This window comes from Felis catus, chromosome A3, assembly GCF_018350175.1.
Source record: "Felis catus isolate Fca126 chromosome A3, F.catus_Fca126_mat1.0, whole genome shotgun sequence".
In the NCBI taxonomy this organism is placed as follows: Eukaryota; Metazoa; Chordata; class Mammalia; order Carnivora; family Felidae; genus Felis; species Felis catus.
Window position 1 is genome coordinate 76,047,770 of NC_058370.1, and position 72,089 is coordinate 76,119,858.

Sequence of the window (72,089 nt, forward strand, 5' to 3'; positions counted from 1 at the left end):
CAAAGGGCATATTGTATGTGAAACCAGGTTTTAGCTGGTTTCACATAGATATTTCTCACTGTAAGTGCAAATTCTAAAGACTTGGGCAACAATAAAGAAATTGGAATTTATCAATTTATCATCCCCTGTCTAAAAGTAAAAGTGTAGAAATAATGCAGCTAGCCCCTAAGGCCTACACAGACACACACACACACACACACATACACACACACACACACACACACACAAATTTAATTGTAGTTATAAAGATCAAGTAAATTTTAATTCTATATTTTAATATGTTTCAACAGATTCTATTGTTTGAGAGTTTTACTCAGATTTTAGAAATAAGATGGCAAACATGAAGACCTATTCGGTTTATAAGCTCATGACTCAACTAGTTGCTTCTTAATTATTCTCACTCATCAGAATCCTTTTATCTAGTTATATATATTGTCATCTGAATAATCTGACTAAATCATTCAAACATTGCTATATTCTTGCTCAAATGCCTTCAGGACTTTCCAATTGCTTATGAAGTTCAAAGCTTACCAGTTAGGACCTGCAAAATCATTCCTCAGCTTAAATTTTCAAGTCAAATAAAATATTTAGTAAACACATACTGTGTGCTATGGTAGGTGCTGTTGGGATACAACTTCCCAATTATAGCTGCCTGGAGACCATGGGAAGTACTTACGGAGATAAGAAGTATAAGCCATTGTATCTAAAACCAAAACATCCAGCAGAACTTCGTATGGCCCCTTTGTTTAGCTCTGCTCATCCAAACTTGTGTTGCCTACAACCAGTTGTTAACTGGTTTCACAACATCCTCTGTGCTTTCCAGTCTCTGTGCAATTTTGTAAACCCAATAGGACCCTGCCACTGCTCTCTGCCTACCAATTTTTAAAATATCTTTACCAGAAATTTTGAACTTATTTTCCTTCATCCTGTGATAATTATTGCCCTATACACTTATTTTGATGATTAATCCAGCATAATCTTGTTTTATTTACTCAACAGATATGCATTAAACTCCTGCCATGATCAGGAAACTATGTTAAGTTTTGTAGGAGTTGTGGGAATGGCAGTTGCTGCCATTAGGATATTTATCTTCTCGGGGATATAAATAAGGAAGAAGGTATATTAAGTAACAATGAAAGCTATCAGTTAAATATAGGCATACAGATGAAGAAGAAAACATTTCAGCAGGTAGTCAGTAGGTAGTATTAGAACTGGGCATGTTACTGATGGATAAAGAAGAATGGAAGGTCTTTTTAAGAAGATGTATCAATCATATTGCTATGTAACAAATTATCCCAGAATTTAATGGCTTAAAGCAACAAACTTGCATTTATGATCTCATTTTCTGTGGATTAGGAATCTGGGTGCCGTGTAGTTCACTGTCTCTGACTTAACGCATCTCGTGAAACTGCAACCAAGCTGTTGGCTGGAGCTGCAGTATCTCTGAGAGGTTGCACTTCCAAGATCACTCACCTGGTTATTGGCTAGCCTCATAGTCCCTTGCTATGTTGGCCTGTCCACAGAGATACCTTAGGACAAGGCAGCTGGCTTCCTCAGAGTGAGAGATCCAGAGACACAGAGAGACAAAGACAGAAAGCAAGTATACCCAAGGCAGAAAGTCAAGCTTTATAACCTGATTTCAAAACCGGCATCATATTACTTATGCCATGTTCTACCCATTATAATCAAGTCACTAAATCCAACCCCCACTGAAGGTGATGAGATTACACAAAGGTGTGAATACCAGGAAGTAGGGATGATTGGGGCCCTGTTAAAGAATGACTTCCACAGCAATGATGATAATACAGTGAAAGGGCAAGGGGCGAAATATTTAGGAAATGGTAAGCATTCCAGGCTAGACACGTCATAGGAATAGAGAGTTCTGATATTGCTGAAGAGTCTGATTTTATGGAGCTACTAAAGAAATGTTGAAAATATTTATAAGAACACTACGATCAGGGCGACATTAAAAAAATTCAACTCATTGTATTAAGCACAATTTTGAGGTAGCAGTCTCCAAATAAAGGTATATAGTTAAGAAATTTACATCACAACCAAAACATTACATCCACTTGAAACAAGAATTATTCTGAACTGTAAAGCTATATTATATAACTTTTTATGCACCATATATATCTTGTCTATCTGTGACTAAATCTTAAGACAATGATAGGCTATGCCTTTGTATCCTCATTGTGTCTAACCCAATGTACCTAGTTAGGGCTGCATAAATATTTGTTTTTAAAAAAGGCAGGGAAAAGATCATGAGAAAGTAGTATTCTGGAAGGGAAAAGAGTTTTCAAGAAAGATGCGGCTGGTTTTCTCAAAATAACACCAAATATTTGAGTTGTAACTGAAAAGAGAAGCCTAGATATAAAAAGTGAGATATCTTTCCAAAAGCATTACCAATGGGGAGATAATGTAGAACCCAACACAGTGAATAGATACAGAGCAGAGAAATGGAAGAACTCAGGGTAGACTTTGTTTGCAGGGAGTTTGGTGGTTCTGGGAAAAAAGAAAGTATTATAGTAGCTAGGAAAAACTGTGGTTGAAGTAAGTGAATACAGGCACATTTTTTGGCTGAAAGGAAGCAGTTAGTGGAAACGGGAAGAATTTAAAGACTTGTGAGAGAAGAAAGAGTTTATGGTGTAAGTCTCAGAACAGACAGAAAAGAATGAGGTTTAAAAAAAATGCACAGATGGTGGCATTAATCGTGGAAAGACACAGGAACAACTCTTCCTCCAAGAGACAGGAGGAAAATGTGTGTGATGTGTGAGAAAACATTTTTAATTCACACAGTTCCATACCAAAGTCTCTGCTATCAAAATGATCGAAATGATTTTAAAGACCATGTTATATTCTGGTTTGTGAGTCACAAATAGAGATCATCTAAGGGTACAATTAGGTATATGCAAAGTAATATAAACTGAATCCACAACAGTATCTTTACTCTAATATTTTTTGTTTCATTTCATATACTTCTGCCTGATGGGACCTATGGAAAATCTATTCTCATAAAATAAACAAAGTACTCATAGAGTGTTATGTTACTATTAGGTCAAATGACTTTAAAAGAATGTTATTTTTCCCCACATCATCAAGAATTCTATTTAATGACTATCTGAGCTCCTATGATATGAAATGCATCAAGTTAGAAAATGAAGAGGAGACAAAGACAAGAACAAGGAGTCCTTGACTTTAAAGAACTCACAATAGAGGAAGGAAGGTAGCAAGTACACAAATTCCTCTGACGCGGAATAGACGGCACGGAACTATCAGTAACAAATTGATAGGGATTCCAAGGAAGCAAAGATGGTCTTCAGATATGGTCATCAGGAAGTCCTCATGAAAGAGACTACAATTTACATGGAACTGGCATCTTTCTAAGACTTTTAAGAAGAACCATGAAGAGAAAGAATGCTCTAGTGTCAGGCAGCGACATGGATGAAGACACAGAGGTGGAAGATTACAGAAACTATTCAGAGAAAATCAAGTATCCCAATTAGGCTCAAAAGTAGTGGCATGAGGGGGAGAGTTGGAGAAAAGCCTGGAACATCTGGGGCTGAAATAAATGGGGTTTTCATCAATGAGTCAATAGATGCAAATCTATGTTTTAAGAAGCTCAATCTAGTGGTGATATGCTTTAGAGTCAACAGAAAAAGGTAAGGAGAATTCAATTAAGAGCCTGTTGTGGTAATCCAGACAAGTAATGGGAACAGAAATGGAAACAATGTCTGAATGGAAACCCTCAGTAGGATGTGTGAGGCCTCGGAAGGTGAAATGAAAAGGATAAAGCAAAATGACTGGATGTGAGGGTGATGAGGGAGAGCCAGGAGTGACTCCAATAGTTTTCAGTTTCGTTGCCTATGCTGCCAAGAATTCTTAGAGTTTGGAAAATGGACAGCCTCCAAGAATCGCAATTTAAGGATAGTGCAGAGCACTGTGGAAGTCAATGCATACTTCAGAAGATTTACCGTTCGGACTGAAGGTTAGATAATGGCCTGAGTGAGAGGCTACAGTCGCATCATACCACAGGCACTGTAATGAGCAGTATGCTAGTGTGAGGAAATAAAGTTACTACACAGTAGGTACTGGTGGCAAAATGTGGTCAACTCCTGTAATAAAAAAAGGATATCTTGCCAGAACATTCCACATTTTCCTTCCTTAGCAAAATATTCCTCTAGCATCAATTATTAGCTCTTCAGGATCAAGCACCTTTATGGAAAATCCTAAAACATCCCTAGCTTGTTCCTAATCAGGGAGACCTGAGAACAGCATAAAGCCATAAAGAAACTTGAATTATAATAAGCACAAGCCAGTCAGCCAATCAGTGTAAGATATATTATTTATGTCCCCAGTAAAGGATGCAGCAAATAGATGCTCTGTCCTATCATTCTGCACTTTGAAGTACACAGACTCATTAAAATGAGACCCTAAGTTCTTTTTTTTTTATTTTACTCTATTTTTTCTTTTCCTTAAATCAGCAATCCACCGTATAGGCTCTTACTGATATTAGAGACATACGTCTCTTAATCCAATGGTATATGAATTATAGCAGTAAATGGCTTTGAAAGTGCCTCGAAAACAAAATATGGAAATTCCCACCTCACTCTCCCAAGAGAATAGGATGAGCAGTCATTATGTTTGTGAATTCAGAGAATGCTACCCCGTTGTTCAGAGACAGCAGGTATATAATTGTTTGTCTCTTTCTCTCTCTGAAGTAGTTTTTTTTTAATGCGAAACCTCAGACATACTCAAGGACAGCTTGCCAGATTGGTCAAGAACACTACTATATCTACATATTCACTAAGTCATAAATCTTCTATACTTTGGCTATGCATATATGACACATGACCCTCATTTCTCCCCTGTGGTAGCTTACTCAGAGACAATAGAGGTCTATGAAAGCACAGTGCTTCCTTCACAGGAAATATTTCACACATACCTCTGCACCTACCAACACATCAAGTAATTGAGATAGCCTGGAAAAGAGTGTAACATTAATTCTCTTAAATAGACTAATTTTGCTCAAATAAGCAAGAAAGTTACCTCACATATTTGCTATCTACACACAATAATGCTATCTACATGTTTCTAGACTTTGGTTATGTTTTATAAGAGCTAATAAACAATTCTCTGAATTCCTCTGGTATTTGGTTCAATCTGTCTATCAGACATTAATTAGTTCTACAGCAATCTCTCCTGGCTGTCCTGTGGAAAGGCAGCACAAGGGAAAAATCAGTCAGGATAACAAAAGAAATACTTGCCTCCATTCTGACCAGAAAAATTTGTCATTAATAGAAGGTTCAGCATTCAGATCCAAAGCTCATTTCACTTTCTCATGGGAAAAGAGACAACTATACCATGAACATTAGCCAAATTATCAGTAAATTGAGAGATGTTTATTTGGCAATTTTACCACTGATACTTATAAAACAAATAGGTATAGGCCTTTTGAGTTTGCTTGAGTTCACTGGAGAAAAATGACACTTTTAATAAATATACCAGGCAATTCAGTGACAAGGGACTTCCAAGCTATGGGTGCCGTTCACATTTTCTAAGAATGTAATCAGAAAAACAAAAGAAAAACTACTGCAGTGTTATTACTTCTAATGTTTCCCCATTTCACTTAATTACGTCTACTCAAAAAGGAGCTCTCATTTCCCATGTTTCATATATGTTTTAGCATTTCTTTTTCTCAGTCTTTTGGTGTATATTGAACTAATCAAGGTTCTCGGTTGCAAGTAAGTGAAGCCAGATTTGGCTAATACAAACAGAAAATAAATTCTTGGGAGGATCAGTAGGGCCTTCTGTAATTGATGGACCAACTGGAGAATTAGCTGAGAAAATATATAGGAACCATAGGAGGTGGGTGGATAGGTAGCAGAGAACACCACCAATGACACAGCACAGGGGTGGTATAGACTTGACTTCACTCTACTCCAGCACCATCGTCAGTCCCCCAAAAAACTCAGCATCTTTATATCATCATCTAGATTCAAAATCTCAGGCTGGAACATCCAATCAATGGCACTTCAGATATGTGTCTACACCTTCACTCTGTGAGAATGGAGAGACATTGGACCTACAGTGTCTTTACTGGGAAGTATGATTGTGCCTGACAAGACTCACACAAAAGAATAAGTAATTCAGCCCATTAAAGACAGAACTTCTCGTGTTGGGCAAGCAGAAAACATGGCAATGCCCATTATGCATGCTACAAGAATTGCACTCTAAAAATCACATAATTATATTGCTATGTAGTAAGCATATTGAATTGTTTTTAATTTGGAAAATGGGACAAAGGGAAATGGATTGAATGTTCCTTTTAGAAACTTCATTATCACATAGGGTATACATTGGTCAATATGTTTCTGTCCTGTGAGGCCTAGAAAGAGAAAGCACTTCCCTCAATCTTTTTTTAACTCTCTCTTCAAAAAGCCTTGATATATTTATTAATGAACGCCATTTTAACACTAAAAATAATGCAATATAAAGCTACTGTTATGGAGAAGTTACTTTTTTATAGTTTATTTATTTTGAGAGAAAGAGAGCACAAGCAGGGTAGGGGCAGGGGCGGGGGGAAGAGAGACAGAATCCCAAGCAGGCTCTGCACTGATAGTGAACTCACGAACCATGAGATCAGGATCTGAGCCAAAACCAAAAGTTGGATGCTTAACTGACTGAGCCACCGAGGCACCCCCAGAGAAGTTACTTTTATGCTAAGCACTGTTCTAAGTGTTTTATGTATACTAGGTCATTTACCTGTATTGATTCATTTTATTTAGTGGTGTTTCTAAAGGTTTCTGAAATCATTTTTGAGAAAATAAGCTCAGGTAAGGTTACTAAAAACCATATGTCTCCTCAAATGCTGGAATATTCTGGAACTACCCAAATATCCCATGCTACAATTGGTTCTTAAAAAATTACCATCATTTTCTGGGGAACTGAAGAGGGAGTGATTCTTATTTCATAAGGCATGTTTGTTACCCTAATTCAGATATGACTGTAATACCACTAAGATAGCATAATAAAAATCTAATTTTTCTAGACAAAGTATCCTTAGTAAAATTACAAACTGGTAATTTTTTATGTTTATTTATTTATTTTGAGAGACAGAGAGAGAGAGAGAGAGAGAGAGAGAGAGAGAGAGAGAGAATGTGAGCATGAGTGAGGGAGGGGCAGAGAGAGAGAAGGAGAGAGAGAATTCCAAGCATGTTCTGTGCTGTCAGTGCAGGGACTATGAGATCATGACCTGAGCTGAGATCAAGAGCGGGACACAACCAACTGAGCCATTCAAGTGCCCCTACAAATGCTAATTTTTATAATTATCATTACTGAATTTATGCTGAAAAATATCCAGGTTGGAAATGTTTGAGGTAAGGTATTTCAACAGACTAAAATTATAGAGAATTTTTTTAAAAATCACCATCATTATGTCAAACATATTCTACCATGGAGATAATCCAAATCACATATAGTCACATAGCATGGGTCACTGGTTGCCTACAATATCCATGATCTCCTTCTCATTCACCAAGAGGACTCCAGGAATCTACCCAGCTAGAAGAAAACATTCCCCAGCCTCACGATGAATTAAAGGTAGCAATCATGGGGTGGTGCTCTAGGAAAATTCTTTATGAAGAGCTGTATTTGGCCTTCCCCTAGCCCTTTTTCGTCCTTTTGGTCCTGCCCCCCTCATCTTCCAAAGCCTAGCCGAGAATACAGGTGCAATTACTAGACCTCTAATAGTCAAATTTGGGGCTCTAAGGTGATACTGAGGATTGAAGCCATGAGGTAGGATGGCAGAGCAGAAAAGACAGATATGGAATCCTTGAAGACAGAATAGAAACACTGTGTCCACCCTAGACTGCAACCTCTGCCCTTCTTTTTTATAAATTCAATCATGCCCGAGTCATGGTAATTTGAATTTTTTGTTATGACGCTGAACACAATCCTCCTTCTTTGAGTTTGATATTTTAGATGGATATATCATGTGGAACACATATGAAAAGTTCTAGTAATGGTGCCTTTATATTTGTCTAGCAGCTTACCATTGAAAATGTTTTCCACATACATCATCTCTTTTTTTTTCCCCTAAAGGAATTACAGATAAATGAGGTTAAATCATTTCAAACTGATGAAACACACAGTGAAAGCACTAGATACACTAGAACTAAGATGATCTGACATCTTTCCTTATCTTTCTATTACTTTCTTTCCTTTAATTATAGCTGCACTTATACGGGTTAATTTACTTTTATTTTTATTCTTATATGTAGAAAAAGGACATTTTAACCTAGATGTTTAGTTTCTTATTATTGTTGGAAATTAGCTCATAAAAGGTTTTCTGAACTCCATAAGTTTCAATTCCAATTCAACGTTTCTAATTTAATGTAAAATATTCACTTTTTTTTTTTCTCTTTAGATTCCCTTCACCCATTTCTCCACCCTCATCCCCCACCTCTGTTCTCCTACTCCAATCTGTTCTCTGTGTCTAAGAGCTTAGTGGGTCTTTTGTTCTGTTTGGTTTTGGTTTTTGGTTTGTTTGGGGGTTTTTTGGTCCCACATATAAGATAAATCATACAGTGCTTTTCTTTCTCTTTCTGACTTATTTCTTTTAGCATAATGCCATGTTGGCACAAATAGCAAGATTTCACTTATTTTCATGGCTGAATAATATTCCATTGAATATATATATATATATATATATATATATATATATATATATATACACACACATATATATATACACATATGTATATATATATATACACACACACATATATCACAATCTTTTATCCATTCATCAATTGATATTTAAGTTGTTTCCATATCTTAGCTATTAAAACTCTAATAACCTGAGAAGTGGTAATATCAGGTGAAATTATCCTCATTTTATAGATGGTAAAACAATTTCATATGTTAAGTGACTTGCTCAGGACTATAGAGGTTAAGTAGAGTATCTTTAATGTGAACTCGGGTCTTTAAACTCCTATTCCATCTCTTTCTACTATGTACTACTTTATCTAAGAAAGTTTTGCTTTTCCAGATAATACACCATTTCTGAAAATATTCAGCCAGGTATTCAACCTAGAACATGTAAATGCATTTGCTTATTCTTCATATTAACAACTTCAATTCAGTGAGAAAGCATTCCATTCACAACTCAATAGCTATAGGCCAACAGAAACACAACAGTCTGAAGGTGATTTACTGGTGATTTTGGAAGACCCCAGGAACATTATTTTAGAAAAATCTCAGCTATCTGACTCAAAGACCCAGAATAAGTGAGCCAAAGATATACAATGTGGGTGGCAGGAATTATTAAATGAAGAGGAAAGTCTCATAGGTCTATGACTTGAGGATGTACAGTCAAATAATGATTTTTAAATTAGCTGAATATTAAATAATGGTGGGATTTCAGTATAAACGTTTTATATAACTAATCGCATAACCTAAGTCTACTGTTTTCTTCACATTAAAAAAAAAAACCTGTAACAAACACTCTGAAGCATAAACTGTAAGTTTTACAAGTGTCAGTTGATCATGTTTTCATCTGTCCATTAGTAGTAGGCAAATGTCACCACTATCTGTATTACATGAAAAAGGCAAAGAATGTGCCCCAGATTCCGGATTCCAACTAAAAAGACAAAAAATAGAACCAGTGACTGAATTAGCTCACCACTTTTTTTCTGCACAAGTAAAAATAGTTTTAGAAATGAGGAATCATACAAAACAGAGGGAAGTATACCCACCAAAAAATCTAATATAGTAGACCAATAAGAAGTTGGACTTTGGGACACCTGGGTGGCTCAGTCGGCTAAGTGTCTGACAATGGCTCAGGTCATGATCACAGTTGGTGAGTTCAAGCTCCACATCAGGCTCTCTGCTGTTAGCACAGAGCCTGCTTCAGATCCTCTGTCCCCCTCTCTTTCTGTCCCTCCCCCACCCTCTCTCTCTTTCTCTCTCTCTCTCTCAAAAATAAATAAACATTAAAAAAAAGTAGTTGGACCTTGATGTAAGGAAGACCTAAGATAGAGTCTTGACTTTGCTACCAGTTGGCTCTTTGGCCTTAAACAATCATGCACACTCTCTTTCCTCACCTATCAAATGATAAAGATAAGAGTGCCTCAAAAATCTGTTGTGAGGAGTCAAGGAGATCACATCGTTGCCGGGTGCCTGGGAAGTAGAATAAGTACTCAAAAATGGATCATCATTAATATTTTTTAGATAGATCATAATTAGAATTTTCTTTTCTGATATCCCAAAGTCTTCTCATATGTCTCTTAGGTCAAAAAGGGCATGGTTTACTTAAAAAATATCTCCAAATAGCATTGCCATTATCAACTTATTTGTGTATGTATGTGTATGAGTGCATGCACAAGTGTGCCCAAAACATCATGATCGAAAGCGATGAGAGATTTCTTTCTTCCTTCTTTCTTTTTCTTTTCTTTTCTTTTCTTTTCTTTTCTTTTCTTTTCTTTTCTTTTCTTTTTCTTTTTCTTTCTTTCTTTTGGGGGGGGGAGGTCGGGGGACTGTATCACTTTAGACCAAATGATAGGCCAAAATAGACTATTTTTTTCTTCAGTGTACATATGTACAGAATGTACACAGTATTTGAGGCAAGATGAGGTAATACTAAGATGGGGTTTCTTTCCTGAAACTTATCCTGTTGAACAATCACCTCTTGAAGTACAGAAGGGGTGACTTAGTACAATAAGCTATCTTAAAGAATTCCAAAATTCTTCAAGTTCTGAATACTAAGGAGAAATCCTTCATTTAATATTTATCTTGATTTCAACAAGGCTAGAAAACATAAAATTTGGGTAAGACAAATACAATAAGTACTCTCCCATTCTTTGGTCCACCTCACCAGACAAATATTGAAAGTGGGTATGGACTGACGACAGAGAGTACATGAAGGTGAATAATGGCACATAAAATGCCTTTTGATTTTCACCAAGGTTGTGATGTTGCTTCTGGGAGTCCTCAATTATCTGATGGATACAATATATATCCTGTCAAACTTCAATCTCCTAGTGCACAAACTACTTCCTGGATCTCATCTGAATTTACCACCGGAAATTCCCACTCCTTAATACCTCCCGAAATGGTTCCTTTGCAATAAAGATGGATGCAGCTGCGTCCCAGAAGCACCTTTGCATAGAATGACTCTATTTTGCCTGTTAACATTTTAACCACGGGCTCTAAAGCACTAGTATTTAAATGAGAACTAAATCAAAAATTAAAAACTCATTAATTTACAATACTCTCTTGCTGAGTATCAGGCAGTTTAGACAAAACAGAAGTCTACCTATGAGGAAAAAGTTGACTACAAAAATTAATATTGCAAACAGGAATCCAGGAAAAATACATATTTAAGAAAATAATTGCTATCCACGCCTTCGGAAGGATAGGCTAATTACAAATATCTTTATATGTATATATGATCATTTTAAGAATTTTTAAATGATATGAATAGCCTAGGTTGATGTTAACACATATTCTCAAAAATACTAAAACTGCATGTCTTTTAAATATTATATAATGAAGACTGTCTTTTCCCCAAGCTAATCTGAATTAAGTTTTTTATGATTTTTAAAAAGAAAAAGGTAAAAAAATATGTTTTATGATAACTGATCAAATATTAGATTTTATATACCTGAAATATTTTTTGTATTCTATGAAAAATATGCATATAAATACATATATACACACACAACACACATATGCATATACATATTTAAGTATACATATACAGGTGCAGAGGCACACATATACGCATACATATGCTGCTTATTCCATTCATTGGATGAATTGAAAAATATATCACTGTAACAGAATCATTTGAGGAACTGAATGCAAATATCGAATAATATTTTACTGGCAAAATCAAGCAGACAAAAGCTTCATCTAGAATAAATATATAATGTGGCCAACAAAACTGTAGAAAAATGTTGGCAGGCATCTGTAAAATATGTGCAGATAAGGTAAGTCCACCCATCCTTTCAGAGAAATACAGAGACGGACCAAATGCACAATATGAAAACAAAGTCCTGGAATCCAGAACTCCATTTGAGGAGGAGGAAAGGTTCACAAATCCCAGAGACCCTTTTACATAAATTTTGATGTTTTCCTTTTGTGTACAGTATTGATGAGTGTGTCGTATGCTCATTGAGAAACCAGCCCTCGGTAATTGTCAGGGATCTTCATTCTTAGTGCAGACTCCACTGGAAATTAATTGCTTCGGTGCAATCTGAACCACATCATAAATGTCATGTAGAAGTTGCAGGGAGTGAGGAGGCAGTGACAGCTCAATCCTCACTGTTTCATTTAAAGGTGGGTAAAACACACTGCGACAGAAGTGCTCTTCATCAATAATTTAGTCCGCAGTGTAAAGCCAAGCCGTGCCAAAGATGCCAGGGGAGCCGCTGCCTCCCTGGTTTTAATGACACCAGCAGGGAGGGGTTGAGGGGCCAGCTCAAATCAACATTCACTGCACATCTGGGCATGTCGGCAGATGAAGATATCAAGGACTGAGCTGACAGGACAAAGGGTTGAAAAAAGAAGTGTAACCTAGAAAACCTTTACTTTGAATTCTTTGTATAAATTCAAGGGAGATGACAGTTCCTAAGGTCATCTTATATAATAAAACTTCAGTGATCTACATAGAAAATTTTAACCCTTTCCATCATGTAATCAAAGAAAATGAAAGTTTAGTTTCTAACGTTCATTTTACAACTCTAAAATATTCCTATTTGTTCCCCCCAAAAGACTTCTGCAATGAATGAAATGTTAACAGGGATTTTCTGATGGCATCTCATGAACCCCAATTATAGCTCCTCAAAAGCCCCACTATGGTTGGGGGGGGGGAGGTCAGTCCAACTCTTAACCTAGAAGAGTTTAATATCTTGGCTATTTCACAATGTTTGCCAGAAACTCAAAATTTAGTTAGGAAGCTCCCATTGTAATGTAAAAGAAATAATGTAAAATGGCACAATCACCCGTTCCGTATTGTACCTACTTTAAAAACAGATAAAGGAGGGAGGAATGTATGTTTCACTACCCAAAGAGTGCTGTTTCTGGGATTCTAATGCAAAAGTTTGGATGGGGCTTCAAAAATGGGAATTATTTGAATTATATGAGTAGCAATCTTGTCCTAATCCTTTGAGGACACCATGCATCCCCAGACTGTGGTCTTCTTAGAACTCCAGAGGCCAAATTCAATTATCTCATCCTATGTTTTGTATATTTGGAGGACATCACAGCCTCACTAGGCTGATTGGATTATCACACTAAGATTCAGTCTTCACTGAGGGAAATTTACTGAGTTTCCATTTTCATCCTAATGGTTTTTCACCACTAAAACGGAAGTTAGTAACAGGGTTAATGCTAATCAAAATTAAGAGTTTAAATTATTTCACTATAGAAATAAAGAATAAAAGACAATCAGTATGTGTAATTTATAAAGAAAAAACATGAGGCAAACACAAAATGAATTTCAAATTTAATACTCTGATAACATTTGGCCCCTTTTAGGTGATTAGTATTTAGGTGATTATTATCCAAAATATAGAATGTGTGAGAAAGCCACACTAGTTTCAAACTGTGAGTTCATGGGGAGGCATATGATAAGAACCTAATAAATCCAAATTTCAAAAATTTCTAAGCATGATCAGTCCATCTCAAAGCCATTGTAGGATAAAAAAAAAAGTGTGTAATACAATGTAAAACACATTTTGAAAATGCCTTTTATGAATTGGTGCTGATATTCATGACACATCATATTTAAACCATTACTGCAGATCTTGTCACAGTTTGTCTTGCTTTTCTAAATGTCTGGTATGTAGAGTAGGTTATGGTTCTTGCCATTAATCTGCTAATTTCCTCAATAAACTCAAAAAGAATGTCAACAATCCAAAACAGGGACAGGTAGGCAATCCTATAGGATGTAGATTTGACAGAATGACACACCCAACCCAACCCAACCCAATGCCCAAGACAGGTTTTTCTAGTGGAGGGAAATCCCATGTGACCTGTGAAGAGTCCCACCAGAAAGAAAAGTGTCTGCGATACCAAATCCACACCTAATATACACAAGAAAGAATCTGTAAAATAGCTTGGTCTGTAATTGTCGAAGTAGAAACTTTGTGTGAGCACATGCCAAATTTCCCATTTCATGGCTGATAAAATACACACAATTAATCAATAAAAATCACACTTACCAGCCAAAAACTTTGTCCCACCACTTCGGCTTTTCTCAATGTACTACTATAGTTAAGAAAGAATTGCTTAATTCCATTAAACACACACACACACACACACACACACACACACACACACACACACACACACACTCTCATTCATCAAGAAAATACATGAGGGATAAGACTATTGTATTAGAAAGAACTGAGATGGGGGCACCCGCCAGGCTCGGTCCATAGACCGTGGGACTCTTTATCTCAGGGTTGTGAGTTCGAGCCCCACGTTGGGTGCTGAGATAATTTTTTTAAAAGACAGAAAGTATTAAGTTGAACCATATGAAATTGCTGATGCTTGGCTCTTTTCTACTTACAAAAATGTACCTTCATATGCCTCACCCTAATAATTCTCCACTTTTTAGCAGCTGATCTAAATAAGAACTCTGATGATAATGTAAATATTTGTTAAAATCATCTGTTCAATAATGCTTTAACAAATTTTAAAGCCCTAATATGTACCAAGCACTTTCTTTGGTCTTAGATTAAAAAACAAAAAAAAAAAAACAAAAACAAAAAAAAAAACACTAGTAATAAAAATCCTTGCTTCTTCAGGAGAAATTGAGAGAAATTAGGAAATATGTGAGTTTAATGCTAAGACAATGGAAGTTCTGTTAAATAACAACTAAAAATGAGCAAACTGCACCTTTGAAATTATCTCAGTTTACAGAAAATAAAATTTGGGTGACAATAATTTTTCTATTTTTCTACTTTTAGTGTCCATAAAAGCAATATCATGAAGCCAACACATAGAAAACTACCACAACTTGCTGGTGGCAAGAAAGACCTAGGGAAAAGATATTTCATGTAGGCGATAGGAATGAAAAATAGAATGGCAGGTGTCACAAATATCAAATTAGTGTCCACTTTATGAACAGAAGCTGCTCAACTCTCTCTCCATATTCACATGTATGAGTCCCTTGAACTCCAGATGGAAATGGATGTTATAATTATCACCGGACTGTTGTAATCTTAAATGGGAATGGAAGATAATCATGCTGGAGTGTCAGATCCGAAGGATGGCTGCTTTTAAAAAGCCCATTAAACAATATTATCCAATTTAAATGGTAGCATTATCAGAAGGGCTTTGATAATGTAGCTACCAATTGTGCTCTCTTGATTTGTAACTTTCTTTGAGGGCGTGGGGGAACATGAGCTGTTTAAAGCACCTTTTAACAAAGCTCCTAATTTCTTTCTGACTTTGAATATTCTCTTTTCACTGCAGAGCTGAAGGAAACCTGTAGCTCTGATTAGAATGAACTTAGATTATACAGAAGGCCTGCCCTACAATTATACATGTGCCGACATTAAAACTCAGAGAAGCAGCAGCCCATGGTACAAGGACTAAGTGGAAGGTAAGAGAACATCCATTCGAAACTACAGAAAAAAGCAGAAAGAGTAGGGCCTTTTTGAGAGTCAGATAAAATATCTCAGAGGAGCAGATTTCTAATAGATATTCACCAGAGAAAAGTCACAACCATTCTGACATACTTAGTTATTTTAAGAAACCTTGGGATCTGTGTATGTCCATATATATTATACAAATGTTCACCCAAAATATGTGACTGCACATTACTGACGGTAGCAGGTATTTTTAAATTAAATCTTGTCATTAGAGCATGACGAACCATATCAGTACCTCTTCTCAAACACCAGTAAAGGCACTTGTTTTTTGTTTTGGGGGTTTTTGTTTTTGTTTTTGTTTCTTTGCCTCTACTTGCTAGTGTTGGTGGGATATGTGAGTGGTAGGACCCTAGGAAGAGGAACTCTTAGTTTAATAGGAGTAACTAATAGAAATCACTAATTTAAGTTAATAATTTTATGATTTAATATGGGTGTCTCAAAGGGACAAATAAGGATTTTTAAAAGGAGTCTTTTCCAATATGTAGATTTTTAAAGCCAGTTATTGGAACACTCTAATAACCATCTAGGCAATAATGGATGAAGCAAACAACCCCGTTCTAAGAAGTCAATTCTTTCTTCATTTAAACCCAACCTCCCTGTAGAATCACAAGACTCAAAATTAAATTTTTTAAATGGTTATTTGTCTTTGAGAGAGACATAGAGTGTGAGCAGGGGAGGGTCAGAGAGAGAGGGAGACACAGAATCTGAAGCAGACTCCAGGCTCTGAGCTGTCAGAACAGAACCCAATGCAGGGCTCTGACTCCCTGATCACAAGATCATGACCTGAGCCGAAGTCCGACGCTTAACCGACTGAGCCACTCAGGCGGCCCACAAGACTCAAAGTGGAGAAAAGACTTGCCCGCCAGACTTGTTAGTGATGAGAGGTAATGCTGTCTGGTCCTACTAACTGGCATCTATTCCACACACCAGTAGATTTAATTTGCCATAAAGTTAAACATCTCCTACAAGATGGAACCATTTGCCTGGACATTCATTCCTTGCCATCTTCCCCATAGTGTGAAATGGCAATAAATATTCAAGACCATAAGGAGGTGGGGACAGATTGGGAAAAGGGCTCCTTCTTAGGAAGGAAATGAAAAGATATAATTAAAACAGGGTAAATATCTGAAGTCTCAGCTACCTTGACCAGTCTGTGAGATCTGGGAGAAAATATGCTTTCAAGATCTTGCAAAAAGGTCAGAGGAGGGTATTTTGAGGGTAAGGGGGTGGAGGGTCCTTGAGAGGAGCCAGGGAAGAAACATTCTAAATAGGCTTTTTTTAAAATTCACTTGGGTTTGCACAATATGTTTCTTGAAAGAGTTTGAAGCCCAATATATAAAAAGCTGACTATTTATATATTTGATTCCTTAAAAGCAATTAGGAATACAAAGCAGATGGTCCAGCATTGTAGATTTCCCTTTTCATATTGCTTAAACACTAGAGATCAATAAGTCTAATATAAACAGATGATTTCCATAGCAGGGTTTATAATTAGCTGGCACTGAATGTGTCCAAACTCTAAAATAATTAGCAGAAGCATGTGGCACACCATTAAAACCTTGTGGCTTGTCTGCATTTACATTTATAATTATTAAAGTTAATTATGATGCTTGTGGTGTGGTTCCAAGCTCCTTTACAACTTAGATTAAATATTTTTTTTAATCCCATAACTTCCTTTCTAACCTTCCTCGAGCCTCTAGAAAACAGTGAAATCAGACCAAATTAGGAATGTATACCTGCCATTTTTTCGCTCCAAAGAATAAATTCTGACTTTATCATAAAAGATACGGTCTTCTTAAAGACTTGGCAGCTTTCTCAACTGATACCAATATTTCGATCTTGAATTTTAATTTGTTCATAATCATGGGGATAGGCAGAATAACAATGCTTACAAGTTGATAGAGTGAAAGCTGTCATTTTGAGAGCTAAATGAGGGGCAAGTCGGTGCCAATATAGTCTCCTCAATTTATTACATAGTAATAGAGAATTTAAAATAACATACTTACATGATGTTCTTGATTCAAGGTCTAAAGTTACTCTCAAAAAAAAAACCCAATAATGTTACCCTCAATTATTTTAGAGTACAGGAAACATTTCACAGAGTGGGAGCAAGCAGCCCATTTTTATTTTTAAAGCTCCTATCTCCTAAAAACAGCATTTAATAAAGGCTTCTCCTGTATTTGGAGCTCTGGGTACAACAAAAACTATGACACAGACACTGCTTTCTCAGCCAGACCTCATTCTCACCACCAGTCATGATGACCACAAGAGTAGATTTCTTTAAAATTTGCACCAACAAATATGATGACATTTCTGTGGGTCTTATACTCAGGTGTCACTTACTGTCACTGCAACAACTGGCCACAGTTCTTAATATAAATCTCATTAAATCTGAAGATTTCCAACCTCCAGCCAAGAATACCTTGCAAGCATTTTTACTCTGTACTATATGCAATACACCAGGTCAAACTTAAAGACATAGTCCCTAACATATTTCCAAGACAGTAAATCAGAAAACAAATATTAAATACCTTATATCCCATATTGGCTCACAGATACTTCTGCCATTATATTCAAGTTATCTATACTCAATAAATATAAAATGTGTACTTTCTTTATAAAAGAACCCATTGACTTACACAGTTTAAAGTGATTTGTCTAGTGTTTTTCATTTGCTAGAATTTAACATAAATTGCATACTCAGTTAGTATCCTACCAAAAAAAAAAACCCAGAAAAACAAACAAACAAAAAACTCTATCCTCTGCTATTTCACTCTTCAGATAATTTCTATTAGATTTTTACATGAATTTAAATATAGTATTTTTGTCCACTTACAAATTGTAAAACACATCTCTATAAAGTATCTAACTACCTGCCTCACTTCTTCCTCACAAGAGAGGGAAATTTTTTAATAGAAATGGTCACGTTTTTCATCATGAAGAAAAATCCTTTGTTTCATCACTTCTCATGATGCATCATTTAGAAGTAAAAAAAATTAAAATATACTTTATTCAAAGTATTTTAATATTAGAATGAAAGAAAATCATGTTAATTTCACTGCTAGTGAAATGTGTAGATAAAAAGACTATAATTTTAATGTAGCATATAAAAAGGTAAGGATGTAATATTAGCAGAGTGATTTTAAAATTACATATTATTTTAATAAAAGTGTTAAATAACTATGTCCAATGAAATTTTATGGTCATTACTGGCTAAGAGAGGAACAGAAGATGAAAAAAAGAATAGAATGAGATGGATCAAAGTGAGGAAAATCTCAAGACTGGAAGGAAAAAGAAAAGACACAGGAAAAGGAGTACATAGAAGAAGTCAAGAAGAAAATTAAGACTGTGGAATCTATATAATGGAAATAAATATCTGTCTACTGGAAAAGGTCATGAATATTCTCCCAGCCCAGTCTCATATCTCCAAGATCTACCCCCAGTTCTCCAAGATCCAATGTGAAACAATTTTCCCCCAGAGAAAACTTAATTCATACAATGCCCCTGGTTTCACTACAGTAGAAGAAATGTATTTAAGTACTACTGTCTTAATTATCATGTGCTATGTTATAGTCATATGTGTGTGTTTATATGTGTATATTTGACATATATATGATCTATGCTTCTTGAAATTTTTTCTGAGGATACTTGCATCAAACTGGTAGTCTTACATTATTTTTCCTGAAAAAGTTAATTCACATCACTATCTTTCTTTACTGAGATAACCCAGAGACGTTAACAAAAGCAAAGTTTTTAAAGTCTCGTCTTATTAAGAGAAGGAAAACTGTTTACATGAAATCTTGTGATAATAACACCACATTAATTTGCATTCTCTATAATAATCCAATGCCATCATTCATACAATTTAATTGCAAAAACATGAATTATGCCAGTCTTGATCTTATACTTTCTGGCTGCCTAATGTGTTTAGAGAAGTTTGTTAGATGTTGGAGTCACACAGATTAACCTCAAATGACTCACAGTCCAATTGCTGACATGAAGATGTCATGAGCAACAATCCAAGAGAAGGCCTACCTTGTGAAAAATGCATGGTACAAACCACACTTAATAGATATTCAGGAAAGAAAATCAGTCACCCAGGTAGTCTTCACTAAAATAATAAAACTTAAAGTACATTTTTTTGGAAGGATAAGACTTCAAAAAGCTCTAAGATATTAGGATAGGATATTCCAAGCCAAACAAAGAGGAGGTGTGTGTGTGGGGGGGGGGGGGGGTGTTATGGCACAGAATTTATTCAGTGAAGAAAGAAATAGGCCAATTTGGAGAAATAAGTAGATGTCACCTTGTATGAGGTTGCTAAGGAGTTCGTATTCCCACGTCAGATGATAGAAAACTTTGCAATTTTTGTGTGTATTTACAGGGCTTGCTTGGATTCTTTTTCCTCACTATGTGCATTATCTTAAAAAATCAGCACAAATTCCTATGCCATTTTGCCCACGTCAATATATTCTTGGCCTATAGAGAATAAAACTGAGGTCCTATCCCCCTGGCAGCTCAAGTATTTCCATTTATCAAATCTCCAATAAAAAAAAAAAAAACAAAAATACCTAGTCCTTTCTCAAAAAACCCACATTCTTCTCCCAGACTAGTTAAGTCTACTTCATGTCCATCACAGATTTTCTGGCCCACTCTTAGGTTTCCTCTGGCTCAGGCCAGACCAAGAGATGTCTGGAATGTGACAAGGTAGTATGAGCCTGCCAGCTCTATTCTGTTAGCAAATTTATTTTCTTCTCTTAGACGGATGATAAAAATGTCACGGTGTGATGCTTTAGCAGGCCCAGGAGCTCCCACCTACAGCTGTGGGGCTCGAATGGGACCTGAAGCCAAGAATGCCATAAGGAACACAGACAGTGCCTCTACCATCATGCTTCTCCGGCATTGCTCATTCTCCTGCTAAATGATGCAATGGGACCCCCTCAGGGATTCTGAGTCTGATCATGTTTTTCTTGCTATTTTTTTACTTCCATCTTCCCTTCACTAAAGCAGCCCAAACTACTGAATTTTTCATGAAACAGATAATATCGTTGTACACAAGATAATGGCATTCAAATACATCCATCTGCTTGTTAGCTCTGACTACATTGATTGCAATTTTACTGAAAGAATATTTACAAAAAATGGTTTTTTTCCCTCCTTTTGTGGTATTAAAAATGCACATTTTCATAAGGGAACTATAGAGGGACCCGTATACATACATAAGCTAAGAGGGGAAAATGAACTGAGAAATTAAGCAGCAGTCCCTGGGGCTCATCCAAGAACAACAGTTTACTTTTTCTCAAAGATGAATTTGAAATCCAGATGAGTTTTATGACTCAATGATTTTGTTTTTCCATCAGCTAAAGAACGGATGGTGGAAAACTGATTTTCACTGCTATGATAGGCAGGGCCCGGGCGGTTCCTCCAAAGGTTGGAAAATAGAGTCCTGTCACTCACCATAGCTGGATGGCAGTGGCCGGGTGGAGGAGGATGAGAGAACAATAATCTTCCTCTGGCTTCTTTCAATCTCCATGGAGGGACAGGAAAGATGAAGAGGGAATCAGAGTAGAAGAGAGAAAAAGAGGAGGCAAAGGAAGTGTGTCCTTCCAATCTGCCTTTGTGGCCTAGAATTTGGCCTCTGATCCTAAAATGGATAATCATCAATCTGATCCACAGAAGGAGAGTTCACTAAATTTTTTCACATCTCATCTCAAAGACAGTCTGTTTTATAAAATGTTATTCAATAATTCCTAAACGCCCTCTACCTCTGTCTTCTTATTTATAAATGATGCACTTATGTATTTACTTTGCTATTTTAATTGCCATTCTCCATCTTTAGAAGTCAAATGGAAAATTAATTCCGTGTGTTGGTATATTATGTCATAAGATGTTGTTTTTCCTGCACTTTTTCTTTGTCCTATTCAACCACAGTCATATCATATAAACTGGTTTGGATTCTTATTTGAATAATTGCTAAGACATTTTCTAACTGGCATGAGATTTTTAATTGAATGTTCAATTAATTCAATTACCCCTAGCTTCCCTAAATTCTAGACAATTATCCCTAGCATCTTTAAATTCTAGACAAAGATTTTTTTAATCCAGTATACAAATGAAACAGCAAGTTTATTTCAGTCCATACTGTCCTCAATCCTCTAAACCAAAAGGAATGACACCTTGCACTTAACCCAAACATTTTCCAACCAAAAAGCTCTTATCATTCTTTAATACTTACAAGATTTGTAGGTAGAAGCTTCCTTTAAACTTTCAAGAAATGTTTTAAACAGTCAGCAATTCTTCCATTAAGAAGTAATTTTAATGAAAAACCTTAAGAAGAACTGTTACAATAAACACAATGACACACATGCATAGGCATACATACTTGTCTTTTGAATGATATCCACATTGGACAAGGGTGGGTAGATATGGTAATAGACTTCATGAGTACATTTTATACAGTGTTATTTTCATGTACCATGGGGTAAACCCAGATTTTTCGGAGCCTAGGCTGGTTTCTTCTATGTGCCCTATACCATATCTAGAAACTTGCATGAACCTAACAAACAATTAAAAATGAGCGGGGGGCGCCTGGGTGGCTCGGTTGGTTGGGTGTCCGACTTTGGCTCAGGTCATGATCTATGGCTTGTGAGTTCAAGCCCCGCGTTGGGCTCTGTGCTGACAGCTCAGAGCCCGGAGCCTGCTTCAGATTCTGTGTCTCCCTTTCTGTCTCTGACCCTCCCCTGCTCATGCTCTGTCTCTCTCTGTCTCAAAAATAAATAAACATTTTTTAACAAATTTTTTTAATTAAGTAAAATGTACGGTCCTCCTTTATTATTTTTGGTATGTATTTTGGGTCATTGTTGAATCAGAATCTGCTGTGATCATGAATTCCTTTCCTTTTTAAAACATATTTTATCATTTGTGAGACAGTGAAGTAAACAAATTACGCCAATGCTTGATGTTCTTGAAAATGATAAACGGTTTTGTGTGTTCTTCTGTATTTTCAAAACAAGTTGAAATTCTATTTAGAAATTACTCATTGGTCTGAGGTACCTCTTCTTTTTTTTTTAAGCTTAATATAATATAATATAATGGAAACCATATGGTGCATGGGCAGGCAGCCCCTTGCCGTGGATACTACGTTGTTCTCACCACATTAATGTACACACTGAAGACCAACCAAGGGAGGTAAGTCTTTCTGATATTGTTTCAAAGTTTCCCATTAAATAAGTTTGGCTCTTGATGTTGGATCTAGTTGAAATAACTACCACCTTTCCGTGCCAATGCTTTAGCCATGATATGTCTTTGCATGATAAGTTATACTTATTTCTAACAACTAACTAAACTGTCACAATCTCTAAATCAGAGAACAAAGACACTGAAATAGCAATAAAATGACATTACTTACTTTAAATATCAATGAGAAGTAAGGTAATAAAGCTGCATAAGCACACCTTATCCAAACATTCTTCCAAAGGTTAAATCCCTACAAACCAAATAACCAGGAAAGAAGGTAGCTTGGATGACTGTCCATCTTGGTCTCATCATATGGGATGAGAGAAAAGGCCACATCTTTTGTACTTTCTTTTTCTTTCTTTCTTTCTTTCTTTCTTTCTTTCTTTCTTTCTTTCTTTCTTTCTTTCTTTCTTTCTTTCTTTTGAGATCGGGGGAGGGGCAGAGGGAGAGGGAAAGAGATCATCTTAAGCAAGCTCTATGCCTGACATGGAGCCCTGCATGGGTCATGACCTGAACTGAAATCAAGAGCTGGACACTTAACTGACTGAGCCTCCCAGGTGCCCCATTTTGTATTATCTTAATAAACTCTGAAGTCCATTGTAGAAAATCAATAAATATTAGCAAAAAAAATCTGATGCTAAGACACTGGATTCCCCTTGTACACTATAGTACATAAAGCATTCTCCAGTATTTTCACTTACACCAGTATAATGAGAACTGTGTATTAGAGTCTGGATTAGGGATATAAATTTTAGATCTCCAATACGGATGTATCATCTCCCACAACTGTTCTTATAATTCTTTCCTACCTGGGCAGGATAACCAATTCACTATATCCTCTAACTGCTCCTCTTAGGACAAATATCTAGGTCAGTCCACTTCCTGTCTCTATCCATGTAAATCTGTCTCAACTCAACGACTTTCCCTAATAAAGCATTCACTACTTTTATATAAGTGCAAAACCACTAGATCCAGATCCTTTTAGAACATGTGGGACAATTGTTTATATGTCCTGAAAGTTCCATAATACAAAAAAAAAAAAAAGATAATAATTACTTAGTGTCCTCTTCTAACACACCTGTTAGGAATATGGAGAGGAAGAATATATAGTTCCTACTCTCAGGGAACTTATAACTTAAAATAATAAACAAGAACAAGTAACTGTATAATATAAATTAAACAGACACTCCAATACAATATGCAACTATATACCAATGTTATAGAGTTCAGAGGAAGAAGTTATTTTGGGCAGGAATAGTTAGGGAAAGCTGTATTCTTTGAGTACAGCTAGGAACAATTCTAACTGATAGAAAGGTAAGAAAGAAAGAACCGGGGAACCACACAGACCAACTTCCTTTTGTTACAGATGACGACACCAAGAATCAGAGCAGTGATGTGACCTTCCAAGTTAACAACAGAGAGAAGTGATAGAAAGGCAATGAGAATTCAAATTATAACTACCAAGGTAGTATTTTTTTTCTCTACCAGATGAGACCACATTTTCTCCAATTCCATAAACCTACCTCATTCAAGAAGGGCAGACAATGGGCTCATAAAATCAATAAACTACAGTCTTTGGTGGGAGGTGACAAACTTTTTCTGTGTGGGGCCAGGTAGTAATATTTTAGGCTTTGTGGACCATGTGGTCTCTGTAACAGTTACTCAGTTCCGCCTTGTAGTATGAAAGAAGCCATAGACAATATGTATGTAAACAAATAGCTGAGTTCCAATAAAACTTTATTTTCCGAAAAACAAAAAAGGAGGCAAACTGGATTTGGTCCACAAGCTATAGCTGTCCAGGTGTCTATAACTATATGAAATTAAAAAAAAAAAAGACATATATTCAAGTTAAATCAAATCCAGTCACAGTTATATGGTTAGAAAATATGCATTTGAACCCAGGTATGTCAGTTCAGGGGCTCTTAACTACTCTTTTTTTTTTCTTAGAAACTAGGGCACTGTCTACCTGTCCTCTCAAGATTTTTCTGTTCACAATAGCTTTCAGAATTAGAGATAAGTTAATTACCATTCTGCCACAAAATGGAGACAATTTTTGGGTCATAACCCAGATTATTCAGTGGGTAATACCTGGGTAAGTATTAAATTGGTAAATCAGGAATTAAGCTGATAAAATAAAAATCTGCAGAAGAGTTAAATTCTGAACCTAATTTGTGTGCCTTATATAATACTTGTAGTGTTTGCTTATCTTTCATAACTCTCCAATTCAGATTAATTTTAAGAATTATTTCGGCCCTACAGACTCCGGAAACTTTGGAAACACATCTCCTTGGCAGTCAGAAACCCACTCAGAAGCTTTCATTTCCTTAAGGGAATGTACTGTTCTGCCTTCAATCGTCAGAAAGGTTGCTAGAAGCATCATATATTAATGACACTTTGCTGAATTTCAGAAATAGATTTACATTATATAAAACTTAAGAGTGTTGGAAAGGAAAAGGAGCAATATAATACCCTCCTGCAGAGCTTAACTCCATAACTTCTATCTCCCAACCTCTCTGGTAAGTCAAGATTCTTCTCTACTTGGGCACTGCCAGTCCCAGAAAGAGGTGCTTAGGGAGCCGAACCAATTCAAGCATTCTGCTACATGGCGAGGAGTTCTTACTTTGAGATTTGAAGCAAAAAAGATTATTTGAGGGTCATTCAGCTTAAATGAACCTGTGACCAAATTTGTTATGCAGTTAAAGTTCTGCAATTAATCACACATATATCTCCTACCACAAAGCAAATTACACAAACTTGAATTTCTTTATCCTACAACCCTTTCTACTGAAAACTTTGCAATATTTTGATAGACTAGGAGAGATTCAATGTATGGAAAAGTCCACTGTGTCTAGCTACTACTGGTCCATTATCATTTTCTTGGCCTCCTCATTTCCTTCATTAGTTCTAACGGTTGAACTAGTTAGAATCACTTAGAATAGAGGTTTATCAAAATTGTTGCCCAAGGGGCTAAGGGTACAGAGTTCCAAGGCCAAAACTCGAGTGGGTGAACTCCAGGTATCTAGCAAGCAAATTCTCTCCAAGTGCTTAGATAGCCCTGAGAGTAAAATCCAGGGAAGCTAAGGAAACTAGGGGATTCAGAACTGCAAGATACAAAACCCAGGAAGGAACAAAGCAAGGACACATGTCTCCAACTGCTTTGAAATGGCTGCTGGGGTGAGAGTATATCAAACAGTTGTGAAGGACATGTTCTATATACATTACACAGCAGTTCTCTTCAAAAGAAATTAAATAATTTTCTAAGGTCCTCTGCAATTTATGCCTTTTAGGAAATTAAATGGGGATGTATGTTTTTTCACCAGGTACTTTTTGAGATGGAATGCAGCCAGGCTACAAAAATTTTGTTATCTTCAACACTATTTTTTAAAAACAAAAATCAAGAGAAAAAATAATTTGGATGCTGGCTCTGTCTAAAATGTTCTAACAAATGGGGCTCCCGGGTGGCTCAGTCGGTTAACGGCCTGACTCTTGATCTCAGCTCAGGTCAGGGTCGTGAATTCAAGCCCCACATTGTGTTCCACACTGGGTGTGATGCCTACTTAGAAAAAAATTATAACATGTTCTAAAAAATTATAAATCAGGATATTGAAATTAAACTATATAGTGGAATTATATAAATCATGATAAATTATAGATACAATATATGAATCTAGTGCAGAATGTGTGGACGTGTTTGCTTTTGTTTTTGTTTTGCCAAGGCAAAGCTGGGTACCACTGTCAGTGCCCTGCTCTATAGTAAAAAGAATTCTACGCTTTTCAAGAGGGCGGTGAAACAGTGTGCACTCATCTGGAAAATTCTCAGGCCTACATAGAGGAATCCCTATTGCTATTCAAACCCTTAAGATAATCTAATCTAGAGAGATATTTTTCTTAATGAATGAAAATGGCTTCAAATGACCATAAACCTATGTTAAATTAGCACCCTGTTAACTTAATACAAATAGCATCTTAAGCCAACTGAAATTAAATGATCACTGAGAAAGATTATTATGAGACTTACCAGTCTTTATCTAACTAAAAAGAATTTTTATTTCAAGTGATATATAAATATCATTTCACTTATCTGATGATCAAACTTCAAACAATCTGACCTACCTAGAACACTACTTATAGTGGATTCTTTTTAAATTCCCTGAATGGCAAATTGCCATCAGAAAAAGAGGAAGATCCCTACACTCATGCTCTGCGGAGGTAACCTGAAGCGTCCCACATAGCTGGGTAGAAAATAAAGCAGGAGGGTAAATGCAAGAGCAGTAAGATACAGCAGGTGTCATGGGAAGGATGAGACCAGAGAACAATGCAAAGCACACAGAACCATACAAGCAAAGGACTTTGAAATTACTTGTGCAGCAAGAAAACATCCTTTGATTGAAACCAGAAGTATTTAAGTGCTAGCATAAGACGATGTATTTTAGAAAATAAGTTAAGGCAGTCGTTCTCAAATTCAGCATGTATCAGAATCACCTAAAGTGTTTGTTAACACAAGGGCTCTGGGACCCATCAGGAGTTTCTGACTTCGTGTTTCAGGGACGAATGAGGTCCAAGAATTTGCATTTCTAACAAGTTCTCATGTTGTGCGGATGCTGCTTTTCTGAGAACTGCCCTTTGAGAACCACTGATCTAGGATATGAGAGTTCCTTCTTTATGAAAAATCTGAAAAACAGAGCGGTAAACAAAGAGACTCACTCAAAAGGAGACACTGCAAGCCAAAGGTTGATTCCTAAATGGACTGACTCACACAGAGCCGCATCCTAAAGCACTTGCTTGTCAGTTACCATTCTCACTGTTATTTCAAACCTGATTTTTTTTTTTACAAGAATAGCTAAATTATTCTGGAACCTGTTTTCCTCAGCATGTAAGACATTCCTAAAATCATAAATTCACTCGTGCTTTATAATAATTGGTATTATTATCTAACTCAATCGAAAATGTAGAAGCAACCTATAACTCTGTGCCTAGTTTTATGAACTGGTTGATATGATTTCCTTAAAAGCCTTCCTTAAAAGTCAGGCCTTTTGTTTGTGGGTGGAGTGTTTGTTTGTTTGTTTGTTTTAGTTTGTTGGTTGGTTAATCTGCATTTAGGTTACTACATCGAAGCACATTTAAAATGTACAAAGGGATTTCCTTTCAAAGGAATCTTACAGAAAACCCTTTTTAATGTGAAGGATTATTACACACAAATGTATCTCTCTGATAAACTAGATTTTCATGCAACAGTTTGGTAAAAAGCAAACTTGTCAACACACTGCTCCAAAGATTTCAGTTTGAGAAATTACTTTCACCTTTTTCTTTCTCTCTTGAGGTAATTCTTCTACTTCAACTTAGCCTCATAAGTAAAATCTTCACATGTGTTACTTTTAATTTCTTTTCATCCTTGAGAAAATGAAGAGTATCAAGAGATTCTTCCTTCAGAGTGAAGGGCTTGTTTGAAACTCCAATGCTCCAAGCAATGCCCTAAGTAGGTCAAATTTCCAAGCTGTAATTTCAGCAGACAAATTTGTCTGATTCCCCAAGACAATAAGAGGATACTTACTGCAAGGGTGTTTCAGCTGTCGAATCCCAACCTGCAAAGTCTTTGTGGTCTAGCCCAACGCATCCCAACTGCCCATGACATGCTAACATTAGCTTGAGCATGAACACTCATTCCAAAATTCCAAACTATACTTGAGGTATCTGGCTGGTTCAGTCAGTAGAACATGCAAATCTTGATCTCGGGGTTGTGAGTTCAAGCCCCACGGGTGTACAGATTACTTAAAAATAAAATCTAACAAAAAACTTCCAACTATACTCACATATTTCTCCATTCTGAATGTCTTCGGTCCTCCAACTCATATTCTGTCCATCTATCTTCAAATCTAACTCTACAAAGTCTTCCCCAAACACTTCATCTCAACGGAGACAACGCTCTCTTCATTTTCTCCCTCCCTCCTAAATTTACTTTCTATATGCCTCATTACGGCACATTCTATCTTGTGAAAGAATTTATTTCATAGTCCGCTTTGTATGCTTAACAATAGAATCAGTTCTTAGATGTTAAGAAGTATACCTTATTTGGCACAACCGTAGTTACTCAACACATAGTTCTTCAATACTCTATGTACAGATTATTAATCCGTGCCTATGATAGTACTCATACTCCAGTCCAATTAAGCCGCAAATGTGCTCCCTGAAATGGTTCATCTCAGAAACTTAGATTTTCTTGAGACTGCTTCCCCTAGTGAGAAACATACGGGCCATTTCTTTGCCATGGCAGAAGGAGAACCAAGTACTAACATGGAGGAGCCCTGCTCTTGCAATGGTCTTGCCTTCTCTGTGAGATCAATTCCAAGTCTCCACTGAAAATATTTTGTGCTGCAAATAATTGAAAGTTTCTGTGGTGACACAGTGAAGGGCTCCAATATTATACAGTGGGCATTATGTCTCTTCATACACAGAGCAGTGGTAAGTATGATGTTTACTCTGATAAAACATCCCAACAGAGAAAAGCAATTCTCAAACACAGCATCACCTAGCACAATGGTTAAGAGTCTGGGCTTGAGAATCAAAGATGTGTGATTTGAAAAGTTTTTGCCTTTTACTGGTGGTCTGACTTTGGACTAGTTATAATCCATCCTTGGATGCCAAATGTGAAAATGGGATCAGAATGACCCCTGCACAGGCTGCTTTAAATAATCAATTTAGATGACATCTGTAAAGAACTTAACAACATCTGGTACAAAATAAGCATTTAATAAGTTGTGGTTGTAAGTGTTATTAATGAGATTTTAGTCAAGCGAACTATAGCTCACAAATACGGACCACTGAGGCACAAAGAAAGCACGGAAGCCAAGTAGCTAAATATAGGCATTGGTCTTGACACATTTGGCTGTTAATCACAAGCCACTAAGTGGCCCCGTCCTAGAGGCAACCAGAAATCCTGTTGGCTTTTGAAAAACAAAATAACCCTATGAGGGAGACGGAGAGATTCTCCCACAGAGTAGACTGCTGAGCAAATATGGCATCAATGAATGGCTTAAAGTATATCTCCTACAGGACTCATAGCCACAGCTTTCATTTTCTTCTATTTTTCCTTTTAATTCTTTTCCTCGCCTGATTTGCTCTTTCCCCTTCTATCAGTAGCCCTAATCAATGCAGCAGGTCAGGTTGAAAGAATGGACAGCCTCAGAGCCACATACATTTAAACCACTTTAATGCAAATATTGATCGTAGGAGCATAGACACAGGGTGGGCTGCATTTTTTTTCTAATGGATGTGCTTTTTTTCCTGGAGCTGTGCTACCCATGATAAAACAGATCACCATAGATCAGCATTCCACCATCTTTCTACGCACAGAAATGCATAAGCATATCCAGTAGCTGGGCTGGCTGGCTACATGCAATGCTAAGCTTGTGAGCCTCCAAAGTGGGTGTTTCGATAATCTGCTGGGCTGTATTTTCTTAACCATTTACACTTCCCTTCTCACACTTGCTAGATCAGCATTTTTGGTGTACACAGAAGTAGATTGTCAGAGTGGGTGTGGTACCTTGTGTCACAAGAACAGTTGTGCAACAATGTCCGCTATAGTAAGGCGCTTAATTCCAGGGTACACAAGATTATCAAAACATCGTATTAGATGGCCACTGTCCAAGGCAGATTTAGCAACAGAGTTCAAGTCTGCGCTGAAATCCAAACCGAGAGATCAAGGGCAGGAAAGAATTCTAAGGGCCACTTTGAAATTTGATACTAAAAAGATCTGATATTCTATCTGTAGGCATTTTTAGGTTGGACTGGAGGGGGGGAAAAAGGGAATGAAAGAAAGAAAAAGAAAACCTGCTTGTACAAAGAAAGCCTGCTTGGCTTATTGCCAAGAGAGGAGGCGTCACAAACTGGGTAGTTTGAAAGCAACACAAACCAAGCTAAAACCAAAGAAAGGAAGGGGGGGGGGGGGAAACAACTCAACTCAAAAGCCCCAAAGGAACACCAGTTGCTTCAAAGCATTACTAGTTGCTTTCAGATGTTTTTAATTCTATTTTTCGATGGGTCTGTAGTTGCTGTTGTTGTGACCTGTTACAACTCCAAAGGAAAATAAAAAGCAGCACCATTCCACCACATTTACCCAGATGGCTGTGGGGATGGAAGCATAAGACCATCACAACCCTCGCCACCCCAAGAAGAAGCTTGTCTGCTTCTTCTCCAGAGCTCAGCGGCCACCGCATCTTTATGCAAAAGGGTAAATGTCATCATAAAGAGGAACGAGCAAGATGTGAACACCAGGTGGACAGAATGTTCACTGTGGGCTTATCAGCCCTAAGAGCCGCAGATAACTGGAGGTGAAGGGGAAACCAAACCGAGTGGTATGCAAAGTGGGAGGGAAGCAAGGCGGAATGAAGCCTTTGACCTTGGAAGAGCTGAGTACTACAGGAGGAGGGGGAGGGCGAGGGAGAATGGAATGAGGAATTCCTTGCTGTAATATATTCGGGTAAAAATGGGGCTGTCATCTTGAGCTACAAGTTAGAAAGTTATTACTTTTAATATGCCACTACCTTAGGCCTATACTGTTATGTAAAAGAAAAATAACCTTGTGTGACAGTTTAACATTGATCGATGTGCCTGCCAAATGCAAAGAGATAAATAAGCAGGTGATGAATAAACAGCACTTCAAGTAAAGACATTACGCTGCATGCATAAAACGGCGCCAGGCACCTAGGAGCTGTGGGTGGCCGAAGGTTGGCCATTTCATGCCCACTCAGTAAAGCAGACTTAATCGCTTCCAATATTTTCTGTTAAAAAGCAAGCTTAATGAGCCAATTTCACAAGCCCAGAGAAACTGATTATTATCTCTGAGTTCCAACAGAGTTGGTTGTTTTCCAAGAGCCAGTTTTTTTTTTCTTTGACTGGATAAAAACCTTTTTTAAAAAAGGAGAGAGAGAGAGAGAGAGAGAGAGAGAGAGAATGAGAGAGAGCGCGCGAGCGAGGGAGAGCGAGGGAGGAAGAGAGGGAGCGACAGAGGCGGCAAGAGGGCAGGGAACGCGGGCTGGCGGGGGCGACGCGGCCACTAGATGGCAGTGTTACCCCGCAGTCAGCGGCGGGGCCGAGGCTTGCGACCGACTGGACAGGGCGATTGGCTCAAAGATGGGACGGTAAATACAGCTGAAAGCAGCTTCCTGAAGAGTTCACACCCTACCCTCCGCCCTCCTCGGACCCTTTGTCCACAATTATTCCATCCTCCAGCCCGTACAAGGCGAAGAGACAAAAGGGGCAGTCCCCGAATGGCCTCCCTCCTGCTAACAGCCCAGGGCTCTGATTATTCTTCTGTGCAGCCGCGTTTCACAAAGTACCCGCGTCTTTTCTACCCCGTTAGACCGAGTTCTTCCTGGTGTTTTTTTTACCCTTAGGGGTTTGCAATCTCTGTCGCCCTCACAGGGCTAAGCACGTGGCTACCGTAGGGGCTGAAAGCCTCTGGAGGAGGTAGCAATGTAGCTTTTCACCATTTACTTTTTCCCTGCCTCTTTCTCTTGCACTCTATTTTGCACATTTAGTAAAAAAACGAAAAAAAAAAAAAAAGAATCAAAGGTATAAAGTTCTTAGTGAAAAGATTCGGAGTAGCGAGTTTCCCCTTAGGAAGCCAGTCGTCCTTCAGAGGGCGTGAGTATGTGTCTTCCTTCAGCTACACAACAACAAGGTGAAAACCACAGAAGCACAGGGTAATTTTCACCAACTGCAGTTATTCAATCGCCACTAGCGGAGAAGACCCAGCAACTAGACCTCAGCATATAATTAACTCAGATATTAAAAACAAAACAAAAAATTTAAATGAACTGCTGTTAGGTTCTAAATTGAGATGCACGTTAATTATTTATGAATATTCATAGGAAACTTGAACAATTTCCAAACTTGGCCTTTAGTTTCTCATCAGTTAACCAAATAACTGATGTGTGAGGGGTTTTTTTTGTTTTGTTTTCTTTTTCTGTAGGGTAAATTCTTCTACATGTGCAACAAAGCTATCAAATTTATTAAGATTTTTGAGATTCATTTTGTCTTCTGATGAATCAAAAGGGAGTGGAGAAAAAGAGGTTTAAATCTGGGGAGTGGGCAAGGACCCTCGGTGAGGGAGGGGAGGCAGGAGCTAGAAAAAATATAGAGAAAAAATAATTTTCATTTCTTATCTTTTGCTGCTAGTCAACCTGTAAGGGAAGAATGAAATGACACTTGGTGAAGATTGGCCAATCATGGGAAAGAAAATTGGGATATTTGAGGAACTTTCAGAAGAAGCAGATTAAAATTTAACTTCTATATGTGAATGGTGGAGTAGAGGCAGGAGGGGCAGGAAGTGTTTGGGGGTGGGAAGTGGGCACAGAAATGAAACTAATAAGACTAAAAAGGTGCCCAACACCCAAGAACTTATTATAGGTAATCGTAATCGTGGCCACTATTCTCATTCAATTACTCTGAACAAAAAGCCCCTAGCTATCCCTGAGTTTCACTTCAACATTCTAAATATTTATTTATTTATTTATTATTGAGAGAGAGAGACAGAGACAGAGAACACAAATGGGGGAGGGGCAGAGAGAGAGAGAGAGAGAGAGAGAGAGAAAGGGAGACACAGAATCTGAAACAGCTGTCAGCACAGAACCCAACACGGGGCTCAAACTCAAGAACCGTGAGATCATGACTTGAGCTGAAGTTGGACACTTAACCGACTGAGCCACCCAGGCGCCCCTTCACTTCAACATTCTAGCTCCTGCCTCCCCTCCCTCACCAAGGGTCCTTGCCCACTCCCCAGATTTAAACCTCTTCCATCCCACTGCCACAGGACCAGCTCTCTATTTCTGAAGAAGCTAGCTCACCAACCAGAGGAACCCATCTCTGCTGAAACATTATCCAACAGCCACACTGGATTTTTCCATTGACTCCAGAACTTTGAGCCTGAAGTATAAGCAGCTATCATTAGGGCTGCTCAAAAGAAAAGTCAAAACCATGAACATCCCTGATGCCTTGGTTAAGTCTTCCATTATAAACAAAATGTAGCAAAACAAAATACAAGAATGAAAAGGTATGTGTGATAACCAACATCAGCAATCTGTCCTTTCGGTGACTTGATCAGCCGACAAAACTCCTCTCCTGTTCTATGCCTGGCACTGTGCTGGGTGCTGGAGAGAGACAGCCAAGGTTCATGTATTGCTTTCAAGGAGCTCACTGGCTGGTGGTTCCAGCACAGTGAGAGAACAGAGAAGCTGGTGGTGCCCACAGGTGCCTCCCTCTCCAGAACTGGCAGGTCCTGAAGGCTACTGTAATTGGGAGTGGGCTCAGGGGATAATTAGTTTCCCAGGGCTGTCCTCACAAGTTACCACAAACTGGTTAGCTTGAAAGGACAGAAATTCATTCTCTCACAGTTCTGGAGTCTTGCAGTCTGAATTTAAGGTGTTGCCAGGGCTGGTTCCTTCTATTGGCCAGGATGAAGAAAACATCCATGCGTTTTTCCTAGCTTCTGGTGTGACAACAATCTTTGGCATTCCCTAGCTTGTAGATGGAATGCTCCCATCTCTGCTCATGTCTTCACGAGGACTTCTCCCTGGTGTTCCTTCTCCTTTTCTTATAAGGACATCAGTCATATTGGACTTAGCCTTCCTCTTAGCTAATTACATCTGCAAAGACCTTATTTCTTAATAAGGTAACATTCTGAGGTGCCTGATGAACGTAAATTTGGTTGGGGGGAGTATACTATTCAACCCAATACAGAGGGCATTTTAGGTAAGGGTGCCAGAGAATACAAAGCATCCTAAGAATTGCAAGTTGTTCCTTGCAGCTTCAGAGTGAGATGCAAAAGAAGTACGGGAAAAGTTGGATTGGAAAGGGAGGATGAAACAGATCAAAAAGGATCTTACCTGAGACTTTAAGGAGTTTGGATATTGCACCGAAGGTGGTAAAAAAAAAAAGGTGGGTTTGGGGGTGCTTGGGTAGGTCAGTCAGTTGAACGTCTGACTTCCGCTCAGGTCATAATCTAACGGTGTGTGAGCTGGAGCCCCACATCGGGCTGGCTGCTGGCAGCATGCATCTGGCTTTTGGATCCTCTGTCCCTCTGTCTCTGCCCCTACCCTGCTTGTACTCTCTCTTCTCCAAAAATAATAAACATTTTTAATTGGATTTTAAGCAAGTAAATGTTAACAACACATTTTGCTAGGAATATAGGTATTTGGAAAGTAGTGCAATTGAAAGCAGGAACATCAGTTAGGGTGGTGTTGCAGTAATTCGAGATGAGACTCTGACAACACTGTCTATGGGGATGAAAGGAGAAAACATATTTGAATTTTAATTAATAAATTATAATTTTCAGAATTTTAAGTGGGTAGTATTAACAAAATATATATTGTTGAAGAGTAAAGATGTGGGAAGCTGACAAGGGCCCCAGACTTGACCAAGAATTCTGGCCTAAGCAATGAGGCTCATCATCAAATCACTATGCAAGGTCAGAAATAGATTTTCAAGAAGAAACAGACTTGAAGACTCGAACACATTGAAAACTGGTTCGGTTTTGTGTATGTTTGTGTGTGTGTGTGTGTGTGTGTGTGTGTGTGTGTGTGTGTGTGTGTGTTGGTATATACATAAGAGAGATGGGATTTCTACTGTGTCATATTCATGGAAAACACCAATATTTAATTCATACCTAAGGTGAGACTTTCACCCCTTTCCAAGATCTCTAAATAATGAAGATACAGCCACAGACAGCAACTTGACCCACTAAAGAGATGTGAAGAGGAAGAAAAATGGCAGTATTTCCACTCCAGACAGAACACTTCATTAAAAACAACCCTCAATAAATATTGAAACAAAGGTACTTTTCTCTCATTTATCACCAACCCACTCACCTTTTACTCATTGATATGTTCAATGACCAGTGTGTTTGCGGTACTTATAAGTACTCATGCTCTTTCTTAAGTGGTCAGAGAGATGATCACAGAACAAGATCTTCAACTGCAATAAATAGAACACTACACATTTAACACACACCAGCAAAATGTACTGTAATATTTAGTCAAACAAGACCAAAATTCAGTTCAACTCAGAAAAAAAACTGAAGCACCAAGCTAATTATAGCCTCTGATATTTATTCTTCCCAGCGTATGAAATGTATATGCTGATAATTAATGTGATGCATGAGGAGAGTTTGTACCAAAAACAAAGAAAAAAAAGAAAGAAAGAAAGAAACCAAAGGAAAGCTAATACAGTGCACATAATTCTTACCAATTCTGAAGCAACAGAAGCTCCTACCTTGTTTCATGAAGGTTCAGGACATTTTAAAACATACTCAAATGAGTGTAAATTGATTCTCTGCTTTTGGTGTAAATCCAAAAAGAAGTTATTTCTGAGATCTAAGATTGATGCTAAGATAGAAACAAAAACATGAAGGTCATAGAACTGCCAAAGGGCAGATGCGGAAAAGGACGGGCAGCTGCAGCTGTAATTATCCATTAATCTTACATATTCTATACATGAGTACAGAAAAACTCAATTGCTGCTGTATTTAGAAAACTACAATAATGGATGTAATTAGAAAGAGAAAAGGAAAGTAACTTAAGAGTGCCCGCAAAACACATAATTTTCAGAAAATGCAAAAACATACAATAGATTTCCTACTTGAATCTCTTAAATGGAGACTTCTACTTGAAATCTTGAATTATAAGAGATGTAAATTTCTCCATAATATTAAGAACAATTACCCATGATTTTTTTAATCTAGAAAAGTGAGCAGATGCCATTTTCACATTATTTTTATAGAATTATTAGAATAGAGATAAGTAAATTGATTGGTCAAGAGATTACCCTTATATTAGGATAAAGACTATAATTAAATAGAAATCTCTGTAAGGGGTCAAAATAATCAAGATTATATCTTCGTTAATGTATTTTGGAAGCAAAACTAACAGCACTGCCAGTATGCTATTACGCTCTCCTACAAAAATACCATAATTCTTTATTTCTGAAGCACACTGGTATAAAGTGTCAAGATTTCCATATTTAATGTATTCCAAAAGTCCAAATTAAAATATATTAATATTTTATAAGATTGTGTGTGTGTGTGTGTGTGTGTGTGCACGCGCATGTGTATACACTCCCAGGGTATACTTTTTTTATTCCAAGTAGCTTGCTTTTATATCTGTATTTTCAATCTTTTTCAAATCACTAATACACATTAGTCCATAATAAGTGTGCAAAGGCCCAATGCCACAGTAACTAATCTAGGTTGAACTTGACACTGTATCTACAACCATATAAAAAAAAGTCTTAAGTCTATAGTATTTGAAAATATTAAAAGATTTTTTTTTCTGAGTCTTTTTACCAAATTGATAGCCTGGCACATAATAGGTGCTCAACAAAGGCTGTGGAGGGAAGAAATGTACATGCCAACAAGGACAAGTTACCTTCCTCATTAAAATATTCACCTGTTACATGTTTCATTCTTCCCTTCTGGACTCTCCCCTTGACAGCTAACTAACCTTTCTGATTGTTAGTGGATTCCACTCTGTATACTTTATGACATGTACTTTAATAGGTATTCCTTGAACTAAAAAAACAATGAGAAAAAAAATTCCCAAACCCTACCTGATAAAAGTGACTTAATCTCTGATGTTAATACTGGTTAAGAGCCAGGTGATCCTTAGCCATTCAGAAGTCATTGTGTATGCTGTACCTTGCTAAAAGATGCACCCATCAGGAAAATCCAGAGGAAAGGGATGTCATCACATTATTTATCAGGCAACACTATGGATTTAGATATTTCTCACCATTTCATTTTTTTCTTAAGTACAATAGATTTTAAGTTTCAAACTTTATTTTAATCCCATGGATGAGAATATTCTAGAAACTGGAGAAGAAGTATCAAAAGAATAGATTGTGTGATTTTTAGCTTTCATACTATGGTAATACTAAAACACCATTTTGACCCCGAGGAAATACACAGCCTAATGAAAGGGTCAGATTTCCACACAGCGCCAAGAGGCCTCGTGGAAGTCAGAATGACCTTGGCTTGACCCCCAGCTCTGGCAGTTACGTGCTGCTGAACTCACATCTCTATTTCCTCACCTATAAAACAGACATGGAAGTAAACCTCAACAGTTTATAATGAGAATTGCAAAGGTAATATATATAGTTTAATCCAGGTGTTCTATATATGCTAGATTCCTTCTCTTTGACCCTTCTTTATTACAAAAAATTCTATACTTCACTGATTTCTTAAACAAGATATACATCATGAAATTAATTTTCCTTGACTCCTCCCAGCCAAGCAGTTATAATACACTGTTTTATAACCTATAACCATAAAAGAAGGCTTTGTTTACATTTAAAAAAAAGTTTTACTCTTACAGAATACACAAAATTTTTGTTTTCATCACTTACGGAGAAAAGTTTTCTAAACTATATTTGTTCTTTTCCTTATTTTAATGATATTATGAACTTAATAACTGAATAGATGCATATTTATTTGAAAAAAATACACAAAAAAGCACAAAGAAGAAAATTAAAATCACCATAATCCTCTCACTCAGAGATAATTACTGCTAATTTGGGGGCCTTTATTTTCATTCTATGTATTTGAATGGGATAATTGCCTGTGTGCTGCTTTGTAACCTTTTTACACTTATTAATATTTTATGAACATTTTGAATGCCTGAATAGTCTTAAATTGTCTACATAATATATAATATAAAGATCATTTTAGTGGCTGCATATTATTTTATCTCATGGATATACCATAAATTATTTACTCAAAGCCATATTGTTAAACATTTAGGATTGCTGTTGATTTTAAGTAAGACTGATACAATGAACCACCACATACTCATGACCCAGCTTCAAGGATTATCCACTTGCGGTCAGTCTTAATTCCATCTATACTCTCTCCTATCCCCCATCTTACCTTTAAAGGATAAGAACTTTTTAAAAACATAATCACAATACCAGTGTCACACCTCAAAAAATTTATAATAACTTTTTGTGTCATCAAGTATCTAAGCAGGGCTTTCTCTCTCTGTCTCTCTCTCTCCCTCCTTTTTTCCCACCCTTTCTCCTCCCTTCCTCTCCAAACTGATCCGCATTCATATAAGATCCCTACACTATAAATAGCCAATAAGCCTCTTTAATCAGGAGAGATTCCTCTCCATTTCTCTTTTTATTCCCTTGCAATTTATTTGTTGGAGAAAATAAGAAAAAGAAAAAAACAGTTCAATGGATCCTTGGTATTTCTCATGTCCTGAACTTTGCTGACTGTACCATCATTTATATCATTTAGTGCGTTCCTCTGTTGACTGTATTTTCCAGAAGTAGGTACTTAGATCTAGAATTTTGCTCAGATTCCAGTTCCATGTTTTGCAGTATTTCATAGGTAGTATGGTCTGCTGCCCTCGGGTGGTACATCATGTTGGATTGTCAGTCTTTTTCTGATGTTAGCAGATCCATTACTGATCCATTAATCAGTATTATGAAATAGTGATATTCCAATTATAATAGTTTTCCTATTTGACTAACAGGCAATAGCTAAAATCTTATAATTTTTGTTAACGTCTATGTGCATATGTTTATATTTAAGAAAAGTTCCTAAAAATAAGGTATCTGAATTAAAGTAAATTTACATTTCAAATTTACATTCCCCTACATATCGCCTAACTGCCCTCCAGGAAAGTTATACTAACTTGCATCTCAATGTGAGGTTATCACTGTCTTAAACATTTATGCTAATGTGGTCACCAAGAATGAGAAATTCAATGCAGTTTAGTTTGCAATATTTTGCTTACCAACAGGATAGAGCACGTTTTCCTTAAATTTAAATTTGTGTTTCTTCTTTTGTAAATTGTCAGCTTTTGTTATTTGATTTTTTTTTGTATCTATCTTTTTTTTTCTCTTATCCCCCCTGGCTTCTTTGATATACTTTTGTTAAGTATTATAGAAACGTGATCTCTGACAAGGAGTAGCACCATTATAATATATAAAGACACCATGTACCTGTAACATCCAAGTGTTCTCCTCGCTGCGTGTGACCAGCCTAACATTTTATGCAAGATCGTCATCTGCAAAATAACCTGAGAATGACTGACATACTATTTTAGGAATGGTATTTTAGTGCATTACAATGAGGGGATGAGGGAACTGGCCTGGCCTGCCATTGTTCTCAGCAAATGATTTTCATTTCAAGTTTGTTTTCCTCTTATAATTTAAGAGGAAAGTCATTTTCCAGTAGCATTATGCTTAAAGAACATAAAACATGATACTAAATAGAGGAGGCTCTACAAAAATCCCTGTACCCCATATAGAAATTATAGGTTCATTCATCTCCTGACTTTGCAAGTATTCTGCACCCTCCTCCAAAGAATGAAAAGCAGTATTTTTATTATTATGTATTTAAAAGGTGGTAAGGAGCCCATCACGTTGAATCACTATAAATATAAAGGTTAACTATTGCCATTTAGGGTCCTATACCTACACATGCCACCTGTCTTAGAACAGCCTCTCGTGCTGGAATCAGTGATGCACATTCAGTCCAATTTTTTAAGTACATTCCTCTGAAAAGCAGAATTACAAATAATTGAAAGTCTAGGACTGACACATTAGAATTTATGTCATCTAAGCCCAAATCTAAAATGAGAAACAATAATACTATTTAGGATGGGAGGTAGAGTATTAAGCCTACTTGGTGGGGAAAATACTTAGAACTGAAGAGGAAGCCAAAAGATAAGTTAGGTCTTTGCCACATCAGCATTGATTTGTGCGTTCAGACCATGCAAATGAAAGAATCAGTGCTCACGTCAATTAGTTCCAAGTGGTAGCCTGGTTTTCCAACTTCAAGCATACATAATAGGGATTATATAGCATCTTATGAAAAATGGAAAAGGAAGGAAAGAAGGAAGGGAAGGACAGAGGCAAAAGGGAAGAAAGAGGGAAAACAACTTGCTAAAAAAATATTTTTTCATTTCAGAGAAAACCAACTTTTAATTATTATTAACTGACCACAATGCTCCCTTTCACTAAACTCAGCCCCATAATTATCTTTTCAGTTAACCTCCAGACAAGTCCATCTTGGAATTTTAAGATAATCTCCTTTTAGTGTTTAAATAAACCGAAATATCCCACATTAATTTCCTTAACAGATTACAGATGAGCACAACTGAAAGTGTAATCAGGGGTGCCTGGGTGGCTCAGTCAGTTAAGCGTCCAACTTCGGCCAGGTCACGATCTCCTGGTTCATGAGTTCAAGCCCTGTGTCGGGCTCTGTGCTGACAGCTCAGAGCCTGGAGCCTGCTTTGGATTCTGTGTCTCCCTCTCTCTCTGCCCCTCCCCCCTCTCTCTTTCTCTCTCTCTTTCTCAAAAACTAAATAAACCTCAAAAAAATTTTTTTTAAGGTAATCAAAATTCTAAACTATTTCAAGGAAGAAAGTAAAAAAAATTTCACCTCCTTAGAAATGAAAAATCTTCCTCAAGGATGGCTATTTTGAATCATGTGTATCAAAACTGACAAGGAAGGCTAACTGTGTGGTCTGGGCATTGTTTGAGCTTGCTGAATTCTGCAAGAGAGGGAGTAGGCCTCCCTCATAGACCTACTTTAAAGATTAAATAAAGGAATGCATATAGATACTTCATACAGTGACTGACAGAGATGTGCTCAGTGAACATTAGTTACTGCTGTCATCGTGATGATGATCACCACCATTATATCATCAAAGTGTCTGGAAAGTTTTACATCAAAATACGTGACCTATAGAAAATATTCCGCTCCTCTGGTGAGGGTGCCTTATTATACAGTACATCTGTAGTTTTCATAGTAGCCATCTAGTGAAATCAGTAGTTCTCAATGGTGCGAGGACGTTGTGACTTTGTCCCCCCAGGAAATATTTGTCAGTGTCTGGAGACATTTTTATTTGTCAAAAGGCAATAGTTGCCTGTTGGGGAGCTGTTGTTACTGGTGTCTAGTGGGTAGAGGCCAGGGATGCGGATAGCCATCCTACGGTGCACAGGACAACCCCAGAAATGGGCAACCATGGAGCCCAGATGTTAACAGTGCTGAGGGTGACAGCCATGCAGGGTCGTCCATATATTCTGAACAAACACATCTGAAAAGAAATATTCAGGCTTGTCCTGAAACAAAAGTTCTGAATTCTCCCATGTATCTTCTTCATTTATATTTAACTACAATAGGATTCTGAAACAATTCACACAAACCCACTTGATGAAATAGGACGGACAAGACCCACTGCCTCCAAAAGCTTACTTTTGTAATCAGTTAGGTTGCCCACTTAAAGAGCCATGAATTTATCATGCTTTTCTTGCATGCTCTGGTAGCTTGTTTATACCTTTCTGGTATAATTCTTAAGAGGCACTAGCAATTCCTTACATTTGATGTTGTAATGTCTAGAATGTATATTTTTATCTTAATGATTTCAGTAGGAGAAAAAGGACACTGTGAATACATGTTAGCCATATGGAAAAGACAATGAGGTTTAGTAATTAAAACTGAAAAGGTAAAGAACTATGCAGTAATTAGAACACTGATTAATCAGCTGATAATTTTATCTTGATTAATGCTGCTGGTTTCTCTTCTTATTGACCTGGGAAAGGTAGGTTTAGACCAATTAAATATAAATTATTCTCCTTTTTTTACATTCTGGGCAGCTTCCAGTATTCTAAGTCATACTACATTTAAGAAGTACTATTGAAATGCTTTTACTAAATTGGGCAGTTCAACAAAAGATAGAATTGGGTTTATGTTTCAAATATGCTCATGCTTTTATCTAAGGCTAAATTACACAGAACTGTTTTATTTCAATATTATCCAAGGAATATTAAAATTCAGGTAAATTGCTATTTAAAAAAACCCTCTGATAACATTTAAACAGTTAAAAAAAACAACTAGATTTTACTAAGTATCATTCATTTTACTAAGTATAATACGAGAAATCAGAAGAACTAAAGTTGAATATAACTAGTTATTGCATATAGGGCCTCACTTCTTTTTGTAAAGCTTATTTATTTATTTTGAGAGACACAGAGCATGAGCGGGGGAGGGGAGCAGAGAGAGAATCCCAAGCAGGTTCCACACCAGCAGTGCAGAGCCCGACACGGGGCTCAAACCTACAAAACTGTGAGATCATGACCTGAGGTGAAACCAAGAGTTGGACACTCAACCGACTGAGTCGCCCTGGGCCTCACTTCTTGGAATCCTGTGGCTATGCTAATTAACAGGGCACCTCATTCCAATATTAAGGAGAACAATCACTAATTCTTAGCCTATCAGTTTTCTTTTTTATTATTATTTTTTCAGCTTCATTGAGGTATAATTGATATACAGCCTTGTGTAAATTTTAGGTATACAACAGGATGATCTTATACATGTGTATATTGCAAAATGGTTACCAAAATAAGGCTAGTTAACACATATTTACGTGTGTGTGTGTGTGTGTGTGTGTGTGTGTGTGTGTGTGGCAAGAACTTTTAAGATCTATTCTCTAGCAAACTTCAAGTTTACAATATAATGTTGTTAATTATAGTCACCATGCTGCATATTAGATCCCCAGGACTTATTTATTTTATAACTAGAAGTTTGTATACTTTGACCATCTTCCTCCATTCACCCACCGTCACTCCCCACCAGCAACCACAAATCTACTTTCTGTTTCTGTGAGTTCAGTTTTTAAGTTGCTACATATAAGGAAGATCAGACAGTATTTGTCTTTCTCCGGCTTATTTCACTTAGCATAATGCCTTCAGGGTCCATTCATGTTGTTGCAAATGGCAGAATTTCCTTTTCTTCCCCCTATGGTTGAATAATATTCCATTGTGTATATATACCACATTTTCTTTATCCATTCATCTGTTGAAAGACATTTAGTTTGTTTCCATGTCTTCGCTACTGTAAATAATACTGCAATGAACATGGTGGTGCTGTAGTAATATAGTGATTTCATTTTCTTTGGATATACACATATAGGTGGGATTGCTGGATTATATATATAGTTCTATTTTTAATTTCTTGAGGAACCTCCATACTGTTTTCCATAGTGGCTGCATCAATTTACATTCTCACCAAAAGTACACAATGGTTCCCTTTCTCCACATCCTCACCAGCACTTGTTATCTCTTTATTTTTTATTTATTTTAATTTTTTTAAGTTTATTATTTTTGAGAGAGAGAGAGAGAGCACAAGCAGGGGAGGGGCAGAGAGAAAAGAGAGAGAATCCTATGCAGGCTCCATGCTGTCAGTGTGGAGGCCAATGCGGGGCTCAAATCCACAAACTGTAAGATCATGACCTGAGCCTAAGTCAAGAGTCAGATGCTTAACCAACTGAGCCACCAGGTGCCCCAGCACTTGCTCTCTCTTATCTTTCTGATAGGAACCATTCTAACAGGTGTGAGGTGATATCTCATTGTCATTTTGATTTGCGTTTCCCTGATGATTAGTGATGTTGAGCACCTTTTCATGAACCTGTTGGTCATTAATATATCTTCTTTGTAAAAATATCTACTCAGGCCCTTTGACCATTTTCAAATAGGATTTTTTGTTTTTGCTTTTGTTTCTGAGGTGTAAGAGTTCCTTACATGTTTTGGATGTTAACCTCTATTGGTATATGGTTTGCAAATATTTTTGCCCATTCTGTAGGTGGCCTTTTCATTTTGTTGATCATTTCTTTTGCTGTGCAGAAGCTTTTTAGTTTGATGTAGTCCCACTAGGTTTTTAGTAGCATCAACTCCTCCAGCAATTTTTTTCTTCTGCTTGTTCATTTTTATCTTTGTTGCTTGTGCTTTTGGTGCCATATCCAAAAAAATGCATTGCCAAGACCCAATGTCAAGGAATGTTTCCTCTATGTTTCCTTCTAGGAGTTTCACAGTTTGCTAATCAGTTTTCTAGAAGATATCCCCCAATACAAATAAAGGCAGCAACTTTTAAAAAGCTTAAAGCTTCCTGAATTCCAAAGGAAGTATATCAGTAGACCTTTTTTTTTTAAATTTGAAAATATCTATAAAAAATAGCCAGAATGACTAAATGAAAATGATTTAGAAAGAGTAAAAATCTTTCTTTTGTAGAGTTAAAATGATTTCACTCAAGTGACAGAGAAATTTTGATGAAGCCCAGCATATAATATTCTCTACCTCTTTAAAATATTTGAAATATTCATGATCAAACAACAAAGCTAAACTAAACACTCTCCAATTTGAAATTGTGTATTTTTCTATTTCTAAAAAGTTCAGGTTATATGGTGGCTAACTCAATGTCCAAGTTATTGGAATAATTCTAAAGTTGTTGACTAAGGAGATAATAATATTCATCTAAAAATATTAATTGAACTTCCTTACCAGAATCTATCATTATCAGCACCAATCCTCACAACTTATTATGTACTTAATGTATACTATGCTTTAAAAAAGATGATTTCGCTTAATATTAAGCATAGGATTCTCTATTCGTCTATTCAAGTTGCTATGTTTTATACTAATAATGTTTTATTCATTCACTCATTTGATAATACCTCCTACATATAAGATACAGAAATGAATGAAGTAGCCCTTATGGACTTTTACAAGCTAATTACCTGGAATAAAAACTAAAATTAATAGTATAGTGGAAAACCAGGAGCATTACACCTGTTAGTTCTCTATAGAAGCTAGGGATCTGATGTCTGACTGGAAATACATAAACAGGATTTCAACTCAGTTATTGAAATTTTGTATTAACTATAACAATAGTTAATACATGCAACACATGTATAGCACTTAGTAATTCACCAAATACTTATTTTGTCCCACACAAAATTCCTGTGAGTTACATCAAATTGTTGTTCTTATGTTACAGGGGAGAAAAACTGACTCAAAGAAATTGGGTTACTTGCTTAAGCATACTGAATAAGCAGTAGTAAAGCTAAGACTGCAAATGTAAGCTGTGGTGGAAAACCAAACAAATAAAATACTAACCAAACTATAAGCACACACACACACACACACACACACACACACACACACACACACACAAACACACAAGATTATACAATAAAGAACCAGGTAAACAAAGCCCATTTTTTCTACAAATATTTACTTCTGTCTACTAGGTGGGCCACATGGAATATGTAGGCCTTTATGTGGGCCTTGATGATTGAGTAAACTTTCAAAAAAATATAGGAAGGGGACTTATGGAGGCAAAACAATGTTACAACACTGCAAACCAAGACAAGATATGAAGCCATGAAAGTATCTGGTATGTTTAGGGAATTATGACTCTGGAGGACAACTGAAGCATAGGTCAGTGAGGAGGATGTGTTAAATGAAAGTTGGGACCGTATACTGAAGGATCTATTGGCACTATGCAATAAATATGTACTTAATTGACTATACCATTAAAAGTTTTAAAGAGGAAAAGGAAATGTATAATATGAATAATGTTGTAGGAAATTAACACTACCAGCAGGAGGAAGAAAAGATTAGCAAGGTAAAAGTTCAACAATTTGCTAATTCCCTTTCAACCTCATGGTGTGTGTGTGTGTGTGTGTGTGTGTGTGTGTATGTATGTATGTATGTATGTATGTATGTATGTAGAGTAGATAATTCAATATGGGTGCAGGAGAGAGTGGCTAAAAGACAAATGTAGGAAGAGGAGAACAGAAAGGTAGAATAGGTCAAGATGCTCCAGGACTTTGACTGCTAATAATTTAACCATATTTTTTGTAGGCAGAGTTTCTGGCACTTATGATCAAATATTATGTTTTTGCTCATTTATTTCCCTCAGTCCCTAGCATTGGATCATTGGATTGTACATGTGGAAAACAAATGATAAATGTTTTTATTAATTAATTGTTAACTTATTAATTTAGTTGCATAAGATTAAATCTAATAAAAAGCAACAGAAATAGGGATTTCTTTGGAAACATAATGTATCCATGTCTAGAAAAAAACAAAACAAAAAACAACATTCGTGTTCTACCAAATCAGACAATAAAAAAATAGATTTTAAAGGAAAAAGGATGGTGAAGCACCTATAACTATAACCCATGAAGCCTGTAACAAGAACACAACCATAGCAAGAAAAGAATCCTAATTTTTAAAATACTTGTGTAGTTTCAAAGACATATTAAGTACTTAATATAAATGCATACTATGATGAATATGGGACTTTATGTTTAAATAATGATGGGTTTAAAAAAAGTACCATGGTAGAAAGGAGTTTAAGGAAAGGTTGCTGAAATATGTAAAAAAAGAACAGAACGACCACAAGGGAATTACTCAATTAGCTCATCCAAGACAGACCACATGGTCAAACCGAGCCAGGGAAAGAGCTTGCAGCCGGTGAGCACCGTAGCCAGTACTCTTCCTCCACGTCTGACACTCTCCACTGTGTTAATGTGTTGAGTCTAAATGTTGTTACTTGGCACAAAATATTAATTGCACATAAGCCCACGTAATTTCCATTCTAAATAGATATCATTCCATGTTTACAAATTGTATAAGAGCTAATTAATGTTACAGAAGTACATATATAGAAGAGACTATAACTGGAATTATTAAATCCTCTAAAATCAACTAAGCAGTCCTTTTTCTCCTTTTTTTAAAATTAAGCATACACTGAAACATATGTATAACATGTGAATAACATATAAATGAAAAATAACTATAAAACAAGCAGCCATACAATCACCACCCAGCTTCAAAGTAACATTATTGACATTTTTGAAGCCACCTCCTGATCACATCAATGTCAGTGACACACACTCAGAGGTAACCACCATCCTGAATTTAGTCTGTATCATTCCCTTACCTTATGTATATTTTATCCTAAGTATTATGTTATTTGATTCTGCATGTTATGTTTTGTTTTATTAATGAAATCACATTGGACATAATCTACGCCTTGGTTTGCTCATTCAGTATTATGCTTTTTAGATTTAATTGTGATGATGCATGTAGTTGTAGCACAATCATTTTCAGTGCTGGATAATATTGCATTTCATGAATATATCAAAATTCATTTATCCATTCTACTGGCAATGAATATCTGGGGTATTTCCCTTGTTTTTTGCAATTATAAACAAGGTATCTATCCGTTATCTTTTACCTATCTCTGGTTATGCATGTACAATATTTCTGTCGGGCACATAGTGGTTGATTGTATGGAATTTGCATGTTCTGCTTTCTTATATAATACAGATGGATTCCTGAAGTGATTTTAACTACTTTCATTCCCAAATACATTGTATGGAAGTTCCCACTGCTCCACATCTCTACCAACATGAGACACTGTGACTTTTTTAACTTCTACCAATCTGGCAACTGGAAATGTCATTGTCCTTTCATTTGTGTTTTCATGATTGCTAATGAAGTCACACAACTTCTTTTGTTTGCTTGCTAGCCATGTATCCTTTAATGTGAAGTACATAGTCAGGTTATTCATCCATCTTCTCTTTGGCATTATTTGGCTTTTGCACATAAATTTGTAGAATATACTTGTATATTTCAGATTCAAATCCTTTACCAATGCATATATATATGATAGTACATTCTTCCCATTTTGTGGCCTATTTTCACTTTAATTATGTCTATTCATAAACAGCTATTTACAATTTTTGTGAAGTCAAATTTGCCTTTGTAATTTGCTAATTCTGTATTATCATTAAGAAATCTTTCCTGAGACTCCTGGGTGGTTCAGTTGGTTAAGTGACCAACTCTTGATATCAGCTCAGGCAGTGACCTTGCAATCATGAGATTGAGTCCCACATCCGGTTAGGTTCCATGCACAGCATGGAGCCTGCTTGGGATTCTCTCTCTACCTCTCTCTCTACCCCTCTCCTACTTGTGCTCTCTTCTCTCTCAAAAGAAAAAAAAATGTTCCTAAGCCAAGAGCATAAATATATTCTCTTATATTATCTTCCAAAAAATTAGAAATTGCCTTTCATATTTAAGGTTTGTAATGCATGGAACTGGTTTTTTTTATATAGTGTGACATAGGGAATGATGTAAGGAAAGGGTTTCATTTTTTACCAAGTTGACAAGGAATTGTCTTGAAGCAACTCCTGTAGTCAATACTTTCCACCCCTGATCTGCATTGCCAGTGCTGCCTTAAAGGAATTGGAAGTCTCTTTCTGGCATCTCTCTTCTGTTCTACTGTTCTATTAGCTAAGTCATAAAACTACCATATATCTCAATTACTGTAACTTTATAATAAAAATTAGTATCTGGTAGGGCTCATCCCTGAATCCTTTTCTTTCTCTGTGGGAATATGTTGGCTCTTCTTAACCACTGCTCTTCATACACAATTAAAATCACATTATACAGGTCCGTATCAAAAAAACAGGAGGAGGAGGAGGAGGAGGAAGAGGAAGAGGGAGAGGAGGAGGAAGAGAAGCAGAAGGAGAAGGAGAAAGAGAAGGAGAAGGAGAAGAAGGAAGGAGAAGAATGAGGAGGAAGAGAAGGAGAAGAAGCGGAAAAGGAAGGAGAAGAAGAATGAGGAAGAGTAGAAGACAAGGAAGAAGAGGAAGAGGAAGAGGGAAAAGCTTTCAATATGTCACCATCAAATATGATGTTATTATTTTTTTTTGGCAGAGACTGTCTGGTTAAGAAATTTCCTTTATACATTACTCAATTCATTCTAAGTTTTTGCAACTAATTTATAGTGAAATTGGTCTACAATTGTCCTTTTTTATACTGTCTTTGTATCAAAAATTAAGTTGGGGAATAGACTCCTTTTTTTTCTCCGATCTGAATCTTGTAAGATTGGAATCTTCAGTTGCTTAAAACTTTGGTAAGAAATCCCAGTACAATTATGTGGTAATGATGATTTTTGAGAAGATTAACTACTGATAAAATTTCTAATGGATATAGAGTGTTCATATGTTCTATTTCTTTTTTAGCCTGTTTTGGTAATTTATGTTAGGTATTTGCCTTTCGTGTGGTCTTGAGTTTGGCTCCATAGAGGTGTTCATAATGTCCATTTATTATCTTTTTAAATCTTGATGAGTTTTAATTCTGTAATCATTCTTAATATTATTTGTTGCCCTCTTTCAGTTTTTTCATAGGGCCTTTGATTCCATTGGTGTTTTCAAAGAACGAACTTTAGTGTTGTTGATTTTCCCCTATTTCTTCTTTTAGTATTTTATTAATTAGACCTCTTATGTATGTTTTTTTTTTCCTTTCTCTTAGTATCTCTGGACTTATTTTAAGCTCTTTTTCTAATTTTTTTATTAGACATTGATATTGGATCAAACTTGGAAACTTTTCTGTATATCTTCCAGTTATTGAGTATGGTATTCTCTATATATTTCTTCCATAAAAGTTGTTCATTGTGTTGTTCAATTCCGTCTGAAATGTAAACTCCTAAAGAGATGTTTTCAAATTTCCTATTATATTGGTGTACATCACCAAATATTTTCTTGTAGTTCTATCAATTTTTGCTTTGTATATTTTGAAGCTATAGTTTTGGACACACAAAGTTTAGAATGTTTGTATCTTTCTAATTAAGTGAAACTTTCAATGTTTTGACCCATTTTATATCCATGTCTTTTCTTTTTGCCTTAAATTGCTTTATCTTGTATGACCATGTCTAGACCAGCTTCCTTTAGTTAATGTTTGCCTAGTGCATCTTTTCCTCTCTTATAACTTAAGTTTTTATGTGTTTACTTAAGGCAGAGATCTATGGGTTTTTTTTTAATTCATTATTTTTCTTCCTAATGAGTTTAATCCATTTTGTCTTTTAGCTACAAAGTTTGTTCACCTATATTGTGTAAACTATATATTTACTTTTTTTACTTGGTACTTTCTATTTATCCTTTTCTGTTGTTGTTTGTTTTTAATCATTGACTTTTATATTGAGGTTTGGTATTGGTTGATATTTATCTCATTACAATTCTCCATATAATTTAGATCTACACATTTGACTTTTAATGGTTACCTTATTAATTTTAATAAGCATACTTAACTTAAAAAGTGAAGATAATCAATCTTCTTTAATGCCTCCCAAACTTTACAACAACCTTGGAACACTTTAACTCCCATCACCTCCTCCAGACAAATACTATTTTGGTGGTAGTATTTCGAGTAATTATATCTTTAAATTAGACTTATATAGTCAATGTTTAGATTTGTCTACAAACTCTCTCTCTCAATCCCTCTCTCTCCCTCCCCCCCCCCCTTTCACTGTGTCTTGGTATCTTAGATTTTCCAAGTGGGATTCGACTTCCTTTCTAAAGGAACTAGTTTAGAATTCCCTTTGGAAAGGGACTCTAGGTGATAAACTCTCTCACTCGTATTTCTCAGGCATTTTCCTCATGTTGCCTTGTTTTTGAAGGAAAGGTTTTTGGAAAATTGCAGGTGGATCATTATTTTCTGTATGGTGTTTAAAAACATGATCCCATACTCTTTGTCACCTTTCATTACTAATTATGATGTCTGCTTAGTCTAATCATCTTTGTTTTGTGTGTAAACTGTTTTCACTCACTGAGGGGCTTTTGCATATATTTTCTGGGCTTTGGTGTTCTGCAGGTTCTCAGTTTGAGATTTCTAGGTATGGATTTATTTGTATTTATCCTTTTAGACTTCTGTATCTGAAAATTAAGCATTCTCCATCAGTGCTGGAAATTCCTTCCCATTATTTCTCTAAGCAATGACTCTTCTACATTCCATTTTTCCCTTCTAGGAATCCAGGGAGATACATGTGGTTCTTCCTCCTCATAACACATCTCTCAGCCTACCTTCCTCCATATTTTTTATTCTTTCATTTATCTTTCTGTGCTATTTTCTGAATGACTTCCTCAGATATTCCAGTTCTCTAAAACTCCTTTTAACTCTATATACTTTGCTATTCAGCCCATCTTTTGAAATTTTTTCAAATGGTGAATAATATATTAACATCAGGTTTTTTTAAATATACTTGATCTTTTTTATAGTTTTATTCATATTTTCCTACCCCAATTGTTTTAAATGACTGTTTGTTTCTTTGTTTGTTTTGAGAGAGAAAGAGTGCATGTGCAAGCAGGGGAGGGGCAGACAGAGAGGAAGAGAGAAAATCCCAAGAACGCTCCATGCTGTCAGTGCAGACTCCAACACAGCCCTCAGTCTTACAAACCATGAGATCATGACTTGAGCCGGAATCAAGAGTCGGATGCTCAACCGACTGAGCCACCCAGGCACCCCTCCTACCTAACTTTTAAACATATTAAACATATTTGTACTGAATATTTGTATAATGTTTTTATTTTATATTTGCATAAATTCATTATCAGAACTCTTTTCAGGTTTAATGTAGCTACGCCTTGTCTCTGCTGGCTGTCATGGTGATCTATTTCCTTGTGTGTAGTGCAAGTTTTAATTTTTGATTATTCACTCTCCTCCTTTGTAACTTGATCTTTGAGAATTCTTTGAGGCCAGAATTGAAAGTAATTTCCTTCAAAGAGTACTTCTGTCTATCTCCATAAACTCCAACGGGGTCCTGCTTTAATATAAATTCTTTGCATGAGGTGTTTCTATTTGCTTGCTTTGTTTTCATTTTTTCCACAAAGGATATATTCATCCAGATTCAAGCAAGGCTGGTTTGTGCTATGAAGTCTCAGAGATGTTCCTCCAACCCTCTCGTCCTACTATTAAAGCTCGTATAGAAAATGCTTCCTCTTTATGGGAGTTTATTTCTAGTTCACTCCTAAACTGAAAGAGCAGCACTCAAGGTTACCAAAGTCACGCAATGGGCTCCCAAAAGATATCCTGCCTTATGCAGGCAGCAGATTTATTTTGACTCCTACGCACCTGGCAAGGAATATCAACACCAAAGATCAAAATCATTAGTTATGCAAAGGCCTCCCAGGAAAAAGTCACTTTTAGTACTGGCTTACTCATCTGGATTTCCACCATTACAATATTTTTTAATATTGAGGAAACCAAAATTTCTTGGTAGCTCTGCAATGTAAATTAAGTTTTATTTTACCTTTAAATTTAAGTGTTTTCACTGCAAGTGTGGTACAGGGTATCTATCTATTCTGCAGATTATCAGAAGGATGGTCAAGATCCTCTTTTCTTTCCATTGGCTTAAATGATAAAGACCTCAAACATTTATCAGATGAATAATAGTTAATGGGTGAAGAAGTGGATGGCTCAATAATCATCTCCTCTATGCCATCCCTCTCTATACCGGATTGGCAAACTTTTTCCATAAAGAGCAAGAAAGCAAATATTTTACAGTTTGCAACTCCAAAGATCTCTATCTCAATTATTCAACTCTGCTTTTTTAGTGTAAGAGCAGCCACAGAAAATACCTAAATGAATGAGCATGGCTGTGTTCCAAAAAAGGAGAAGTAAAAGAAAAGAAAAAAAAAGAAAAAAAGAAATCAATTTATCTGTGCATTGTCTAAATAAGTAATGAACTTATTTAGAAGAGCTCCCACTGGCACAGGAAAAACTCCATTTATCTAAGCACGGGAGAAACATCTTGAGAAATAAAATAAGTATAATGAGCATTTCTCTGAAGTAGACAGACATGGTGAATTTCCACATTGTACACCAACCTCCTAGGAAACCAAAAGAACTGAGAAGACACATCCATCTTCCCCAGCTGCCCTCTGAGAGCGTGCATTCCAAGAAACTATACAGTAATCTCTCATCTGTAGTAAAGTTTGCACTGGGACCTGTCTGTCATCAGATATATTGTATATTTTTTTTTCAAAGGAAAGAACATACACTGTAGTATTCGAGAAATAGTGTGAATTATATTACCTGGGATGGGCTATAATGTATGCCCTTGAACTGGGCAATACTTAAGTGGTTTTCAGATGGCAAAATTGAGATTAAAAGGGTTGCTCACTTGAAAATGACCCTTTTTGGTGCTCCACAAAATAGAACCTTATAAATTTAGCACAAAATGTCTTTCTCAGAGGTGAGGCATCCTGTGGAGCCATTCTTTAGCAGTTTGATCATTAACCTAGCTTGGCGCTTTTAAAAATGTTCGTTATAAACTGTAAAACATAAGAAAAGATTCAAAGTCTACAAAATACTGTTTTCCTTTAATATCAAAGATCAAAAATAATACCAACAACTCATTTTCATGGACAGCCAAAAAAAATCCAAATATGACAAAAATATTGAGAAGGATTATACTACCTTTGCAGCTAATATTCTAAGAGAATAAAGCATTGGTTAAGGACATCTGTTCTTTTAGACATGTTGGTCAACTTTTCTCTGGACTCCGTATGATATTTGCTAGTTTGAGAAAAGAGAAATATGAACTACTATTCTAATGCAGTCATAGCCAAACATGTTTCAAAATTGTTCATCATTCTATATCAAATACATAGCTGAGTCTGAGACCCTAAACTGGGCAAAAATGGAGTCAAGAATTTTTTGGCAAAATCTGGGCTAGCAGCTAAACACTGCCCTGAATGATGTGTCTCTGCCTCTCTCCAAATAGCACTCTCAGCAATGCCTATGACAGATGGAACACAGAGACGTGAGGCACCAGGCTTCTCTCTCTAGATGTATAGAACTCACCCAGTTTTTATATATGTCATTAACTTTCAGTTCTTGAAGGATTCTATACCTCATAACACTTAAGACCTCATCTCCTCACCAAATATTTGAAAAAAGGTAATTTTAAAAAAGGATGTAACTGTACATACAGTGATACAATTACATTATTATGCAATATTATGATGATATGATTTAATGATAGGCTTTTCCTCTTTATATTTTCTATTTCCATATTTTCTACATGGAACATGATTTATTGTTTTAATCAGGAAAAAAACACACATGTGCCCAAACGATGAATACAAGTCAGTCTTGAAGGTCTAAATTTTGTCTGCAGTCTACCCACTGCAGCTTTGGCATGTGCTCTTGCTTTCATGGACCTTGGCCATCTGTTGGGTGATCCATCCCCACCCATAGCCTCCAGCTCTGGCTCCTGTCATCCTTCTGCTTGCCCCTTGCTTTTCAGCACAAATCCTTGATCTGACTTACCAGGTTCTTTTGGATGTGTTGTGTTACCAACCCCACGTGAAGGGTTCCAGAAAAGCTCAGAGCCAACCTTATACTCACTTCCTCCTTTGAAGGGAAGCCAAGAAAAGGTGTGCTTACAAATGCATAGTGCTATTTCTTGCTAACTCCCATCGGAGGAAGCAGATCAGTGGCAAAAAAGAAAAAAACATTGTTTAGTTCCAGAGAGTAGGTAGTGGCTCAGAATGTTTCCTTATTAATGCTGGTTATTTCTAACACTGGATGGCTAAGAATTTATATCCATGTATGGCTCAAGAAATACTTATATGCATTGTATATGAACTATATCTCAATGAAGTTGAAAGGAAAAAAGACCTTATTACTCAAACCAGCCCCATTATGTCTGTCCCACCTGTTTCTCCAGAAAACAGCTGCCATCATCTAATTGAAACCTACAAGTTATCATGATCCTTTAATATCAAGATAATGGACTTCACTTGATCCTCAAAGTGTTCAACTACGCACTGTATTGAAATTTTACTATTTCATGCATTTGCCTACTACTCTATTTATACAGAACCAGAAGAATCAATCCAGATTTCTCAACCTTTGCTACTCAAGAGGAGACCGTGAACCAGCACAGTGATGTCACCTGGAGACTTGACAGAAATGCAGAATCTCAGGCCTTAAACAAAATCTACTGAATCTAATCTGCATTTTTAAAAGGATCCAGGCAATAAAAATGCACTGTTTTCAGTGCTAGAACATTGATACTCATACTCTTTTAAAAGCAAACACACATGAGGCTGGCTAGTAATTCACAAATGTCCAGTAAAATGGAGGGGAAGAATTATATAGTTTAGAAAAAAAACAATCCAAGCATACTGATTGTGCTTCCTCACTAACCTATTGATTATTATAACTTTACATTGTAAATTCCCCAATAATAGGAGTAAACTTCTATGATATTGAGATTTATAAGAAATGTATATTTTTGGTCCTTGTCCCCATTTCCAGCAGAGGCTCCTAAAACTCTTGGCATTTCCTAAGTGCTGAGTGCCATAAAGGTGTTATTTGTCATGTTAACAAGGCAACTTTAGGAAAACCCCTACATTACCTAAGGATGGGTGGGGATGGTCACCAGAGGAACCAACCTTGTCATAGAGGGTTGGAACTTTTAGTCTTGTCCCTGCTGACCTCTTGGGAGGGGAGAGAAGCTGGAAGTTAAATCATTTGCCAATGGCCAATGAGTTAATCGATCATTCTTATGTAATAAGGCCTCCATAAAAACCCAATGGACAGAATTCATAGAGCTTCAGGGTTGATGTGCAAATGGTGGTGCTGGGAAAAAGGGACACTTGGAGGCATGGAAAGGGTATAGAAGCTCTGTGCCCTTGCCTACACATCTCTTCTATGGGGCTGTTTCTGAGTTACATCCTTTTATGATAAATCAGCAATAATATAGTTAGTAAATGGGTTTCCTGAGTTCTGTGAACTGCTCTAGGAAATTTATTATTATTATTATTATTATTATTATTACTATTTAGTAATATTTAAGATCTTTATTAACAGGCACTTGCCCTTTGTTGACTTTTTTGAAAAAAATCAAGTTGCAAACTTTTATTAGAAATTAAAAATGAGGGGTGCCTGGTGGCTCAGCTGGTTAAGCATCAGACTCTTGATTTCGCTCAGGTCACGATTTCATGGTTTGTGAGTTTCAGCCCCGCATCTAGGCTCTGCTCTAACAATGTGAGCCTGCTTGGGATTCTCTCTTTCTCTCCCCTTCTCTCTGCTTCTCTACCTTCATTCATTCTCTCTCTCTCTCTCTCTCTCTCTCTCTCTCAAGATAAATAAATAAGCATTAAAAAAATCAGTGCAGCATCTTAAAAAAAAAGAAATGAAAAATGAGGTTCTGAAAAAAATCTCAGCTTGACCACATATGAAACAATTTAAAAATCTTTAGAGGTGTATTGAGAAAAAACAGGCTTTCTATTTAAAAACAAAAAAAAAAAAATTTGTCATTACCAAAAAGACAGATGTCCTTAGGTAAAAATAATAAAAACGCCATGCTGCATACATAATGCAGATAGTTCTATTAATGTAGCCAATGGGCAAAAAGCAAGCCATGGTCTTCAGCTCCATCTTTTGTTCATTTGTTGTTGGAATTTCATATTCAATTCCTGTTTGATGACTAAACCGGATGGTGGTAAGCCCACATTTACTCAGCTGGGCCCTGCTCAGCCTCCAGAGGGGACGAATTTTCATCTGCTGGATCAGCTACTTTTGTCTCTACCATCTTGTTATTTAGGGTTTTCTGGGTGTCCATGTTGGGAACTGAGTTTGGAGGTGCCTGTGTTGAGGTGGCTGCTGACCTTGGGTCTCATGCCCTTGATTTTCCTTATTTTCTTCATTGCTGTCCTCTTTAGCTGTCCTTGGTGTGGAGGACCCCTGCAGGATAGTGGTCTGTAGCCTGATACATATTCTGTATCATTGGTCTACCTTGTTCCCCTGCACTCTGTTTGTCAGCTCTCTCCATCACCCTTCCCTCCACAGGAGAGTTGGGATACTGTGGTGGGTTGAAGTGCACAGGGTCTCTGTATGGCAGTAAACTGGGAACCCTTGCCTGCAGCAGGGCAACGCTGTTGGGCCTAGCCTTCGGGAGCATTCTCCTGTCCCATGTTCTTCTCCCCACTCTCCCTATTCTGCTAAATTCTCCTGGGAATTTTATGGAGGACCCCTGCCACATGGAGAGCATCTTAAAGGTTATGGTCTATTGAGTATTTCCTGCCTTGCTCTGGAGCTCCTCCAGGTCCTGTCACATTTGCTGTATCCGCACCCTTTTCTCCCTCAACAACATCAAACTCTATAGTCTCTCCGTCTCCTATGCTGATGGTGAGGTTTTGGGGTGATGATGGGGTTCATGGGGTTTGGAGCGGATGGCCAAGAAAGAATTTCTGAAGACGTCTCTGGTGCAAAAGGGTGATTTTATTAAAGTACAGGGACAGGACCGTGGGCAGGAAGAGCTTAACTGAGATTGTGAAGAGTGGCTCATTATATACTACAGGGCCAGAGGAGGTAAAGTCAAAAGGGAAGTTTGCAAAGATATTTTCATATGCTAAAGATTCACAGATTACTGGAGGCCTAGCTATTTTCAAACTAAGGCTGTTTTTCTCTCCAACAAAGCATTAACATTAAGACAGTAGGGAGTTCCTGGAGAACTCTGCCTGCCTCAAGTATTTGTCAATGGGCTACAGGTTATAAGGAAATTTAATTTTATCTGCCATTTTCTTCTGCCTTTGTTCCCCACATCACTATGGAGGGGAGGGTGATGTAGGCACTCCAGGAAACTGAGTCTATAGGTTTTTGGAGATTAGGCTATTGATAAGATTGCCTTTTTCTTATAATTTACTACTCTATCAGTTTAACCATTTGTTTTCTGTCCTTTCCTTTGTCTTTGGGCAGCCAGGAGTGCCTGAGGAATGTCACACATTTCCCACCTCAGGGTGGGGGCAGGGGTGGTAATGCTGGCTTGTGCTTGGCCCCCAGCTTGCCTTATGGTCCCTCATCACTGAGAAGGTACTTCCTGGGGTTATTCTTCTTTGCGGAAGTCTGGTATACAAACATATATCTTCTTCGGTGTCATTTCTGTTCATGAAACTATATCCGTTTCTTACATTGAACCATTTAACTATTCCCAAGATCTTCCTTGCAATGCCTTTTTTATCTCAGTTGGCAGGCACCACCCAAAATGAGGCTCCCTGGACTCCACCCCCCACACCACTCTGAGCAAGAGGTGCTGGGCTTGGGGTCTGCAGCTCCTGAGGGCAGGGCAGCAGGCGCTGCTGGGTGTCCTCCTCCCTGCTCATGGTCACGGTGAAGGTAACTGGGGCTTGCTGTGGCATCTGCGGCTCCTACTGGGTTGTGTAACTCTGCCGGTGGTGGTGGTGGGGCTGCTCAGAGCCATTTGGGATCTTCTCTCTGCTCCTGCAACAGCCTGGGCTTGTGACTGGAGACTAGAGCCTGAAGTGGTGGTTTGGAGCAGGGGTGGCGTTGGGGAGGACGGTACTGCACAGAACTGAGCCCTCAACCTGTGGAATATGGTGCTATCTATGGGTAATTAATGTCAGAATTCAGTTGAATTCTCAGATACCCTGCTGGTTTCTAAAGACTGCTTGGTGTTGTGCTGGATGCCCTCACACATACCTTGGAATTGGGTCCAGGAACCCAAATAAGACCTTTTAATCCGTAGCAGTAATAATATGCTCTCAATTTACTTATTCAGTACCGATCACTTAGCTCCCCTTCCTTCAGCTCCTGAGATTTTTCTCACCTGACCAATATAGATCTGCTCCTCTAAAATCAAAGCAGAATCTTCAGGATAAATTAAACCTTCCAAATTTAAATGTTCAGAAACAAAATTACCTCCCAAAACAAAAACCCAGGGGAGTTGTTACTTATTCAAACCCAGAATAATTGTATACACAAAAAAATCTATGCACAGAAACATTAGCATTAAAAATAATTATATCTAACTTCCGTAAGATCTTAGTATAATTCAACCCTTCCAATAAGCCCAATTTTTAGTACTAAGAGAAGTCACTGGGAAGTCATATTTATAATATAATCTTTCCACAGAATTCATTTTAATTAAAAATCAAGTGGTCCCAAGTTTTCCGTTAAGGCTTTATGATAAAATATTCCATTCATCATGCTTTCCATAATGAAAGATTCAACTATAAACTTGCAGAAAAATGGAATAGATGAATCAAAATATTCTTTCATTTTAGTTAAGTTAATATGATCTGATATCTGCTAGGAGTTCATAATCACATCACTGAAAGTGGAAATTATACAGAAAAAAATTGACAGATTTGATTGAACTTTTTAAAAAACTTCTGTATATTAAAAAACACCTACATAACTCAAGGCATATTTACCCTAAATATCAACATAACTTTTATGTTTTTTTAAGTTTCTATTTATTTTTAATTTTTTAATTTGACTGCAAATGTAAAACAAATCAATACTGGGGTACCTGGGTGGCTCAGTTGGCCAAGCAAATGACTCTTGGTTTCAGCTGTGGTCATGATCTTGTGGTTTATTGGTTGAGCCCCACACCAGGCTCTGTGCTAACAGTGCAGAACTTGCTTGGGATTCTCCCTCTCTCCCTGTCTCTCTGCCCCTCCTTTGCTCACGTTTTCTCTCCCTCTCTCTCAAAATAAATAAATAAACTTAAAACATTGTTTAAAAAATCAATACTGAGATTACTGTCAATAGAAAATGGGTAAAAATGACATGATTAGAAATTTCACAAAAGAAGAAAATGGCCATAAACACATAAAAAGTTTATCACTTTAGTAAACAAAAATGCAAAGTGAAAGAATAATAAGATATTGCCAATCTATTTAACTTACATAAAATGTTAACTATATTAATGCTTCCAAGAGTTTGAGAAATAATTGCTCTGATGCACTGCTGGTGGAAAGGTAAAAGTTCAAATCTTTCTGAGGAACAGCTTGGGAACATGCAACAAAAGCCTGAAATATTTGCATATTGCAAATCCAACCTTTCAAATTTACCCTTAGGAAATAATCTGATGTGTGCAATGATGTTCAGCAATCTCTTCTGAAAAACCATTAACAACGTAAATACCCAGTAGGAGAACTTGGTCAAGTAAGTCATGGTATATCCACACACTGTAATATTAACAAAGATTGAATATGTTGCAGAAGAAAATATAATAACATGGTGAGATATTAAAAATATAATAAATGGAAAAAAGCTAAAAGCAATGTGTCCTGTATGATCCCTTTTAGAAAAATATGTTTATCAAGTACATGTCACATTTATGTATGAGTGGATAGGGCTAAATTGATGGAAAGTTAGATACAGGGTAGTAGATATATGGATAGATAAATCAATAAATCAGCTAATGGGTAGATATCGATATGCTAGATCACAAAGACTAGAAGAATATTCACCAAAATATTTTGGTTAATTCTGAGTGGTGTATTAATGGGTGCATAATTTTGATTTCCAGTTAAGCTAACTTTTTTTAACTATGTTAAAATTTCTTCTGACTCATCTAAAACTTGTTCTTGGTTCATTTTCCAATTTGAATTTTATTTATTAACTTAAGAGTCTATAGTGGAAAAATCAATATTCCCTTCTTCCCTTCTAGGTTCTTCAGTTTGTCTAATAACTAAATTGATGTAAGACATATTAACAGGAGAAAAACAAACAAAATTACATATGTACAGAATCCCTATAAATATAAGACTCTAGAAGCTGCCAGCTAATTGAGGTATATATAACATCCTGGACTAAGGAAAGGGGTAGGGATCTGGGGACACAGAGGGGAGAAAGAACTTTTATAGAAAGATAAGAGGGGAAGTTTGGAAAGCAGAAGTTGCCCTATTGTAGATAAGCTTCTTAGGTAGAAAGGGATCTCTGGTACTAGCTTTCTTCCTGGTACAGGCATCCTTCCAATGTAAGTTTAAGTAGTTGAATAAGGAGGTAAAGAGCTTTTCCTGCACCTGCTGAGTTTTGATTGATTGCCTTTCACTCAAAATAACTGTCATGCCAAAGTGGCATATTTTGGGGTGACAAAATCTGCTCCCCTTCAAGTTCTATGTCCATAAAGGTGAAAAGCACCTGAAATAGTTGCTGCTAATAGTATTTTTAGGTTATTTATTTATTTTTTTACCAGGTATTGGTTTTTGTGATTCAAAAATTATTAATTTTTCATGTAGTCAAATCTATGGATTTTCCCTTGTGATTTTTTAAATTATTTATATGCTTAAAACTCCTCATTACTAAATTAGCCAGTCAACTCTATTTTTTATAATTTCCAGAGATCTCATATTTTTATTTTACATTTATCTCTTTAACTCATATGGAATTTATACTGACATATGATACGAGGTGAGGCTGGATCTAATTTATTTTATCCCCATATGTGTTAAGCAATTGTCCCTGGGTCACCTCTTAACTATCCAACCTTCCTCCATTCATTTATAATACCAACACAATAAAGTTTTACATATTTGAATCTGTCCTGATATTCCTTCTTTTCCATTGTTTTGTCAAAATGACACTGTCATGAGTATTCTAGCTTTATAATTTATAAGACAATTGTATTGGCTATTTGCCCCTGCTCATTAAGAGATAAATATTAGACTTACTATGGCAAATTAAAAAAAGAAAACTCACTGTGGTTTTATTAAGTAATAGCAGTTCTATGAATTATTATGGGAAGAACAGGCAACATTTAATATATTTCATCTTCAGTTGATAAAATTGTCTCTTAGGTCTCAGCAAACTTTTACCATTTTCATTATCCAGTTCCCACATGTTTTTTCTTGCTAATGATATATCAAGATATTTTGTATTTTCATTGTATCTTAAATGGGACATTTCGATATATACATTTTTCTAACTTCTTAGCATGAAAGCAGTTCACTCAAAAAAATTATTCTAAAAAGTTACTTTAAAATCAATTCTGACACACATAATTTGGAAGAAATAAGCTATAAACTTTTCACAAGGACAATGATGAAGTAATCCAGAGTAGAACATGGCAAATAAATAATCAAAAGTATAGTATGACAAATATCTGTAATCAGCAAAAGAAGTAAATACAGATTCTCCCACAGATTTCCTTTCCTTAAAATAAGAGATAATTTCAAAATAAAATTCAAAATTCATCTCATCAAAAATCATCAGACAACACCCATATTAAAATTCCTACTGAAAGATTTAGATTTAAATTTAGATGCCATAGTGTTCCAAATCACATTTAAAAAGCACTGTGTATTAAAATAGTTAATTAATTTTCTGGATCAGACACTATTAAGAATAATTCTCCTGGCCAGGCAATGGGGTTGGAGTTAGAGAGAAGGCAGGAATGCCCCCCCTCTGTGTAGCATGAATGACAGCAATAGCTCCTAAGGGGAGAGCTTAATTCCCTTGGATTCAACCCTACTATACAACAGATGTGGGGGTTCCTGTGATGCAAATTGCCAGGGAGGATTTAGGCTGGACTAAGAAGATATCCATTATGGAAGAGTAAGATACAAGAATTCTTTAGGGATTTGGGCATAAGCAAATACTCAGAATTACCCCTAGTTGCTGGGATTTAGACACCAGAAAAATCCACACAGTACATGTTCCTTAGAAAACACAGTCTGACTTTCCAGAAAAAAAATAATAAATCCAGCATAAAGATTTGTGCACTTGGTGATTTATTAGATATACTGGATGATGACCTAAGAACAGGTACTAGGGATTTTCTCAATCAGCCCGAAATCAAAATGCAAAGGATCTGAAGGAATAAATAAATACCAGGTTTGAAGAAGTGTTTAAGTCAGTTTTTAAGCCAGCTAGTTCACCTACAAAACCCAGATGTTTTTAGAGTATGGGATATTGATTAAAACTAAGAAATGACCACTGAATTTTCATACTAAACCACTTTTAAAAGAAAATCTTTGTAAAGTGTGTTCCTTTATTTTCAGTACAGTGAATCCTGTAAAATTGTAACTTGAATTGCTTCTGATATTGTTTTATCATCAATTTTTTTTTCCAAATATCAAAAAAAAAAATCCCAGTCGCTTATGTTTTCACAGTATTTCTAAGGAAAAATGTAACAGTCTGGGTTAAAATTATTAACTGAACATAGATAGGGAAAAATGAAATTGATTTGTAAAACCGTTAGTAAAAAGTAACCAAAAATACCCACAATTCTCTAGCTTTGTTATTCAATCTATTACCTGCAAACATCCTCAATGTCTTTAGTTACTAAAATACCAGATTTAAAATCAACAAAGATGAGAAAATGTGACATGGAAAAATACCTCCCATCAATAGGAAGCCCTTCAGTGAACTAAGAATGAATTTCCCAAGATGTTGGATTAATTAATGATTCCAGCAGCAACTGAACTTGTAGTATCACTTTGTAGTATCATATTGCTTAAGTATGATCTGAAAAAACTGGGAAGTTTGTATAGAAATCCTATTTGCCTTCAAACACAGAACTCAGCAAAATAACATGAGAGAATGAATATATTTTAACCAAGGTTTAAAGATCATCTTACAAACATTTTCTGAAATAAGGGTTGACTCCTGACATATGGTTCTTTGAGAAAAGGGAAGTCACAGCTATGCAACTCATTAGCATTCAATTTTGATTGCTATATAAACTTTTTAGTGAAAGAAATCTTACTTAGCCAAGTAATAATCCTGAACTAGTAACTGAGCTTTAGTGAGAAAAATCAGAGTTCCAACACATATTGAAATGAAACACCGTTAGATGGAAAAGAATAGGGTGATAGAGATGATGATGATTCTCATTTACACTGGATTTTTAAAGAAAGATTTTTAACAAAGTGACCATGTGTCTTTTTAACATCCAGGGAACAAAGCTGGAGATCTGAGAACAGTTAGTGCTATAAAAAAAAAGGTTAAAAAATCACCAATTCTGACAAATGTTAGTAGGTACTGGATTAAATAAAAGTGGCTTCTTTAACGGGCAATGGTACACTGTTCTCTAAGCTGTCTAATGAGGCACAGAATAAAAACAGAGCCATTTTAGGAAATGGCAGGGCTGAGTTGTATAGGAATCTTTCAGTTGTTGAAGATGTGTGGAAATTTATTGAGAAATTTAAGTTATTGAAAAATCAGGTTCTAGTATTTTTGAACTATGCAATCCTATTTATAATTTCTGTGCTAGTAAATAGACACCAAAAATACCCAGGGTCTTAAGTCAGACATAACCTTCTTCAAATATTGTATTCCTCGTTCTCAAAAAATAAAGACAAAAATCAACTATTTAGCATGCTTGCTCAAGACTCTGGTCTGCTTATATGTGTATTTGGATTTTAGATCCTTTACCTTATTAAGTACTAAAAAAAAAGTAAGAAATAAAATATATTTATAGCCTTCAAAAGAACAAGTGTATAAAGCATATAACACGTGAAAAAAATAAAAGCATAATGCAATCAAGTGGATATTGTAATACTAATAAAGTTGGTAAAACAGAAGTAAATTATTGCAATTGAAAAAAATATTGACAAGAAATATATACTCGACTCATTATAATGGCTAAAATTAAAAAGACTAACAACACCAAGTGTTGGTGATGATGATGTATAATTGGAACTCTTGTGCATCGCTGGTGGAAATGCAAAATAGTTCATCCACTCTGGAAAAAATTTTAATATTATTTTTATAAAATTCAACATATGTGTACCACATGACTCAGCAATCCCACCCCTAGATATTTACCCAAATTAAATTAAAACTTAGGCTCACACATACAAAAAGTATGTAAATGTTTCTAGCATCTTTATTCATAATCACCCAAATTGGAAAGAACAGAAAAGATCATCAAATGGTAAATGGATAAACAAATTGTGGAGTATCGAGACAGCAGAATACTACTCAGCAATAACACAGAAAAATCTACTAATGATGCAACAACATGAATGAAATTTAAAAGCATTACACTTAGTGAAAGAAGCTAGACACAAAAGAACACTCTGTGATTTCATTGATACCAAATTCTTAAAAAGGCAAAACTATAGCAAAAAGAAGAAGATCAGAGGTTGCTGGGGATCAGGGGGTGAGTGTAAGAAATTGACTTCAAACGGGTAGCAGAGACATTTTTGCAATGATGAAAATGTTCAATATGGTGATCGTAACGCTAGTCACACAGTATATACATTTGTCAAAACTCATTGAAATATGCATTAAAACAGGTAAGTTTCACTGTATGTAAATAATACCTCAATAAAGCTGATTTTAAAAAGGAATGCAAAAGAAAAATAGAAATTTTATGTGTAAATTTCTAATCTGCATTTGCCTTAAAAAGAGGATAACTGATGAAACATTTAAAGGAAAACCAACGTGAGGTCGTAACAAATCTCATAACCATTAATAAATCAAATCAATAAGCCCATATGATATTATGGATGAATAGCTAAACACTAACCTGGCTCTATAACAGAGACACTGTTACTAAGAGTTCCAAAGAATGGGTCATAGTGCTGTGTGGTAGAAAATGCTATTTCACCTTGGATCCAGCTCAGGATTGAATACTCTTACTATTTCTCTACCACAGGTGCCAAATTATAAACTTCATCATGGTAGGATGGAAAAAAAACATTGATGGAGGCAGAGAAAACAGACACAGGAGAAAACACTCAAGTTAAAGACAGAAAAAGAGAAATAACTACAGAGCCATGGAAGATAAATCATTATTTGGATTAATGGCCTTTATTTTGTGGAATTTATTGAAAGAAGCACATATGTGTGGAAATCTATTAAAAAGAAAAGTTATCTGCAACTTATTTTAATTAAACAAAATGAAAAGAGTGAACATGAAAAAGTATGTGGAAAAAATCACAATAAAAACTGTTAAATAAGAAGTAACTTCTTAGCACAAACCAGCAAGGAACAAGAGTGATGTGGAACATGTAGCCTGACTGATTAAACTGATTAAAGATATAACAGCTTTATAACATTTATTCTTTTTCTTTGGCTATGCTTACACAAATGTATAATCAAATGCATGCAGTCCTCATTTAAGCATGTGTGTTCAACTATTCTCAAGCAATTCTTTTGTCACCAAATGTAAATTACTAGACTGTATAGACCAAATTATGGTGAAGAGTAGGAAAATCTTTTCAAAAAGTCTAAACTTTAAAAAGCAATAATATGGATCAAATGAGTCACAGAAGTTGAGGAATATGAAAAAATCTGATCTGGTCAGGAAGATTTTAGAATAAAAAAATAAAAAATAAATACACATACACGGGTATATGCACCTGTCAACTCCTGTATGTGTATCATGTCCTCTCTCCTTGAGTTATCAACATTTGTAACAAAGTTCCAAAACAGTATGAGTCAAATGTGCAGAGCCACTACTTCTGTATCTGTCCCATGTCACTTAGTTTTTAATATCTTATAATTTATAAAATGACTTGTTAAATAGATTATTAGTACATTAGACTGAGAGTCTGTAAGAACTTAGCTCTCGCTGAATGACATCAATGTTGTTCTTATGAAGTTCAAAATACCAATTTGGTAAAATATCAACACTATAAAAGATGATTAGCTACTAGAATGGAAAAGACGCATGGATTCAAAGGAATACAATTGCAGGAGCTGATAATGAAAAGTTGAACTAGAAAATGCATCTATACAAAAGAAAACACTTAGCTAATTTCTACTCCTACCAAATAGGAAATGTTGAACCAATGAAGGGAAATCCTTAAACACAATTATTTGCAAGAAAATAAAGTCTAAGATCATCCGTTCTATGAAGACATGGGAAATGCTTTCATCATTCCAAAGGTGTGCAAGACACAACACCTTACTCTTAGTTAAACAGGTAAAGTACACAATTAAATTATTTATTAGAATAAAGCCAGTTCCATCCAGATTAAGAGACAATAACTCAATTTTAATGATACGGGTTTAATACATAGATTTTTCTGTGAACTGAAGGAACTGTAGACCTTTGCTAACATGAACAAAATACTGAACCAAACACCTCAGTCCTGGGTAGATATACAATCCAAATATGACCGAAAAGTAGATGTAGACTTTAGAGAATTTAAGTTCTACCCAATGAAGAAAATTAATGACGATCACGTAAAGAAACAGGTTCAAGCGCGGTCAAACAGCTAATGTCAAGAAACCATTACTTAATTTTCAAAAGAATGATCATCAGCAGAACAGAACATTGTACTTCCAAAGGGGGGAAAAAAAACTGATGGCAGGCCCATCAAAGGCACTTTCTATCCCAAACGATGCATCCGGGAAGAACTGCGGACAACATTAGAACAGGTCATTTCATCAACCCCCCCAGGCTGGGAATTAGGTGGAAAATTATCTGTATCCAAACCAAAGCGTTTCTCATCTAGTCCATTTTGGATCTGATGACTCATGGCTCCTTCCAATTTTTTCTCCATCTCTGTCACTTCTACATCTAGGGTTCCTCCAAGCAAACCCCAATGTACACACCGCAGGATAAGCATCTGTTTTCTTTCCTTTACCAAGAGCAGCAATACTCATTCCCTTCTCTCTCACATTTTCAAAGTAGATGCTCTCCATATAATGCACCATTCATTTTTACAGTATTGTCCAAAGGATTGACGGTATTGTTTCATAATAACATCCACCTTTCTCCCTGGTTCTTACAGAAATTAGAGGGGGAAATAATAGGAAGAAACTACAAAATGCTTAGCTCCTGGAACACTGCGAATTTAATTCGTACACCTCTGCATCCCCAACTTCTTCTACTCACATACATTTGTTCTACCTCCACACTCATCAATCTTGCAAATGCAACAGCGGGCACACTCGGCCTTCTTCTAAAAGCAACAAGGAGACTGCCCTGTTTCAAAATTATTCTGTACTGTTCTGTGGCCACAGTAGCACTTTTCACAGTTGGGATTATTCTCCACATTGTTGTATCCAGTCAAAGCCACTCAAGAATTCCTATGGTCCCAGCAGCACTAAAAATACATAACAGCCTCCTTACAATAATGGCTGTGAATCACAGCATTCCTCGGCTGACATAAGTAGTTAAAATCGTGGGGGGAAAAAAAAAAGTTAAATAAAACTTTTTAAAAAGTTCAAGTAAAAAAAAAAATGAAAAGGGGGTTGAAAAGGACTCCCCTACCGTCTAACAATATTAAAGTCTGTCTCAAATTTACAAACGTCCTCAGCAACATCAAATACCGCAGCTTCAAACACACGCGCCAGCTTCAAGCCCGACAGCTTCAAATGCCGCAGCTTCAAACACGCGCGGCAGCTTCAAACGCGCCAGCTTCAAACAGCCTTGGGGCAGCCATCTTGCACACGCTCCAAGGAGCACAACCTCAGGGCCCTGAGGCGGCCGCCCCATCCCAGAGGCCACACAGAGGCTTTGTTGGGGGAAAAATGGGAAGAAGAAAAAAAAGAGGAAGAAGAGGAAATATAATTTGCAGACGTTAAATTAGCCCATAGAGGGAGCTCACAGAGCCCCATAATTTCACAGTAATTGGAATCTCCTGTAATTTAAAATGTAGCCCCATCATTTGTCAGAGAGAGCCTCCAGGGGTCAAAGAGTGCATGTCTTACTTCATACCGATCTCTGCATGCCTATAAAATGCAATTCCATTTAGACCCCCCTTGACCGTGTGTTTTGTTATCGCAACAAAAAGATGATGATTCTTGGATGCATGTTCTCCAAAACCAGCCCAGGAATTAAAGTGACTCGTCTATGTGTGCTGTTAGGGTGAATCCAACTGAATAAAGACCATAATAAGAATAAAGTTCCAACAATTAGAATTGTCATGGCAATAACCTAAATGTCCCCCATTCACGGTGCTCAGTTTAGAAAGCTACGTGCTCTCTTTCAACCTTGACTAGAGATACTCTTGTGGCTATCCATTTCTCTCGCTGTCTAGAATCCTTAAACCAGCCATGCTGCAATGTGCCTTCAGACAAAAGGATAAAACCGAAAACGAAAGGATAGAATGGCAGTGAGCCTTTTCAATAAAACATGAGAGAAACAAAATTCCAAAATTCTGTGGAAAGAAATATTGAGGAGAAAGTACACTCAAAAATAAAGCATCTAAATGTGCAGCTGAGAGTGGAAATATATTACCTGCTCTTGTGAAACAAATTTTGAAAGGAGTCAAGTTTACATTATGTAACCCTTATTTAGAAACTTCACATTGATGTAAAACTGAACAGGTTTCTGGAAACATTTAACCTTTGAAGTGAAGTTATTTCTATCAGAGTAAACACAAACCAAGAATGTAAAGAAAGCTCAAAATGTAGAACTTAATCAAGAATGTAACATATGTGGATTTTATCCTATTTGGGATAATCTATTAGCTGTTAAGAAAAACACACCTACTTCATTTAAATTAGAAGGCTTGTATGTTATTACTGCTTGTCCGTAATGTATTTGTAGGTTTGGGGTATTACGATTACATTTCCTGCACCCTGTTGTTTAAAAGTATATCATTTATGAAATTTGAGGATTTAAGTGACGCCTTAATATTACCGATATTATATCAATAACTGTAAAAGGCAAATTATATATAGGCAAGGAATCATTTGCCTGAAGATGTGTGGTGGAGCTCAATTTCAAATTCTAATAATCACATCTAGCCAAGATTCCACGTTAAGAATAGAAAGTATCTGAATTTTTTCTGAATTTGCCCAAATACTCTGAAATCTTTTCACTGCTTTATGTATTTCCCATCATAGAAATGCCTCACTTTTCTCATATGTCTGATTTCCATCTCTCATTTCAGACTCCACCAGAAAAACTAAAAAACCTTGTAGGTGTGATTCTTCAATAGCAAAGCCATATTAACTCAGGTTTTCCTCAGAGCAACATAAACTTGGGAATGCTCACCCTGGTTTGGCTAGCTTTTGGGCTGCCAGGAATTCCACAATGAACACGATGGGTAGGGGGAAACTCAAAGGATAATGCTTAAGGTTTAGGATCTTGAAAAGTAATGGCAAATACTTCCCATGGAACTACAAAGCCTTGTCAACTACACTTCTGTTAAGTTCATGAAGGCTGGTAGATAACTTTGTCACCTATAAGAATCTATGTTCAAGTAATTAAGGCTATGCATTATAGAAAGTAATAATTGATGAATTATCTTAAAGTTACCAATGATCATGAGCAGAAGCAAAGGAAGTAATGCTTGCTTGTTGTTACAAAAGATAGCTGGACAGTTTCTGTCACTTGGAAATGAGAAAGCAATCAAGGGTCTTCTTCCAATGAGAAAAAAAAAAAACAAGGAAGAAAAAGTGTATGTAACCTCTTCATGTCTAACTTCTCATGTTAGAAAAGTCACACTCCACTATAAGCCCGAATATCACCGGACACATATTCTAAAACTAAACATGTCGTGTGGGAAACAGGATAAATGAGCATATTATAGTAGTTCTCCTTCTTACTCACCTGTAACACTGATAAGGGATACAATTACATTGTAAAGATGAAAAAAAGCAGCACCGAGGTTTCACTCTGAACTCTGAGCAAGCTTGACATCTAATGGTAGAAGGCACACATCCAGTACATAGCTGCTGACTTTTTATCCCAATAGAACAAATAAAACATTTCTGCTGTTTCTATAAATCAGCATAGAAAGTTAAAAATAAAACTATTATTACCTGGAATGCTTGTAGCCTTACATGATTTTCTACATTTTTCTCTTAACTGAATGTTAATGAGGAATTGTTTTTGATGGCTTAATTTCCTTGTGTAAAATCTTTTTCAAACAATGACTGTCCCTATTACCTACAGAATTTCTCAACACAAGTTAATTGAGACCCCTACAGTCTCCTAGGATCATATATATGATTATTATTACACAAAAGTACCTTATGTACAGATTAACAGAATACTAGGCTCAGTGAATCTGATCCATAAAACTTATTTTTTTTCATGAATCTTTGTGGTTCTTGTTATTTTTTTAACCTAAAGTTCAAAAACATTCATGTTATTTGAGAGTTCCAGCTTTTCAAGTGTATATGCAAAACACATACTCGCAGAAAGACCAAGAACTTTGTGATACAGGCTCCTACAAGCCATCTGGTCTAATGTCTAATCAGCTTTTTGATCATCCAATTTCTAGAACAGAGAAACTAAAGGTCAAAATTTTTACTATGAAACAGAAAATAAATCCAAAAATAGACTTAGTTATCTGTAAATCTGACCTAAGAAGAGCACATCTTTCTCTAAAGTAAAAATTCAATGAATGATGATGTATGGAAGTTGATATAAAGCCATGGTGAGCTACTGTGAAATGTTTGACAGCATTCTACAGCAAAATTTGTCCTCCCTGAAATACATTTAACTGGAATAGCAGACAGATTTTCTACGTTGTTTATATTTGCAGACTTATTTGTAGGCAAATAATAGTGGGAGAATATGCTCAAAGTTTTGTGGGATAAACTATTAAAACCCATTTATTTGGAGAGGTTTCCTTACTCTACCACAGGAGAATCCTGAGAGAAGTTTGTGTAGAATTCATTAATTGGATTATAACAGAAAGTTCTGTTTTACATAATTTCTAAGGTAAAGAACCCTGAGTATACTTGTGGCAAAAGTAAGAGGCAACTATACACTTCAGACCAAAAGTAGGGGCAAACATGTTTAATAACAAATGGAATGCTTTAAATGGTAGGTGGTACCATGTATGAATTAATAGACCATTTTTTTTCTTCAAAATATTATGAATC

General features: G+C 36.4%; 1 long non-coding RNA gene and 1 pseudogene across 2 annotated transcripts; one reads left to right on the forward strand and one right to left on the reverse strand.

Moving 5' to 3' along the window:
* Positions 1–7,248: 7,248 nt before the first annotated feature.
* LOC109498180 lies at positions 7,249–25,048 on the forward strand. Of its 2 annotated transcripts, XR_006595587.1 has the most exons (5): positions 7,249–7,379; positions 15,487–15,616; positions 22,735–22,850; positions 24,265–24,363; positions 24,846–25,048. It is a non-coding gene; the product is annotated as an uncharacterized LOC109498180 (long non-coding RNA). The 2 variants fall into 2 exon arrangements; XR_002154837.3 differs by lacking the exon at positions 24,846–25,048 and having other exon boundaries at positions 24,265–24,816.
* A 31,682-nt stretch (positions 25,049–56,730) lies between these two features.
* On the reverse strand, positions 56,731–58,735 carry LOC101097717 (annotated as a pseudogene).
* Between the last annotated feature and the right edge of the window lie 13,354 nt (positions 58,736–72,089).